General features: G+C 32.6%; 8 protein-coding genes across 16 annotated transcripts in view; 4 read left to right on the plus strand and 4 right to left on the minus strand.

The window, feature by feature from the left end:
• Positions 1-1,283: 1,283 nt before the first annotated feature.
• Positions 1,284-7,964, plus strand: LOC18107409 (uncharacterized). The gene is made up of 9 exons (XM_024589135.2): positions 1,284-1,472; positions 2,072-2,634; positions 2,884-2,965; positions 3,146-3,218; positions 3,476-3,556; positions 4,528-4,664; positions 5,365-5,617; positions 5,913-5,976; positions 7,084-7,964. Exons 2-9 carry the CDS (start codon positions 2,133-2,135, stop codon positions 7,737-7,739), a joined length of 1,848 nt encoding a protein of 615 aa, XP_024444903.2. The 5' UTR covers positions 1,284-1,472; positions 2,072-2,132; the 3' UTR covers positions 7,740-7,964.
• A 3,506-nt stretch (positions 7,965-11,470) lies between these two features.
• Positions 11,471-19,054, minus strand: LOC18107408 (protein CROWDED NUCLEI 1). 3 transcript variants are annotated; one of them, XR_002978787.2, is made up of 9 exons: positions 18,436-19,053; positions 16,694-16,903; positions 15,908-16,161; positions 15,502-15,772; positions 15,340-15,423; positions 12,776-14,853; positions 12,442-12,607; positions 11,835-12,317; positions 11,471-11,728 (listed from the first exon to the last, which is right to left on the minus strand). XR_002978787.2 is itself a non-coding variant. In XM_024589275.2 (9 exons), exons 1-8 carry the CDS (start codon positions 18,634-18,636, stop codon positions 12,069-12,071), a joined length of 3,513 nt encoding a protein of 1,170 aa, XP_024445043.2. In that variant the 5' UTR covers positions 18,637-19,054; the 3' UTR covers positions 11,471-11,728; positions 12,042-12,068. The 3 variants fall into 3 exon arrangements, 2 of the variants coding, with proteins under 2 accessions (XP_024445043.2, XP_024445042.2); XM_024589275.2 differs by having other exon boundaries at positions 12,042-12,317; positions 18,436-19,054; XM_024589274.2 differs by lacking the exon at positions 11,471-11,728 and having other exon boundaries at positions 11,737-12,317.
• Positions 19,055-28,187: 9,133 nt separating this feature from the next.
• Positions 28,188-34,796, plus strand: LOC18107407 (protein decapping 5). The gene is made up of 8 exons (XM_006373404.3): positions 28,188-28,565; positions 30,864-30,964; positions 31,867-31,938; positions 32,054-32,926; positions 33,099-33,167; positions 33,639-33,806; positions 33,944-34,054; positions 34,333-34,796. The coding sequence occupies exons 1-8, from the start codon at positions 28,394-28,396 to the stop codon at positions 34,501-34,503; spliced, it is 1,737 nt and encodes a 578-aa protein (XP_006373466.2). The 5' UTR covers positions 28,188-28,393; the 3' UTR covers positions 34,504-34,796.
• A 141-nt stretch (positions 34,797-34,937) lies between these two features.
• LOC18107406 (putative fasciclin-like arabinogalactan protein 20) lies at positions 34,938-36,682 on the plus strand. The gene has a single exon (XM_006373402.3). The coding sequence runs from the start codon at positions 35,570-35,572 to the stop codon at positions 36,626-36,628; it is 1,059 nt and encodes a 352-aa protein (XP_006373464.3). The 5' UTR covers positions 34,938-35,569; the 3' UTR covers positions 36,629-36,682.
• A 3,168-nt stretch (positions 36,683-39,850) lies between these two features.
• Positions 39,851-41,636, plus strand: LOC18107405 (transmembrane ascorbate ferrireductase 2). Its single transcript, XM_006373401.3, has 4 exons — positions 39,851-40,275; positions 40,374-40,422; positions 40,849-41,048; positions 41,148-41,636. The coding sequence occupies exons 1-4, from the start codon at positions 40,129-40,131 to the stop codon at positions 41,451-41,453; spliced, it is 702 nt and encodes a 233-aa protein (XP_006373463.2). The 5' UTR covers positions 39,851-40,128; the 3' UTR covers positions 41,454-41,636.
• A 1,244-nt stretch (positions 41,637-42,880) lies between these two features.
• On the minus strand, positions 42,881-47,318 carry LOC18107404 (uncharacterized). Of its 6 annotated transcripts, none has more exons than XR_008057773.1 (8): positions 46,670-47,315; positions 46,305-46,439; positions 45,595-45,953; positions 43,975-44,719; positions 43,783-43,879; positions 43,648-43,702; positions 43,185-43,328; positions 42,881-43,078 (listed from the first exon to the last, which is right to left on the minus strand). XR_008057773.1 is itself a non-coding variant. In XM_006373400.3 (7 exons), exons 1-7 carry the CDS (start codon positions 47,118-47,120, stop codon positions 43,266-43,268), a joined length of 1,905 nt encoding a protein of 634 aa, XP_006373462.1. In that variant the 5' UTR covers positions 47,121-47,315; the 3' UTR covers positions 42,881-43,265. The 6 variants fall into 6 exon arrangements, 3 of the variants coding, with proteins under 3 accessions (XP_006373462.1, XP_024444894.1, XP_024444895.1); XR_002978772.2 differs by having other exon boundaries at positions 46,661-47,314; XR_002978773.2 differs by lacking the exon at positions 43,648-43,702 and having other exon boundaries at positions 46,661-47,318.
• Positions 47,319-51,621: 4,303 nt separating this feature from the next.
• Positions 51,622-53,671, minus strand: LOC18107403 (cyclin-B1-2). Its single transcript, XM_006373399.3, has 4 exons — positions 53,479-53,671; positions 53,193-53,293; positions 52,462-52,559; positions 51,622-51,915 (listed from the first exon to the last, which is right to left on the minus strand). Exons 1-4 carry the CDS (start codon positions 53,599-53,601, stop codon positions 51,815-51,817), a joined length of 423 nt encoding a protein of 140 aa, XP_006373461.1. The 5' UTR covers positions 53,602-53,671; the 3' UTR covers positions 51,622-51,814.
• An 11,900-nt stretch (positions 53,672-65,571) lies between these two features.
• Positions 65,572-70,133, minus strand: part of LOC18107402 (transcription factor CYCLOIDEA) — a 6,103-nt gene continuing 1,541 nt past the window's right edge. The window contains exons 2-4 of one of the 2 annotated variants that reach the window (XR_002978624.2): positions 70,113-70,133; positions 69,936-69,970; positions 65,572-65,877 (exon numbers count right to left, since the gene is read on the minus strand). The exon at positions 70,113-70,133 is cut by the window's right edge and continues 73 nt beyond it. The gene's annotated coding sequence lies outside the window, so the exon portion shown is untranslated. Of the gene's footprint in view, positions 65,878-69,935; positions 69,971-70,032 lie in introns of those variants that run through there. The other variant, XM_024588437.2, reaches the window with a different exon arrangement.

Genomic DNA, 70,133 nt, shown 5'->3' on the forward strand with positions numbered 1-70,133 from the left:
TTATGGGTCAATATCCATAAATGTATTAGAGATCCACGATAGAATAACCCATAAAAAAATATAAGAAACCCATGATATGGCATCCCACAAAAAGATGTTAAGGATCTATGATGGAAAAAGTATTAGAGATTCATGATAAGTGGTCCATGAATAAAAGAATCATTAGTTTTTTTTACTCATGAGGTTTTGCTCAAAGAATGTTATGTTAGTTGTTTTCATGGTGGATGACAGTTTCTAACTAAATAAGTTATCTCTAATAAACAATTTGAACTAAATGATAAGTTTCTTCTAATACACGGAGAATCTTATAATATATATATATATATATATATATATATATATATATATATATATATATATATATTATTTTATTTTAGTCAGGGAATTTTATTTTTAAATGCTTTTCTATTTTTTCTATTTAAATAAAATATTCTTTTCTATTTTTTTTCTTATTCAATATTAATATGGTTTCTCATTTTTTATATATAAAGGATTTTAATAGCCTTTTAAATATTATGCTTTTCTAGTTTATTTAAATAAAATTTATTTTTTATTTTATTTTCATATTAAATAATATTATGCTTTTCTAGTTTTTCTATTTGAAGAAAATAGTTTCTTATTTTTATTTTTCTATTTGATATTAATAGGGTTTTCTAGTGTTTTCTCTATAAAGAGTTGTAATACTTTTTGGCAAGTTAGACCTGGAGAAATAAAAATTAAATATTAATTATTTGATCTTATAATTTTTCTATGTAATTTTATAATTATATTTCAATTAATAAAAACTAATATTCAAAATTGCATCAATATGAAATGAAAAGGATTAACTATCAAACATGGAATAATGTGGTTTTTTAATTAATATTATGAATTCATTTACTAAAATTACAAATCCTTTGAATATAGATTTCTTGATCAACATTTCATTATCAATTATTGCCTTCTTCCCATTTTTAACCATTCTAATGAGATTTTCATGTGATATAAAAAATTAAGTGTATTTTAGGTTTTTTATTTATCAAAATCAAATATATTCATAAAATTATTTGAAATTAAAAGTAAAATCACACATGATATTAAATATTAAAAATACATATTAAAATTAATTTTTATTTAATTCACCTAAATTTTTAAAATTAATCAAAATATCAAAACTAATTTTATAAGCTTACCCCGCAGCAGCAACACGTATCTTCTCCATCGAACGAAGGGGAAGGAGTGTATCATACACCTTGACGTACCACAGCATTGTCTCTCTCCGTGTCCAATAATTAGTTAAGGAAAGGGAAGGAAAATAAAAAAAGGCGGCTCATTTCGTAGAAACCGAAAATCGAAAAACAGATCCAAAATTCTGTTCGCTCCAGCTTCTGCCTTCGTCTGCTGGTTATTCGCTCGTGTGTCACTAAACCAAGTCTCACTTCCAGAACCTTCTCTCTCTCTTCGTTTCCTGTTTGGTTCCTGAGAAAATTCAGGTAAGTAAAAAGAAAACAACAATTACTCACTATCTCTCCTTTTTGGTCTATTTTTCCTTCCGTTTTAAATTACCTCGCTAACTTCTTTTAAAGATGATTAATTTGCATTTGTTGTTTTGTGGTTTGTTTTGCATTAGTTATTTTGTTAATTAGAGTGTTGCTGTTGTTTTTTTTTTCTCTAAGAGATTAGAAATTTGCTGATTGATAATTGCTAGTAAGTTTTTTTAAGCGCCTAATTTTATTTTCTTTAGTTGCTTTAATCAAGAATCTTTTTTTTTATATGTGAATTTAGATTATCATTATTGTTATTAGTTAGATTAGTTGGGATGAGCTATTTTTGGTGGTTTTAATCGTTTTTTCTTTTCCTAATCTTCTGGTTTTGACGATTATTTTATAGATGAAATTGTTATTTTGTGTAGTGTAAATACAATATGATAGTTATTAACATAAGCATTTGATATGAAAAGGTGCTTCTATGAACACTCAATTAGGGTTTTATTCTTCTATTTTTTTAAGTTAGAAACTTAGAAGACTGATTATTTTTTTAAGGTGGTAAATATTGGTTTTCTTTTTAAGTAACTAGGGTTTGTCATATGCAGGGTAGTTGAGGAGGCTTGGTTAGTGGACTTGCTAGAAGTGAAGCTCCTTTTAAATTTGAGTATGGAAACAGATGATATGATTGGCCTCCCTGGTTCTATTGATTTTGGATATAAAAATGAGAATGATGAGCTTTCCAAGTCTGATTTTGGGCCAAGTGAATCTCGCTCTCAACCATGTAGTAATGATGGTAAAGAAAGTAAGGATGATGAAGAGGGTTTGGGGCTCTGTGAAGGTGTGGTTGGAAATGAAGAAGGTATAGTCGATCCAGGGTGTTCAGGGCTTAATGTAGGTGATACTGGAACTGAAGAAGCTGCAACAGATCAGAGTAATTTGGTGCTTGAGGAACGTGATATTGGATCTAAAGGTGTCCAGTTTGCAGTGGAAACAGAGGCTGACATGGATTTGGTAGTTTCTCCTGTCAGACAAGTGAATCTTGATGTGGTTGATGCTGTTATAGTTTCCAAGAAGCCAGATATTTCCAGCATCATAGGGAACGTTGAGGACTGTTTCCTTGATACACAAAATAATAGTCTTGTCCAACAAGGCAAGGTGGATGGCAGTCGTATCCTTTCTTAACCTCTGATAACTTAATCATTTATTGTAAATTCTCCTACTCAACTCTAAATGAACCCATTAGATTTAGATCATAATTCCAAAAAAGCTTCTTATTCAGAAATAAATGCATCAAACAACTTTAATAAGTCAATCTCAATTTGAGGAATGCTATATCCATGACAATCACCTTTTTAGTTGCAGTTTATTCTGATTTCCTCCCCTTTCTGTCATGTATTCCCTCAATCCAATATGCCAGATATATCAGGCGTTAAGAGAAAAAGGATGGCATATGATGAACAGCAACCTTCAGTGCATGTCATGTATAACTCCTTAACAAGGTCAGGGTGGAAGTGTTCATAATAACTTGGCAATCCAAGAATTTTTAACTGTATGTTTTGATTTCTTGTTGGATTGCTGTGACTGTTATTATTCTGTACTTATTGGAGGCATCATGTCTTATTAGAATTAGCTTAGATCCTCATTTGTTGAATTCTTGGTGATTGCCTTACTCTTCCCAGAGCTAGCAAACAAAAGCTTGAGGAACTGTTACAACAGTGGTCAGAATGGCATGCTCAACAGAATTCATCTCATGTAAGGTTCAATTTTCCTGCTAATTAAAATTGCAGTACTATGTAAAATTTTGTTTTTAATCTTTTTTTGTTTGGGTGCTTGGCTTGACCAATGCAAAGTTAGGAAAGTTTTTCAAACACATAATCCAGATTGGATTGATAGAAAATAATGCAGATATCCTATATGGTGAATGCATGCAATCTATTGTTGTTGCTCTGTGGCTTCCTATTCTTTATTAAACCAGTGGCCTGTCTCAATTATGTATCTCAATCTTTCAGGATTCTGATGAAATGTTACAATCTGGTGAAGACACTTACTTTCCTGCTCTACGTGTTGGCATGGAGAAGTCCTCTGCAGTGGTAATTTCCATTTTTTGCTTCTTTGGTCCTGAATGCATATAGTTTTAAGCCAAAAGGACTAGCCAGGTATTAGCTATGAAGAACTTCTTGTTCTTGTAACTTTAGATGCTTTAGGATGTATTTTCTGTGTTACAATTTGCCCGTTGCTTCATTAATAAAGCTAGTTGGATTACAAATAAATATATTTGGTAAAGGGCAAAAAATATAGCGAAGATATTCTTAGTCATAAATTTTCTAGGTTCTCTTTCTTGGAATTCTTTTTCTTGTGTGTGGCCTTAACCTTTGTCAAGCTCTTTCTTGAAGTTCCTCTCACCTCCAGGGAAAAAAAGAAAGAAAGAAAGAAAGGAAGAAACATTTTTAACTTTAATTGGAATCCTAACCTTTGGAAGCAGATAATTTACTTTTTAGAAACTCTTTGGCATTTATCACGGTGCGATCAATGCACTGGTGTGCCATTTTCTGAGCTAAATCTTCATGCTAAAATTTAGAGAGCACAACTTCAGATTTTAGACTTTTAGTATTCTAAACAATGACCATGGAACTCTATCTTGAATCATTAAGTTCCATGGTTGTCATGGACCCCATAGCTTTTTTAACATGGAACAAGGAATGTATTATCCAACCATTATCTACTTGGAGCCCTATTATCACCCTGGAGGTTAGTTAAATTTTCTATCACCATTGAAATTAGATATCCTCGGGTAGAAATTTTTTTTGTTTAAGTTCTCAGTTCTTACACTGTATTATCGTGAGATTTTTCCTCTTTTCTTTTTATTTTACCTTTCTCATCCTATTTTGACCAGAAAATTTGCACTCTTGACTGTCCATTTTATTCATTGTAGCGCAGATGCTAAGGCCCTAACCATCATAGTGCATTGCATTTAGCTTCACTAAAAGAGGTTAAAATTTGGGATTTCACATCTTTGCTTTTCATCTAGGTTTTCATTTAATTGGTTACTTTTTATTTGTAGTCCTTCTGGATTGAGAACCAAGCAAGGAAACAACAAGACAATGATTTAATTCTTCAACATAGTAATTTTGTGCCTCTATATGATCGTGGATATGTGTTGGGTTTGACTTCAGCAGATGGTCCAATTAATGTAGAAGGGTAAATGATCTTGACTTGTGTATCTTTCTTAGATTTCATGTTTTGAAAATGTTACTTTTTCGGTCTTTGTCCTACATGCTCAGAATTGTAGCAAATATCTAAGTTGTTCAAAACCTGTTGATTGTTATGCATGTTGAACAAGCTTGGGATATTAGCTTTCGTGATGATTTTATGATTGTGGCAAAGGTATTGTATGTGATGTGTTGACAAATATAATGTGTTGGACAGTAACTAATCACAAGGGATATCCATGTGGACTTATTTCCAAGAATCTCTTATTTTGTATTTCCTTGGAAAACTTGCAATTATTTCCAAGAATCTCTTGTTTTGTATTTCCTTGGGAAACTTGCAATGCGAACCTCATTACAGACTAATAGCTTACTAAACAGAGGATCTGAGAAAGATCATAAAAACTCAAGTCTGTTCAGCACATTAGAATAGCTGCTGCATTCATATCCCTCATTTATGTAAGAAGGATCTCACACATTACCTCATATAATAATCTGCTGGTGATTTTATACCTTTAAGGGGCCCAATTTTCGTGGTGAAAACCCATCAAGGACCTAGTTATTCATTAATTATAATTCTGCTCCTATATTTTACTGATCCAACCAGCTGTTCTTCTTGTGTTAAATATATGTTTTTGAGGGTTCCTGAATGTATTTTATCTTCCACTATCTATTGCCTTCCATTTTTGTAGAGGCTTGGAGATAGTGGATGCTGCTGCACGTTGTTTTAACTGTGGTGCATACAACCATTCTTTGAAGGAATGCCCAAAACCTCGTGATAATGCTGCTGTTAATAATGCTCGCAAACAACACAAGTTCAAGCGAAATCAGAATTCTAGTTCCCGCAATCCAACACGCTATTATCAGAGCTCTTCTGGTGGCAAGTATGATGGTTTAAAGCCAGGTTCTCTTGACACTGAAACACGACAACTTTTGGGTCTTGGGGTAAGACTTAAGAGCATACTAGATTGAATCAAAGCAAACATTTAATTTCTCCTGTAACATATTTAACACCCTCCATGTTTTTCTTACATCTAAGCCTAGAACCCATTAGAGCCTAGGTGACTCAAGTATAAAATCCTATACACGATATAAGGCCAAATCAAACTTCGTCTACAATTTACAGAGTACAAAGTACACAACGCATGAATTGGATAATGAGATGGATTGCTAGTTGAAATAGTATTGGTGTTTTGTTCATAAGATATTTGTTTTCCCTCCGTCTGATTTTGTTAAACAGGAGCTTGATCCTCCACCATGGCTTAACAGAATGCGAGAGCTGGGATACCCACCAGGATATCTAGGTAATGCACACAATTCTACTTTCTGTCTGATATTCCAAGCCGTCATAGAATTGTCTATTATAAACTCACTTTTTTTAGTATTTTATTTTTTTTAATGTTTACACTGGGATGAATAGTTGCGATTCCTCTGTTGTGTTTGATTTTCTTCTATGCTGTCTGGGTGTTCCTCTTTATGTTTGAAATTGTCATTTTATTGCCAATTTCCCCACCAGGAAAAGTGTGGTCTTCAAAAGAATATGAATAAGGTATTCAAGGATTATCATAAATTCTCACTGTTGCCCTTGGTTGACATATGGATTGGAGGCCTAGTTTCATGTAATTGATGTTAATGGATTGGTAAAATGTAGAGTATGACTGGATTGATTTTATAAATGTACTCTAAGCTCATGAGGCCCTAAGGCCAGTAAGAATGAAAAAGGCTAATGTGGCCCAAGGAAAATACAATTTCAAATCCTTGCTATCATTTTGCACTTCATAATTCAACTAAGCTTTAGCCAATCTCAAATAGTTTGGGATTGAGGCTCTGTTATGGTGGTTTCAACTGAGCAGATAGCTCAACTGGCTCTAGCCCCGGGTCCCTCCCGGTGGAATAAGTCAAGTTGCAGGATCCTGAAAAAAACATAAAAACGAAAACAAAGTGTTTATTATATCAAAATTAAAAAGAAAAAAAAAAGAGGTCTCTAGTTCAAATCTCTACTTTGTAACAAAAGAAAAATCTCTGATTATTCATTGAAGGCAATAATAATATCCGAAGTCCTGCTACTGTAAATTTAGATCAATACTTTTGTTTTCCCTGAATTTGAGGCTATGCATATAAAGGACTAGGACTCATGGAGAGATCATTGAGCTTTTTAGAAATGATGCTTGAGCTAATCACCTCCCACATAAGAATGGACCACAGCAAATCATCATGATTCCAGAAGGGCAGTACATTGCAATAGACTAAAATTGTGGTCTTTTCGATTTCATATGCTACAATTTTCCCCATGTTGATGGTGGTGGAATTCATTTTGCTGTTGCTGTCATCCCCAATAACTATTATTGTTGTCGGCAGCTTTTATTTATTATTATGGTTGTCATTGCAAGTCCTTTACATTCATATTTCAGATCCCGATGATGAGGATCAGCCTTCTGGGATCACAATATTTGATGATGGAGATGTAGAGGAAGAACAGGAAGATGGGGAGATTATGGAAACAGACCATCCTGAACCACCAAGGAAAATGTCAGTTGAATTTCCTGGAATAAATGCACCAATTCCAGAAAATGCAAATCAAAGATTTTGGGAAGTGGGGCCTTCAAGTTCTGATCCATTTAGGCACCGATCACGCCATAGATCAAACCATTCCTCAGAAGCTACAGGCAGATGGCATCATCATGAACAGAGACAGTATAGGGATTTCATTAACGATGGGCCTCCAGGTGTTGATCCCGTGTTTAGTCCATCTATGTCCAGTTATCCTCCAAGGTATGGTCATCATGACTCTAGTTACAGTTCTGACAGCCCTAGAGATCTGAGCCCTGCCTTTGGGAGGTCCAATTCCGATAGAGGGAGGGGTGCTTTGGTATATGAGGATTTTGCAAGTCAAGGTTCTTCATCCTACTCATCCTCACGGAAACGTTCTTCGCCACAGAATATTGGTTCAGCCAGATACGAGACTGATAACAGCCGGGATGACTATGACACGGATTATTCATATCGGGATTATTCATTTCGGAGTGAGTATGACAACGATCGCTATCGCCGTCGTAGTAGGAGGTAAATGGGGTAGTCATGAGTGCGACGGGGTAGAATGGATGCGATATTCTTTGTAAAACACCCCCTGTCCTCTTCATTTCTTTATTATCTAGGCTAGAGTTGCAGCTCCGATTCCTTTCTCCATCAACTAGAGGAGAAGTCTCAACTAGTTTAAGATGTTTCTGTATCCATACATCGTTTGCAATACTCCTCCTGTGGGAGCCGTTTAATTTTTATATTTATTTGCATCTATCTTTGTTGCTTTATGAAAATTGCGAATTGTCTGTGGGAATTTCTAGAGGACCTCGTGTGGATGTGTCCATCGAATTTATTTTTCTGATAGACTGTCAAATTGTGATAGGATAGGTTGATGGTTTCTGTTAAAATTTATGTGCAACTCTGATGACGAATCCCACGTGCCACATGCATTTTGCAGTATGCTTATTCAACATTTTCCAATGTTTAGTATATGTTTAAGACGAGGTTCAACATAGATAATGTAAAAACAGTAACTATATTTTTAACGAATGATTTCAGATTATTTATTTCATAGTGTTCAAAGACAGATCATGAAGTAAAAGAATGTCAAAGGATCTTTATACTAATGCAGTGGGGTGTTTAATGGATGTTATGATTTGTACAAGACCAGATTTAACACACGCGGTTAGTATGGCGAGCAAGTTTCTATCAGATCTGGACAAATCAAGTAGAACTTCAGATACTTGAGGGGTATTACAAACTATGGCATCATGTTTAATAGATAATAGAGTAATCCTTCAGTTGTGGGATATGTAGATGCAAACTATGCATAATATTTGGATAACAGGAGGTTTACCACAAGTTATGTATTTATTATGATAAAAAAGCCTATTTGTTAGAAGTCTATGATTGAGTCTCTAGTTGCACTATCTACTATTGAGTCTAGTTGCACTATCTACTAACGAATCCCACGTGCATTTTGAAAAGAAGAATAAAGAAACAGAAAGGAAAAGGATAATTCAACATTTTGCAATTTTAAATCTGATGGCTAATCCCACATGCATTTTGCAGTATGCTAATTCAACATCTTCCAATGTTTAGTCTATGTTTAAGATGAGGTTCAACATGGATAATGCGAACCAATAACTATATTTTTAACTAATCATTTCAGATTATTTGTTTCATAGTGCTCAAAGACAGATCATGAAGTAAAAGAATATCAAAGGATCTTTATACTAATGCAATGGGGTGTTTAATATATGTTATGATTTGTACAAGACCAGACTTAACACACGTGGTTAGTATGATGAGCAAATTTCTATCAGATCTGGACAACAGTATTATGATGCAATCAAGTAGAACTTTAGATACTTGAGGGATACTACAAACTATGGCATCATGTTTAATAGATAATAGGGTAATCCTTTAATTGTGGGATATCTAAATGTAGACTATGCATAATATTTGGATAACAGGAGGTCTACCACAAGTTATGTATTTATTATGATAAGAGGGTCTTTTGTTAGAAGTTTATGGTTCAGTCTCTAGTTGCATTATCTACTACTGAGTCAGAATATATGGCAATGACCACCAAGTCTCTAGTTGCACTATCTACTACTGAGTCAGAATATATGGCAATGACCGCCAAGAAAGCTTTGTGGTTTACAGGTTTGGTCAAAGAGTTGGATATTCAGTAAGGTGGAGTTCAATTGTATTGTGATAGTCAAAGTTTTATTTACTTGGCAAAGAACCAAGTGTATCATGCAAGAAACAATCACATAGATGTAAGGTCTCGTAGGACCAGGGAATTGGTTTCTTCTAATGAACTGTTGCTTGAGAAAGTTCGTATTTTTGACAATGCAGTAGACATGTTGACAAAGTTTGTTATTACAAATAATTTCAAGCATTGTTTGAACTTGATGTAATGTTTCCAAATGCTATACGGAAGACATCCAAACTTAAATGAATTTGTTTTTAATTTTCTTCTAAGGGGTGATATTCATCAAGGTGGAGATTGTTGTAGTTTGTGGCTCATAAACAAATGTTAGAGTGAAGTAAGGGGGTCAGAGCGAAATGATGATATTTGTCTTTTTGGGATTTATTTTTTATTTTGTTGTCAGTGATGATTAATAGGTTTGGGGTGCGGGGACAACACCCCCGCGGTACGGTAAAAGAGTATTATGAAAATGGATAGGATTTCTTGAACGGTTTAAGGTTTACTATAAATACATATAATGTAACTCTATTTTGATATAGTAAAAAATAAAAATTTCTCCCTCATGTGAATATAGACACATTACCTAACCTTGTTAAATTTATGTTTTTTTTAATTTCTTCTATTACGGATATTTATTAATAATTACTAAATGTTCTTTCATTTCAAAAATAATTTGATGTTAATATCCAGTACAGTCATTGTAATCATAAAGTGCCAACGGCTTTGCCGCAAGGGCAAAAATTTTCAGCTATGTGAAAGGTAATTAATGTACTTGCGTATATCCCGAAGCTCATTAGCAGTGATGGTGGTTGTCATTTTGCTTAAACCCTTGTTTCCCACTATTTTTTCTGACAAAACATGGAATTATTACGAAATAATTGTAGTTCAATACGCATTTTCCAGATGCCATTATGCAGAGAAAAGCCTCAAATAGTAGGGCTCACGCCTCACACTCCTTACATAACCAGGAAAAGCATTTACTGTGAGAATCCCTACTATATTTACAGTGATCAATGTAGTTGTAATTGCAAAGACGGCACATTTGATACCTTCTTCATTCTTCTCTTTTCAGGTTATGGTGAATGGGATACGGTCCGTTACTGAGGATAATGATGCTATTTTAGAAAACAGGCATTCGAGAATCGACATACTTTCTTGGGTCTCTGTCAGAAGAATCATTATCAGTTTGACACACTTCGCCGAGACAAGCATTCGTCAATGATGATCCTGCATCATCTCCATAATCCAACACTGCCTGCAGCTGGATCTTATTAACCAAGGATATACGACTTTGCACTATAGTTAGCTCAGCACCATTAAAGAATCCCCAAGGAATTCCATCAATTCTTTAGTTTCTCTCGCGCTGAATTGAATAGTAGCCTCAAGTCATCTTCCCCTCCCCCATCCTGACTTGGTCGGTCTTATTTCTGTTGATGCAAGGAAGTGACAGGTCAATCAGTCCCGCCATTCCAGATTCAAGCAAAAAAACATATCTAGTCTCCGATCTGGAGAAGGAATGCTATCTGGGACCAAGCCAAGTATCGTCTGTTAATCATTCTTTGAATCCCAGTTGTATTAGTATCCGACGTCGTCAGCGGGCTAGGGCCCCTCTGCGATTGCACGACCTTTCCTCACCGTCAGGAAAGACCGTCTCCGCTAGTAATCAATGTGCAAGTTGGGCATGATTAACTTCTATCCTCCAACGGGGTAGTGTTTAGTAGGGATATACTAGTATATTGCTTAAACTTGTTTCTGGCCTATCACCACTATGAAATTATGAATTGGTAAAAGCTGTTCTGCTCGAAGCAAGAGTTTTCACTTTGCTCTTGTTTTCATACATTGTCACAAGTAAACTATTATAATGTTATGGCTACATGTCTCGGCATAGGTATTATTTCAGCTTGGTATGATTCCTCAAAATCCTTGAATTTACTAACACCTCTCGCATCACTTCATGAAACAATCATTGAGAATTATTAAAAATCCATGGACTCGTTACTTAATTGAGATGAAAAATAGGTTTGGGACCTAAACACGATTGACTTTAAAGGTAATGAGAATTGGCCAAAAAATCAGTGTTCATTGAGCAACCAAACTATTTCACAAATCAATTTCACTCCTAGGTACATCTACATGATGCCATCAAAATGATTGACAAATTCAAACTAAATCATTGATTATCCAATAAGGTATTCTTGTTTTCATAGAACATCGCCTCTTCACTCTTCCTTGTACTCGAATTGGCATCATACCACCTAACAGGCAGAATAGCTGACAAAGAACAAGGACTGAGACCGCAGTTTCTTCAAACGTCACTCCTGCAAGGTGAAATAATACACGTTTTGATACAACCATTTTGGATAATGTGGAAGATTGTATCCAGTGTCTAATATTCACTGGTCATTGCTACATCAAATGATCTACCTTGTTCTAAAAGATAGCAGCTCCAAAAAATCCTGAATCCTAACAAACCAAAACCAGGGGGGAAGAAAACCAGATCCCTTGCACCTGGGTTAAGACTTGAAATCATCATAACAGTTAAACTTTTAATACACACTACTTCACATCAAAGAGCTCCTAACAACAATCCTAAAAAAAATTGGAACAATCAAGAACCCATTTAAGTCTCACCCAACTGGAGCACAAGATTTACTATCATTACGTCGTCAAGAAAGTCCAGAGCTTCTTTCCTATTGAGACTTCACCAGGATGCAGAGACTCTTCCTCGTCATCATCTTCATCCTCATCTTCATTTTCACCTCGAGGGGTTTCACTTCTGTTCTCATCTGCAATACCATACTCCCCAGCCCCTTCTGGCGTTCCATTTATCTCTTCACTCAGTGCTGCATTCTCATCCATCCTTCTTGCACTGCCATCACCGTCCAGAGTGTCCATAATATTTGCACACTGTCCACAAAAATACATCATGTCAAATAAAAATGAGAAAAGAAACACTATTGCTGCTCACACAACGTTCTATAATCATTATCCCAGAGAAAATGACATTAACAGCGGGTTTTTTGGCACTCACCCTTGCAAAGTGCATGCTTTCCCCATTCTCACTGGCAGCCCCTGCAGAAGCTGCTGGAGCACTTCTCAATAGATTTCCATCCTGTGGACTACTAACACCATCATCCTCTTTCTCCTTTTCATTGTTCAGGTTTGATGAGGCTTTAACAGTTACAACAGCGACTCCACTGACAGCCATTAAATAAATCCATTTATTAGTGGCCAGCCTTGACTGCTGGAGCACTTCTCAATAGATAGGTAATTGCCCTTCTGAAGTGCCATGCCTTTATATGGCTTACAAGTCTACTTGGAATATAATAAGGTCTATTTGGAATATAATGAATGAGAAAACTTACAGTTCGCGTCGCCGAAGATTATATTGTGTTTGGCCTTGAGTTTGATTGGGAACAACCTTTTGCCGTCTCTTCCTGCGATCACCAGCAGTGACACTATCAGAATGACCTTCACTGTCATCACCGTAACGGTCACTCACTGAAATTTGAGATGTCTGAGTTCGATTCCGCTTCCGGGCATTTCTTGGACCTCCTTTATCAGCAAGACTTGATTCATCACGGCTTTCCGATTTCAGATGGCCAGAATCTTCAGCCTCATTTAATTCCAAAGCACCCCCCAGGAGAGCTTTGGCATCTTGGACAACTTCCTTGACAGAGCGTGTTCTGCTAACTCTTGGCCTACCCCTTTTACGAGGTTGGGGATCATGCTTTAATCCAGAAGGTTGGGAATCTTCCTGAATTTCTGGTGCTGTACCATTATTGTTGCTCTGATCATTAATCGATAAATCATGTCCAGCTTCAACCTCTCTGATGCTTGTATCAGAGAGTACCCTCTGGGCATCAAGTGAATCATTGACAATTGCAAAAGATAGCTCTGGTTCATTTTCAGTAAAATCTAATCTTTTTGACATTTCTTCTGCATTAACTTGCTCACCAGACAGGGGTGTGCCATCAGTCAAATTTTGTAAAGCAGCAGGCTCAATCCTTTTACCAGCAGAGAACTTAAGTATCTTTGATGTGCACTTGCGCAGCCAAGAAACTGGAGATACAGAATGAGCTAGAGTGGGAGACATCTCGCTATCATGCTTCTCAGAAGCAGCTGGATTTCCATCATCTGTGGTCACATGATTATTAACCAACTTTGATGTAGGAAGGGCGTCAGCTTTCTCAATTTCTTGTGAAGATATCAAATCAGAAAGCACAAACTCAGAGGTCAATTCACCACAGTTTTTGCAACCCTTGTTTTGCTCAACAAATACAATGAAACGCTCTTTCTCTTTAATAAATTGCTCCCTGTGGTCCTTCAACTTTCTACTAAGATTGCCCAGCTTATCAATATCTTCTCGCATTTCAATTTGTTGCTCTTGAAGATGCCTTTTTTTTTCATCAACTTCTTGCTTCTCTTTCTCTATCCTAAGCCTTTCCAGTTTCATATCTTCCATTTCTCTTCTAGCTACATCTCTTAAGAAATTAATATTCTTAAATTCTCTCTCTCTCTCTTCCTCAAACAGTTTCTCCTTCTCTTGCAAAAGCCTGTCCATCTCCTCCTGCCTTTTTTGTAATTCATTCTCAAGCTCAGTCTTCTGCATCTCGATGCTATGTAGCATCTGGTTTCTCTCATTTTGAGCTTTCTCAGCCATCACAGACCGCTCATGCTCCATGTTGGCCTCAAATGATTCCTTGGCCACTTGCAGAGCTTCCAGCTCTCTTTTTATGTAGTTTTCTGTTTCCTTTCTTTCATTTCTTATTCTTTCTTCTTCAGAGAGTCTATATTTTTCAAATTTTTCCTTCTGTTCATGAATGCTCTTCAACTCTTTCTCAGCCTCAGCCCTTTTTTCATCCAGATCTTCCCACTCTCTCTCAAAATTCCCTTTTTGCTGCTTTAAATCATCAGCCTCCTTCAAAAGCAGCTCTTCCTGAAGCCTACATTTATTTATTTCCTCCTTAAGCTCAGCTTGCAAGCGGGCATACTCAGACCTCTCTTCCTCGCTCACTTTGAGACGCTCCTTCTCTTCGTGAATTTTCAAAAGCTGTTCTTCATTTGAAGCCCTGGTTTTTTCCAGTTCAGCTTTAAGATTCAGAAAATTCTCTTTAGCAGATTCCAGTTGGTTTTTCTCTCCCTCCAAATTCTTCTGTTCAGATCTGATGGCCTTCTCCCTCTCCTTCAGAGATTTTGACTTTGATTCAAATTCATTCTCTTTCTCCTTACACTTCTCCAGTTTCTTATCCAATGCCTGCTCTCGTTTTGCAGCTTTCTCTTCCTTGTGGTTGATTTCAGTTTCCCTTTTTTCTAGCTCAATTACCTTGTTTTTGAGATCCTCATCCAAAGACTTCTTCTTTTGTTCAGCTTCCAACTCAAATTCATGCTTCTTTACATCCAAAATGGCATTGTGTTCATCAGTTAGCTTCTTAATCTCAACCTTTGGATGTCCCATGCAAAAGGAAAATCAAATTGCATGATAAGTAACAGCTAATTATATTAAAAAAGGTAAAAATAAAATGATAATTATAGATTTGATCTTTAGTGATCAATCAGCAAAATTCTAGATTAGCGGACCATTCTGAAGGTTTAATTTTGGAAGTTTATGTACTCCAATAAAAAGATGCACAAGAATGATGCAACAGATGTTGGGAAATGCGAGGATAATTCTCTCTCACACACACACACATCACCAAAACCTCACTCAAATGGGAAGAGTGAGAGAAAACTTCTTATTGGAATATCTAGATCAATTATGGTGATTTATTGTTCGCTGAACCACTAAGGAAGTCAAATCCAAATCTGATTGTCATTGTGTATGACTTATAAGTTAGTGGCATAGAACCAGAACAAAATGCATGTAGAGCATTTAAAACATGTCATCATATGAGAACACCAAAAAAAAAAGTATTCTGCATAAACTCACTCTCTCTCTCTCATTTAGCTTTTCTTCTAGCACACGTAACTCTACTTCTTTCACCTCTAATTTCTTTCTTGTAGCATCAAATTCCTGCACAGATCAGACAGATAAATTAGAATATACATTTATTACTGATTCAATAACAGAAACTGTGAAGAAAAAACATGCCTTTTCCTTTATAGTTAGATTAGTGAGCCGGTTACTAATATCATCTTCTTTCCTCTTCAAAATTGAGTTTGCATCCTCAATCTTCTTCTGAGCCTCTTCAAGATCCTTCTCTTTCTGCTTAAGGATCCTATCGTTTTCATTTGCCCTTTCTTCTCTTTGGTTAATAATTCTTTGACTCTTTGATAGCCTCTCTTCTCCTTCTTGTAATTTCTTCTCCCATTCTTGCAAGTCCTCCCTTTGCTTAGAAAAAGTGGTCTCGTACACCTCTTTCCTGAGAGAAATGTAATGTCATCAACATAATTAACATGTGCACAATTTGAACTCTAGTAGTACTGAAGAGTGCAGACAAAGAAGGGAGGAAGCAGATTCAACAGTAATTAGTAAAGGTAAAGTAAATTGAGCATACTCTGCAATGAAGGACAAGCGCTCCCTTCGAAGAGCACTTTCTCGAGATTCCACATCCAGCAATTTCCTCTGAATCTCAGAACTCTTTCTGCTCACTTCTGCAAGCTTGGCATCAGCAGCACGCAATTTCGCCTCTACCTCCAGAGACTTCTCTTCAATACTCATAACTAATGCATTTGCTTCAGCCAGTTTTGAATCGGCTGTAAATTTAATGTCTGCATTTTCTGAACGCATCTCGCGCACTGCCTTCTCTAACTACATCAGCCAACAAATTCACAGATTAGTCGAAGAGATTCACGGAAGAAAAGTAGAAGAAATTTGTCATTAAAAGGCGCCTTTACACTAGCATAAAAAATAAAATAACAAATATGCACAAGTAGTGAGGGCAATATCAAAACTCTTAAACAATGCATGATAACATTATCTAGAGCAGGAAAAAGTAATCACAAAATCGGACTTGAGCTGTTCATTTCACCCCTCATTGGAGAATTCTTCAATAAGAGGAAGTCAAGGAAATGACCTCCGAGATAAAATATATGACAAGCCTTCTTACATTATCAGCAATGCAAGTCATTCTCCGGGGTTTGGCAACATTCTACCTTAGGGGGTTTCTAACTTAACAGATGCTAACCCTTAACATTCCCTATGATCAAAGTATGTTCATTTGTTTAAGTTATCAATGATTAAGGGAGACAGATTATGCATGACAGCAGTCTATTTAAAAAACAAGTGAATTCTGTGGGGAAAAAATCATTTATATTATCAAAGAAAGACATTAAAATCTTACATCAAGCACACATTGTTTCTCAACACCCAAGGCTCTTCTCAAATTCTCTTCCTGCTTTTCAGCATCAGAAAGTGCAATCAAATGTGCAGCTTGTTCCCGTTTGACAGCTTCTGTTGCTTCTGCAAATGCTTGCATGAGTTCTTCATGCTTAGAACCCCACTCCTTCTTCTCAATCAAGAGAAGCCCCATATTGTACTGGTACTCAAATAGCTGGGATACAGATCAGTGGATCAAATGAGCAAAACAGTATAAAGGCAACCAACTTACAGTCAAAGAAAAACTTTGTCATTATCTGTTGGAAACTTGCATTTGTGTGGTTATGCAGTCTCAGTCTATATAAAGTTAGCTAGGACTTTATCTTATGATATGCTACTTCTTAAAGATAGCAGAACAGTGAATTCAACAGTCCCACCTGTTTTGCATAACAAATTGTCCAGCCACATCTTGTAGTTTCATAGAGTGCCATTTTAGTCTGTCGTTTAAATGTTTTACGAGGAAGTCTACAGTTAGGAAAATAAATAGTCTTTTTATAGCACATAAAAAGAATTCAAGTCTTTTACGATTTGATTGCATAATTAAATACTTTGATTGAGTTCTACTAATTCATATTTAAACAATCACTCTTTCTCCCTTTCTTCTCTGTTCATTTTTTACTCTTTTTTCTGAAGCAACTAGTTGTTGCAGCCAGAAAACTTAGCAAGTCATTTTTTTCAATCAATTTATCAATTTTCTACACCAAATTTCATTTACCAAGCATATACATAACCTGAACAATCAAGACAATCCTTATTGGTTCAAACCCTAATTCCCAAGTTTTAACCAATACAAACACACAAAAGATTGTTTAAATCAGTTCAAGTTCAACTCTGCATTAGTTTAGATGCATAAATGCAACTATACAAGCAGGCCTTAGAGAACAATATTTATGGACACACAGCATCAGAATTATTAAAATCAATTTCATTTGCTTAATTTCAACAAATTTATTCAATAAAGCAAGATTTACTTGCAGCATATTTGACATTGATCAGTTGATTTAATTTAGCTATCTCATCTCTCTTCTTTCTATGGGGAGAGGAGGTGAGAAGTGGTTGAATTTCAAATCAATGAAGACTGAAATCAAACTGCTTCCATTCAACACTACCAACAGGAAGCAAAATCTAACCAAAACCTAAACACAATAAACATCGTTCTCAATAACTAAATTTGCCACCCAGAAACATAAATAATGATAGCATTTATAACTCCGAGGAGCTTAGTGACAGCAATTGATGTAAAATGTTCAATTAAGCACTTTATTGATTTACCAACTTTAAGCTCCACTTTCTTGCTAATCAAAATGGCATACGCAGACATTATCAGATCTAATCTAGTCACAGCACCACATCCAAATCAAATCTCAATAGTTTTCTATAGCACAGTGAAAGGGGGGGGGATCACAATCCACAACTTCCTATTCTACGTCCCCACCATCCAATCTACTATTACAAACTAATTCCATCAACTACTTCACTACTATTAGAATTAACCAAAAATCCTCCAATACAAACCCACCTGACTAAAAACAATAGGAAAAAAAAAGTAAAAAACTTCATACTCTATGAGCACTAAAATCACAAAATTAAAAGAAAAAACTAAAACCCCATCAAATTCAAAGAAAACCAAGCTACAACAAATCACAAAAATCTTTGAAACAAAACGAAAGGCAAAAAAATAAAAGGGACCCAAAACCAGAAACTAACCTCATTCTCAAGCTTTGAAACCTTATCCGCCAAATATTCACCGTCCAAATTGGGTCGCACTCCATTAGGCGTCACTTGTTCAACAAAACCCACACTCTTTCCCTTCGGATCCGACCCGGACTCGCTTCCATTCTTTTGACCCGCTTCGCTTCTCGGCGTCAACGACCACCCCGACCACACTTTCTTCTGTGGCGTAAACATCGGAATTGCCCCTCTAACCTCACTAAATCTACAAAACCCAAATTTATAAAGGCCCCAGCAGTGAAAGAAACCCTAGAATTTCTACAGAATTGAGGGTTTGAAACTGAAAACCATCAAAAAGACTGAGAGTCTGAAGGTTAAGAGTAACAGAGGGAGAGAGAGAAACCCTAGAATTAGAAGAGGAACTAGGGATTAATATTATTATTATTTGAATTGAAATTGAAAAAACCTAGACCGGACGTGAAATAGGTGTGAGTAAATTCCGGCGGAATGTTGCTTTGGAGTCCGGTAACGTCTCTAAAACGAACTTTTCTTTCTTCCTTTCTCTCTCCACAACTTTTTATATCTGTCGTACTTTCTCTCTCTATGCAAAATTTTTGAGCCCACACTTTTTTTTTTTCTTTGTGTCTGCTTTGTGAGTTCCACTCACGCTGCCTTCTTTTATTCTCCTTCTCTCCCTTTTTTTTTATTTTTTTTTTTTAATTAGTAATGGGCCCCACCAACATCATTTCCTATCCCAATTACCATCTCACCCTTATTCCTCTTATATTTCTGGGGTCATGCGAGGGTGGTTTGGGGATTTGAAAGGTGATTTCTGGGTTCGGAACGTGGGGGTTTAGACATAGTGACGGCAATGCCCCCGTCTTGGTGGCTGAGAGTGAAGGCGATGGAAGGGTGGTTTGGAGATTTGAGGGGGGCAGAGAGAGAGAGGAATATGCTAGCATGGAAATGCCACGGTGTTTTAGAGCTGTTATGAGTAAAAGAAGCATTGGCTTTGGATTTGGATTGTTGGGTGATGAAGATAAGCATCTATTTTGTCCCACGTGGATTTCAAGGACACACACACACACACACACAAAAGCACACGTCATCATATGCCTAAACTACTCTGCTGTCTTTCTTTACCAAGACTGAAAAACAGGGACCTACTGTCTCTTTCCACTGGGAAAAAGGGATAAGAAAGGTGAAAAGAACTCAGGAGCCTCATGTGAGTGTTTCTTTTCAAGTAGAGGAAGGACTCGAGTAAATGGTGACTCATCTTTCATGAGATGTTCTTCCTTGGGTAAAGTATGATAAGTATTGATTAGTGCATATGCTTTTATTGAAAAGGATAGTAGTAGAGATAATAATATGATTTTATTCTCATGGAAAAAAAAAGGGGTTATTAGAGATGCACAAATGTTAAAATCAGGAATGTTTGATTTATCTCGGTTGTGGGCCTGATGGAGAAGAGTTTTTTTAAGGAAAAGTTTTTGTTTTATTGGTTTTTTTTTCTAGTTTAGAAAATTAAATGTTATGCTTAATAATTTTAGTTTTCCTAGTTTGTTTACGGTTTTTATTGTTTTTCCTTTATTTTCATGTTTTCTAGTTTGTTTAGATTAGTTTTGAAGTTTATTTAAGAAGTTGTAAATCTCTTAGTGAGACAGACTACTTGAAGAGAAATATTCAGTAATAAAATTATAAATTAGGATTCTATGTGACAACCTTGTTCGATTTCAATTCTGTCTTTCTAGCTTGTTTTCTTCTCGTTTGTGTTTTCATATGTATTAATTGGTATCACAACCCAATCATCTTAATGGTTATTTGCTTGTTGTGTGATGAAAAAACCATGGGTTGAAAGAGATAGTAGAAGAGAACATGCTCGGGTAAGAGAGGATAAGGAGGCTCCCTCTTGAGAAAAAGATGTTAAAAAACGAGTGATAAAATACATGTGGAGATAGATTGCAAAATTATTCCGTCAATTGGCGGAGGTCAGGAGCCCGGGGGATCATAAGAAAAGTAATCACGGATCTATGGGTAATTTTAAGAAACCGTTTCAGAGGCATGAGTAGAGAAAGTAACTTTTTGATCGGGGTGAATATGATGTTGAAATTTAATGTTTTGAAGATTCTAATTTCTTTGTGGATTGGAATCAACCATTAAAATATGATGAGGATGATGCTAAAAAAGAAAATTTAAATGCAAAATTCTTGTTTGTGATGTCAAAGAGAAGGGAACAAAATTATATATTGTTCCAAAGATGATTTTTTTATGAATCATATTGTGATAGACGTGTCTCATATGTGCTTGAGGATAATTTTTAAATTGATGGGGTCAAAGTTAATGTTATTGTGTTTTGGATAAAAGTTGTGAAGTAGATTTTCAAACCTTCTCCTGACGCTAAGATTGGTCTCGTTGTTAAGATGGTTGAACTTATAATTGACAAATATGATGTTTTTAATAGAAAAGCTAAGTACATAAAGGGTTAGAAATTTTTTATTGGACATCCATGAAATTGAGACAACAACAATTTGAACTCAATGACAAGTTCTTTTCAACCTGGAAAGAGTGATGTAGGAGGATTTTTTTTAGTATATGTTATTTGTTTTCTTAGTTATTTTTATTATTTTTTATTTAGTTTAGGAAATAAAATATAATGCTTAATAATTTTATTCTTTCTAGTATATTTAGGACTTTTATTTATTTTCCTTTATTTTCATGTTTCCTATTTTGTTTAGGTTAGTTTTTTGGTTTATATAAGGAGGTTTAAACTTTTTAGCAAGTTGGACTACTGAAAGAAAAATATTCAGTGCTAGAAATATGAATTAAGGTTTTGTGTGACAATCTTATTCAACTTTAATGTTGTCTTTTTTTTTGTATTTTTATCTATGTTAATTGACATTAGAACCTAACTATCCCGATGGTTATTTTTTTTATTGTGTGATGGAATAACCATTACTGAAAGAGATAATGGAAATATAGTGTTCTTGTATTAGAGAGGATACAAAGGTCCTCCACGAGAAAAAGTATATTCAGAAACTGGTGTTAGGAGACATGTAGAGATAAATTGTAAAATTGAAAAAAAAAAAAAGAGAAGGAATTTAGGAACTGAATATAGAAGACATGCAAACATAAATTACAAAATTAATCTATTAGTTGATGAAGGTGAGGATCCATGAGATCATAAGAAAAGTGATCACGTATCTATGGCTAATTTTGAGAAACCATTTAAAAGGCATGAGCAAAAAACATAATTCTTTTATTGGAATGAATCTGATGTTAAAATTGAAAGTTTTGATGATATTAGTTCCTTTATGGTTTAAAATCAACCACCAAAAATTGATGGGGACGATGAAAATGGTGTTGAATGAGAAGATTTAGATGCAAAATTCTTAGTGTGTGATGTCCACGAGAAAGGAACAAAATTAAAAATGGTTCAAAAAGTGATTTTTTATCAAGCATATTGTGAAATGTGTGCCTCACATGTGCTTGAGGAAAATTTTGGAATTGACAGGGCTAAAGTTTATGTTATTGTACTTTAGATAAAAGTTGTGAACCATATTTTCAAATCTCCTCCTAACACTAAGTTCGGTTCCATTGTTAGAGAAGTTGAGCATGTTATTGACAGGTACGGTATTTTTAATGGAAAGGAGACTAATACAAGAGGATTTTTTTTATAAAAAAACCTATTTGTTTTTTATTTTTTTCCTATTTAGTTTAAAGAATTAAATATTATGTTTAATAATTTTATTTTTCCTAGTTTGTTAGGACTTTTATTGTTATTCCCTTATTTTTCATGTTTTCTAGTTTTTTAGGTTAATTTTGGAGTATTTAATGAGTTGTAACGCTCTTAATAAGGCATGATACTTGAAGAGAAATATTCAATAATAAAATTATGAATTAAAGTTCTATGTGATAACCCTATTCGATTTCAATTTTATTTTTCTATCTTGTTATATTCTTGTTTGTGTTTCTTTTTGTGTTATGATGAGTTGCGTGTAACTACATATGTAGGCATGTATTGTTTAAAGATTTCTTAAAACCAACAATTTTCTCAAATATAATTGTGGTTTGATTAAAAAACATTAAATCATTTGTCCTATGTCATTTAAATGTGAATGTCTTGAGAGTTATTGAGGTGTTGAATATATCTTTTTCATTCAGCAATTACATGAAAATTGATATATTAATAGTATTATTAAACCCGACTTAGATATGTGTGGTTGGCCTAAAACCTGGCTCGAGCCGATTTTTTTTTTTTAAAAAAAGGGTGAGAGTTAACTCGGGTTACTTGACGGGTCAATTGGTGACCCAATTAAGCTTATTAAAACCTAGTTTGATTTAAAAACAAAAAAACAAAATGACATTGTTTTAATGTTTTTTTTTAAATTGAAGCAACATTATTTTTATTTTTTTCAAATAAAATTAAAACATTAATCGATCAGGTTAACCTGAATTATCTCATTCAACTCTTAACATGGATTGAGTTTAATAACTTTGCATTAGCAATAAATCATTGATCTTCTTGTGAGTTAAACTTCAACCAAAAGAATTAATGTTGGACTTTGTAATCCAACATACGTACTTTAACATAAAATATTAACATGGTTTTAAAAACCAATTAATTAAAGATGAATGAGAAATTATTCTCAATGAACCTTTAGATAACAAAAGTTTCAAACCAAAACAACTTTGTTGACCGGGGAGCAGGCTTGTGGGCTCATGAGTTTAGATTTAGGTTTGATTAATAAAAAATATTTTGCTATTAAATCCTTATTTAATTGATAATTTTTTTAGTCCCTAAAATAAATATCTTAGTACATGAACTAATATATTAATTATGTGATAAAAATAAATGTATTTATGAATTTTCATGAACTTTGAACATTCATCGTAATTAATAAAACATTCAAAAATTATGAGTAATTAATGTTTTGGTTTCCAAGTCCTATAAATAGATGTCTTTGATGGGTGGAAATTCAATAAAAAAAATATCCTGAGTTCTTTCCTCCTTTAGTTGTTATTTTTAAAAAAAACTTGTTCGTTTACTCATTCTTTTCTGCTATAGTGCTTATGTTCGGTCTCTATAGAGAGATATTGAGTATAGATTTTTAAGTTCATTGATCCTTGTTTAGGAGTGCACCTAAACAAAAAGGAGTTGTTAGAATCTTGAGAGACTTATTGAAGTTAGTCCTTTTACATAAAGCGATGAACAATAAAATTTTAAGGACAATGATTGATCACTAACAACGATAAAAATTTCAAAGTAAATATTTTCTAAGAATTTCAACAAGTACCCTAAACTAGTTTTGTTTACCTATAATTTTAAAAATTTGTTTAGTTTACATGCTAGGATTGTTTTTATATATATATATATATATCTTTTGTAAGTTATATATTTGTTTAGTATGTATGCTAGTTTTTTTTTTTATAATAATTGCAAAATTACCATGTTTAATATGTTTGCATGATTATAAACTAAATAGATGGATCCACTTGGTTAATCATCTACTCATTTGTGATTATTGGACTACACTTCATTTATATATTTTAACGTATTTGATTGGTATTTATGAATTAATTTTTTTCCAGGAAAACTATCATACAACTAGATTTAGGAATTTAAATCACGTATCGATTTAATCAAAATATCAAAGTAGCTACTCAAAATCTATATTGTGAACCCTTAAAACTTTATTTTTTTTAATTCAATAAAAAAATATCTTCAAATTAGTTTACATGTATGTATCCTTCGTATTAGTTTATAGGTAAATTAAGATCACCCTTTTCAAACAATCCTAAATTTAATGTATTTGTAATAAAAACGTTAACAAGCAATACATTTTAAACATTTTATTTTATTGTGGTCATTATTGTCATGTTAATATTCTAAATTTGAGGATTTCTTTGAATTATTGATTCATCATTATTTATTAGATTGATATGTTACAGAGACCATTATTAACAGTGTTGCACTAGGTGTGGAATTGTGTTGTGTTGCAGGGGTCATATTATTTCTTTGCGTAAAAAATAATATTCAAGTGTCGCAAACATGTTTTGAAGAAGGAAGAAAAATATGTGACTCGGTTCATAGATCCAACTAGGTCAAAAGTTAGTTTTATTTTAATCAGATGATAAAAAAATAGACAATGACAACAAATTAACCAAATTTTTTAAAAATTTATCATGATAACCTGAATTTTTTTTTTCAAAAAAGGACAAAACAATTGTGTAAAAAATGACATAAAATAATTGGCTTGAGTTAACTCGAGTTATCATGACAAACCTGTAACCTTGAAAATCAAGGCCGAGCCAACTCAGGTTATCTCGTCAAACCTGTAATCAAGGTCATGAGTTTGAAATAACCTGATAGAGAAAGAAATAAAGAAAATAACAAAGCCAATTTTTTTTTAAAAAAAAAACTAATCCACATTAACTTTCCAAACATGTTATTTGAGTTATTAGATCATAAGCACCCCATATGAAAAAACCATAAAGCTCAACTGCCAATCAATCAAAATATTTAAGGATGAAATTGAAAAAAAAACTCAATTATACAAAAGGATTCAAAATTAAAAAAAAATAGCAATTAAAAGAATAAGGATCAAAATTGAAATACAAAAAAAATATTTTTGATTTAAGGGTGAAATTAAAAGAAAATTTAATTTAACAAAAGGATCCAAAAAGAAATTAAAACAATCAAATAAATGATGATCAAATTGAAATAAAAATAAAAACAAATATTTAATCGAAGGGTAAAATTGAAAAGAAAAATCAATTAAATGAAAGAAAAAAAATCAAAAGAATAAGGACCAAATTGAAAAAAATAACTACCAAATTATGATTAAATGATGAAATTGAAAAAAAATCAAAATTTTATAAAAGGACCAAGAACATAAAATTTAAAAACAAAAGAATAAGGATCTAAGTGGAAATACCCATAAATAAAAGGGTAGGTTTGAATTTTTGCATGGTTAATGCGAATTTCGAGGAAAGAAAAAAGAAAATAGAAAAAAAATAAAGTGTTGTTGATGATAAACCATGCCAACATCGACTCATGTGCTACCCCAAAAGAAAAAGGATACCATGATGTTTCCAACGACACAATGAAGGGAGATTTTGGCCGATAGGAGGCACCGTCCGAAAGGTGCAGGTGCCTCCTACACGTGTCAGTCACTTTTTACTTTTTATTATTTTTTATATTTATTCAAATATCAAACCGTCCCTTATCTGACCTAATAATGATGAAAAAACCATTGTAAAAACACGAAAAGACTATTGACGTTCTTTTCATTGAGCTTTTTGTTTTTATTTATTTAATATTTATTTAAATATTAAATTACCTCTTAGTTGAACTTATAGTGACAAATAAAAAACATTCTGAAAATACAAAAAAAAACTCATTTACACTAGTTTTAAATATTTTGCTTTTAATTACATTTTGATCATTTTATTGTGTTTTTAAAATGAAAAAGATTTATTTGTACCCAAGCAATTTAGTAATGACTAATGGTATTGTGAAAAGACCTCAATGCTTTTAATAGCCAATTTTAAGGTTTTTTTTTTTTTAGAAAAGCCAATATCGTGAAAACACTATTCTAATAAACTCTATTTTCACTAATAATCTATAATGTTTTCTCCTCATATTTTAGCTTTTATTAATATAGATTGTGGTAATAGTACCAAAAAGAAAAGAAAAATTCTTGTAATCAAATTAAATTAATTTAAAACCTTGAATAAATTTATAATTAAAATGATATTTGTATTCCTATCTTGTTTTATTAAAGATCTCAATCTTAAGTAAAAACTTATTCTTAAAAATAAACTTTAAAAACCCATCTAGTCCTCCTTTATCAATCCATGACTAGTATATAAAAAGTGAAAATATTATTATTATTATTAACAAAAACTAATTCTTTTAGGAAAAAAAACTATTTCAATTCCTATGTACACACTTAGTTGCATTATAAATTGGAACAATGCAATTAAGCGATCCTTTTTTTTATCTTTAAAAAATTATTTTGTTTTGATCATTTTTTTTTATTTTATTTTCTCATATTAAATTGATAAAAAAATTTGGCCTTATAATTTTTTTTTTTTGCATACAATTAAGTTCTTATGATGTCAAAAAAAGTGTCATTTTTAATTTTATAGAGCGGAACTTAACTTTAGAATTTTTTTAAAATTGAAACACTAGGAACTAGATTGTACACTTAAACAAAAAGACGTACTTGTTTTTATTTATTGTTCACGAGTAGTTGAAAAGTACATTTTGATCCTTGAAGTTTTTAATTTATTAATTTTTTATCCTTGTTTTTTTAGGATTTGACATTTCAATCTCAAACTTTATTTTATTCATATTTGAGTCTATGCGTTTGAAAAAAAAATAGAAGAAGTTATTGGAAAATAGAGGAGAAGAGAAAAGTGATCATTGACCATATTCTTGCAATAAAAAAAACTAATATTTGTGTCAACATGTTTCATTTGATGAAAAGAGAGCCATTGAGATATTTTTTTTTATCATCTGTCTTTCTAAAAAAAAAGATTGAGGACTTGAGAATTTTTTTTATTCAAGATGATTTTTTAGGTTTTTGATAAATTAAAGACTATTTTAAGATAATAAATAAGTTTATTAAGGTTTCTATGATTTTTTTAGATGTTTTCAGATAAAAACATGATTGAAAATAAGTTTTTTTTTTTTTTTAATATCTAAGAAGTTAGGACCTAACTTTCCGACTACTTTAGTGTCCAAAGTTTTCAACCATCACAAACAACATATCATCTATTGTTTTTTTAAAAAAAAAAACAAAAAAAATCCAGTGGAGTTTTTCTTCATAATTTTAATTAAAATTTATTAAAATAAAGTTTTTATAAATATATTTAGAATGTTACTTTTTTTTAAATATCATTTAGTTTTTATTTTTTAAATAATATTATAGCATTCTTTTTATAATATTTGCAAACTCTTTTCTTTTTTTACAATCCTTTATGAATTTTTATTATTTTTTTAATATTTTATTCATTGTTTTTCTTGTGAATATTTATTTTTATTGTCGTATAATTTATAATTTCTTGTGGAAACACGTGAGTAATATATTATTTTTATATATTTTAATACATGAATATTCATGTCAAAATCATTAAAATATTATTTTTTTAAAATTTGTTTTAATGATTCTTATATAAAAAAGGGAGCAAATTTGTAAAATAAAGAAATTTTAGTTAAAAAGGTAACTTTTTTTATTTTTATTTCAAATCATTGAATTTTATATATTTATTCTAATTGCTTTTAGTATTTATTAAATAAAAAACATAGCTTAAGAAGTTATATATTTTCTTTTGAGAAAATATAGATCAATAAGAAAAGGTGGAATTATACTAGAAAATTATTTTATTTAATAAAATTTAAATTATTACTTTTCTTAAAAAAAACTTGTTTTCATATAATTAAATAAAAATTTTTAAATAGCTCCTCACAACACAAAATAAAATATATTAATACACATCTATAATATAACCTATTCATTTATTATTTAATCAAACACTAACACTTATTTTTAATATTTATTAATATATATAACTTTTTATTTATTTTATTAAATACACGTAATTCCTTTACATTTCACAATTAATTTTTTTTATATAATACTAGGCTTGCCATATAGTGCGGATCAATTGGGTAGTTTAATATAAAATAAATTATATATTATTATTATTATTATTATTGAATACTGTCCGAAACTTATAAATTACAATACAGATAAAGTACAACTTGCGCATATTTCTCCAATTATTATAGTAGTTGGAACAAATACATACTTATCCAGCAATTTCATTACACAGAGGGACCGTCACCAAACCAAGAAGACTCGCCACCACTATTAAAGCCAAAAAAGAGAAAGAAAGACGGACCCTTCGCATCTATCTGCATGTACTGTTTCGACTTTGACAAAGGAACAAGAAAGCATCAATCTTTATTGAATTAAGTTTTGAGGTCATGGCAGCAGCAACAGCAGAGGCAGCCAGATCTTCTTCAGGTAGTGGTGGAGGGGCATCAGCTGATTCCTATGTAGGTAGCTTGATTAGCTTGACTTCAAAGTCTGAGATTCGTTATGAAGGCGTTCTTTTTAACATCGATACTCAAGAATCCACCATCGGTTTAAGAAATGGTAATTATTTCAATCTTTCATTTTTGGGTTTTTCTTTTCTTTTTGTGGGACTTTGCTTTCTGGGTTTGTGTTTTTTAGGTTGTGGAGACAGGGATTCTTTCAATCTTGAATGGTTTTTTTTTTTTATTATTATTATGTGTCATTGTGATGTGGGTTGGAGCTTTAGAGTGCTTTGCGTTTTGGTTTAGTCATTTATGTATGGATATGGATGTTCAAATATTAATTGTATTCAATGCTGGAAGCTTCATTTGTACTTGGGAGAATTTCTACTGGAAAAGAAAATTTTGGGAGCCCAGTTCAATGTTGTTTGCTGAATGGGAAATGGTGAAAGATATTAGCATTAAAACATAGCTATATATCTGAAGAATTGTTGTTGTGTTGTTTAAGAGGATTGAACTAAGGCAGCTATGGTTGCAGAATCTGCTTCATGGTCCTCTTTGGGATTAGACATTTTTGTTTATGATTCAAGGTATACTATTATTCAATGAGAGGAAGGATGCCATGTTGGTAAGAAGAAAGAATGAAAGGGAGGGCATAACACTCTGGTGCAATCTTTTACAATTTTCAATAGTGTCATGTCTTAATTGGAAGGATCTGTTGGTTTTGTAAGTCCAGAAATTCCGTTGATAAACTAGTTAAACATCAACTTCTCCATAGAATGTCACTGATTTTGCATATTACGTAAATGTAAGTTTGGAAAGAGAACAAAACTGGACCAAGGGAGTGTGAATTACATCTCACTTCTGTTTCCATGAGTTACATTTCATGAATGATTTGATGAGATTTGTATGTAATCTGGGATAAGTTCTCATCCAAAGTAGATCATAGAATTTATCTCTTATCGAGGTCGAAATGCTTTTTTTTCTTAGAATGGTTGAAAGAATCCCTTTACACAGGATAACAGTATTGTTTCTAACAGTTGTGTGTGGCTGTTGCAGCTCTCATTTCTGGTCATAACATTGGTATTCTTCACTCCCATGACCCAACTAAATTGCTTATCTGACATCATTTTGTTAGATTTCTCTTCCACACTAGGGGAGGCAAGACATACTGGCAACTTGCATTCCATTTATATGGTAGTGTGTTGAACATTCAAAGGCCTAAAGCATTCTGGTGCCGCACAAGTTTTTTAAATTTGAAAATCTGGTTTTTAATTCTTTTCCGATCCTGGATATTGGTGTCTTTTATACCCAGATCTTGATGAAGTCATCAAAACCAACCAGGAAGATGTCCATCTCTTGATTTTATGGTCTTTTATTTTAGTTTCAGTTGTTTTTCTACATGTTTCTGTTTCTTTCTGCTTTCCTTTTCATGAGGATCTCTATTTCACCTTGAAATTAGTTACTAATATACCTTTCTTTTCATAAAACAGTAATTGGAGATGCCCTTAGGCCTTCCATTTTCAAGTTTACATGTAATTACTAATTAAGATGGTTTTTCCTTGTTTAAAATTTGCTAAACCAACCATGAAGCTGTTTCACCTGTCAACTCTCTTTCTAAGCTACTAGTCCAAGGTTTCTCTTACATCAATGGCCAAAGAAAGGTGTTTTTCTTAAATTATCTCTTCTTTGCAGGAAAAACGGCAATTTTTGAAAAGTTAAACACTCACTGAAAACCAAATATTGTTTTGGTGGTAGGACAGCAAACTGACAGCCTGACACAAACAAATTTGTCTAAAGAAATGTACTGCATAATAAATTATTATAAGCACAATTCAAGTTGCTTCAGTCTTTTACATATGTCGTGTGCTTGTCTTGTGCCCTCTTTGCATCTCTAATGTAATTATTTATAGGAAAAAATGAAACCCTCTCCTAATGCTAGATAATATTGTTAACACATACGCAGATATCACATCATTTTCATATGAAATCAGTGATATTTCCATGAAAGAAGTGTTTTTCTTAACATAACAATAGCTTTTGTTGCTTTTATGCCTGCTGAAATACCCTCTATTGTTTTCACTTTACCATACAGTTTTTTTAATAGAAAGTTTTATACTTATGCTGGAACCATAATGTGGTAAATTTGGGTCACAATCTTCTATGTTTTGTGCTAATCCTATTTTAAATTGCTATAGCAGCAACCACATTTTTCTAGAATCAATGTGATTTAATATGTTTTTCAGCCACTTCAACTTTCTTGTATTTCTGAGGATAATGAAATTGTGAGTCTCAAAAGATATTAAAAGTAAATCTTTGGTTAGAAGTTCTGTATTTTATCCCCTCTCTTTCTTCTGGTTACTTTTTAAAGTTGCAGAGCATATCTTTTGGTTTTAAATTGCATCACTTAAATTTGCAGTAAGATCATTTGGAACAGAAGGGCGGAAAAAGGATGGTCTACAAGTTCCTCCAAGTGATAAAGTTTATGAGTTCATACTCTTCCGAGGAACTGATATCAAGGTATACTGATTATCTGCAATGAGAATCATATGCTGTGCATATGAAAAACCAAAGTCTGGACTAGGTGTTAAGAGGCTCTTTCTGGAAACATGCGTAATATGTATTATTATCATACTTGCTATCATTGCTTATGCTTGATTTCTTCTTGGATAAACTGTCTGTATTAGACCACACAGTTTGGAACTAGAAAACATGCTTAGTTTTTTTTTTTTTTCGTGTTGTTTGTAAGTTCAGAATTGTTGTCTCTGGTCATTCCTGCCCCATGTTCAAAAGATTGACCGTTTATCAACCACACACTTTGGCACTGTATAGATAGTCTAAAATGAGGCATACAACTTTGAACTTGTTAGCCACAGACAGACTAGGATTTTTTTTTCATGGCCTAGTTTTTTGACACCATGTCACTACTTGTTGGTAGTTGTGATGGTTTTGTATTTTTGCTGTGTCGTCTCTTTTATTTACACTCCAGATGAAGTTCTGGCTAAGATGTGCTAGGCTTGATTCTGGGCATGAATTCATCAACCATGCTTGCCTGCCCTGGACAGGGAATTATATACTTGTTAAGCCCCTGCCTCTGCAGCGAAAATTTTGGTGCAGAATATCATAAATAAAGTGCCACTACAATTCTTGACACTGTTTCTTAGGACATCTCATGCTTAAAATCAGTTTCAGTTGGATTTATTAAAGCTTTGTTGCACACCAGCTCACATAAACATAAAGAAATCCTTCATTTGTTGAGTTTTGGAAAATCATGTTGAATATTTAAGGAGTTACAGTAGACCATCATTGATTTTACTGTTTATGGGCCAAACATTTTGTTAAGTTGGCCTCTGATAGTCTTCATATTTAAATTATCATTGGATAGCTCATTTGTATTCTTTCTTTGGTTCATTTGGTCGCAGGATTTGCAGGTCAAATCTTATCCACCTGTTCAGACTGCAACACCAGTACACAATGATCCTGCAATCATCCAGGTGAAGAAAATAAAAATCTGAATAGTGCTTGTTGTATCTTGGCTTGACATGGACTGGTGAAAGAATGTCTTGCCTTGCTTACTCACAACATCGTTTATTTGACTTCCCTGTGCAGTCTCAGTATCCTCAAGCAACAACTGCATCCATGAATTTGCCTTCTTCTGCTAATGGACCGCTAACAGATCCAAGTTCCCATGCTTCATCCAATGGTCTTCCCAGGGCAACATTTCAAGGGAGTCTTCCCCAATATCAGCCCGGTGCAAGTTTAGAACCATGGGGTTTGTCACATCTTCCTCCAACCACAAACACTAGTGGGCTTGCCATGCCAATGTATTGGCAGGGATACTATGGGCCCTCAAATGGAGTTCAGGCCCCGCAGCAAGCTTTGCTTCGACCCCCTCCCAACTTGTCAATGCCACCTTCCATGTTGCAATATGTGCAGTATCCTGCCATGAATGCATCCAACACTTCAGCTTCTGCACTCTTAGAAAACCCCCCTCCTTTGTTGCCACCATTAAATTTACAGACTTCTACCCTTCCATCACGGTCTTCTGCAATGGTTTCAGACTCAACAAATTTAATTCCTGATAGGGTTTCTACTCAAACTCTTCCTAGTAAATTGCCATTGGCTTCCCCATTGACCACTGCTGTAGATAAAATTGCCGTTGCACCATCAGTTTCTGACATACCCAAGACAGTGCCAGATCCAATAATGCCTTTTAAAAGTATTTCTGAACCTCCAACCTCCATTATGAGGGCATCAAGTTCAGTTACGAACGAGGGAAAAACACCTTCTCTAGTTACGCCGGGCCAACTTTTGCAGCCTGGCCCCCCTATAATGCCCTCACTGCAGTCTTCACATATAGCTCAAAAGGATGTTGAGGTGGTGCAGGTATCATCACCAGAATTGTCAGCACCACCACCAACAACAGCTGTGACTGAAGTACAGGAATCCATATTACCCCTACCTTCACAACCTGAACATAAGGTATGCAAATTTGCCGAGAGCTCTATCATTGTTGACTTGAGAAAATTTGAAATTGATCACTTTAAATTGATGTTTCCTGGTGCCTTGTTTGGTGATAAATTCTTTTCTACAAGTTTCTCACATAAATTGTTTGAATTGTAATCTACCTCATCTGTTTCTTTTCCCCTTGAAGGTATATGGAGCTCCTATGTACACTTACCAAAGTAGTAGAGGAGGACGTGGGAGGGGAAGAGGAAATGAGGTATTTGTTGTTTTGCTTGCATTTTTCCATACTGGCAGATTTAACCTTTTTCTTTATAATGATCTGGAAATTTGACTTTGATTCTGTATGACATGACCAACGTAAAATAAGAACCTTACATTATCCAATGAGCTGTTACTTCTAAGGAATATTAAATGGAAAGTTTCTGAAAACATCCTACTTTAGTTTCGCATGGCTCTAATTTCTTTTCTCCCTTTCCTTGTTCGTTTTTTTTTGGGTTATTTTTGCTTTTTTTAACAATGCAATTACTAGTTCTAGGTACAGAATAGTCTTAGTTTTTGTGCTTAATTTCTTCCTCTTCTTTCTCAATCACTGCTAGTTCATTGGTAACACCAGAAAAGCAGTTTGTCTGTATTGCTTTTCCAAACCAAATTAGTTATGGCCAATATTCTTTGAGGTGATGATATTGGTGGACTTTGATTTTTAACAAACCAATCTTTTGGATTGCAGATTGCACGTTCTGCTACCAGATTCGAGGAGGATTTCGATTTTACAGCAATGAATGAGAAATTCAACAAGGAAGAAGTATGGGGTCACCTTGGTAAGAGTCACAAAGCTCAAGACAGGGATGATTTACTAGATGAAGATGATGTTGGATCGTCAAAACATGAGGCCAAGGTAAACTCTCTCTCTCTCTCTCTCTCTCTCCCTCTCACACACACACACACACACACACACAAAGCTGCAAAGATTGAAAGGATCTTCTGTCTCCAATCCATTGTACTTGTTCTTACTCTGCATTTCCTGTTCTGCAGCCTGTTTATGTGAAGGATGACTTTTTTGATTCCATTTCGTGTGGTGCTCTTGATGGTGGATCACGCAATGGGAGGGCTAGGTTTTCCCAGCAGTCAATAAGAGATACCAATGTCTGTGTTGTTCCCTATAGTCCTCATCAGTTTACTTTTTCTAATTTTATAATCTAATCTGATAAAATTTGTCAATGTTTTTACTGCAGCTACTAAATTATGTTGGATTGTCTAAATTGTTTTGTTTTGTTTTAGAATAGAAGTTTCAAAAACATTCTGAACTGCTGAAATGATGAATTTTTGTTTTCAAATGCCATGATCAACCCTGTTTCTCTTTGTTCTGGAATAGTTTTTGTTTCATTATCACCGAGCTGATTTCTCTTGATTTAAAATTGCAGGCATTTGGTAATTTCTCCCACCATCGGGGTGGTCGAGGTGGCTGGGGACCTGATCGGGGTGGTCGAGGTGGTTGGGGACCTGATCGGGGTGGTCGATCACATGGTGGTTATTATGGAAGAGGTTATGGCTATGCTGGTCGTGGTAGAGGTTATGGCAATGATGCCTTCTAATTATCACTCGAGTTTACAGTGTAATATTTGGTGATATTTAGTTCCTGTCGAAGTCATCTCACACCAACCGACACTGAGTTTGTAGGGTAATGGTTGGTTTGGTGCTTGGAGTTTGCAATGCAGTGATCAGGTGTAACCTGTCACCTAATGGTAATGCCTGGCCGAATTGGAGATATCCATAAATGGCGATGTAACTTTTTCTCTGGTTGCTTGGAAATGTGCTGAAAATAAACAAAAGAACATATTTTGTTGAATGACTAATTTATTTGTGGAGTTCCCCCACCTTTTATGTATTGTTTCTTGGCCCAAGTAAAAATTCAAGACTAGCAGTTCTCTTGAAATTATTCCTCCTGTTTCCTTGCTGTGCTCAAATAACAAGAGCATGCCAGCAAAACAGCAGCAACTCTATCGAAATGGTAAAAATTGAACCTTCATGTTGCCATGATTGCAATTTCATGTAGGGATAGAAGTAAAGCAAATCCTCCATGCCTGGCCACAACTTGATCATTGAAGGTATCATACGATATGTGAAATTTCTCTGTTGTTCTGTTTCCTCTGATCACTGATCTGTCATCATCTGTGCCACTGTTACCTTCTTTATGCCTCGTTATGGAGCTGCACCACATTATCAAACTTTTTCGGTTTATCAATGTATCAAACATCGGTAGCATAGGCGGAGGCAAGCCCTCCATTGTTAAAATGATAATATTATTGGCATGTACTTTGTAAATTTTAAGGGCTCAACCCTCTCTAGTGACTTCAATCTTTTGTTACAAAAGTGTCAAATTGAACTCATTAGGCAAGAACAAATCAATAAACAAGATGAAAGTTCCCTTGAATGAGAGCTAACCTTGCTATAAGCCCACGTATATGACTAGATTTTTGTTTGACTTTCAAGGTCACATAACCATATTAACTGCCCAATGCTTTTGCCGCCCAAATTGTCTTCAAGTCCTCTCCTCTGGACCCTCCGGATACCATCTCTCTCTCTCTTTTCTTCACTCTCTTAACCTTGCAAACAAAAGAAACAAGAAAAACTAGAACAAAACTTTGACAGACTCCTTCCATGTCAACCATGCTTCTCTTCCTTCTCATTCTCCTTTTAATCTCTTCCTCAGTTCTTGCAGCTTCTAACCCTTTCTCGAATGCCATGGAGATCCTCTCAACCTCTGGCTATCTCTCCATGGCATTAACCCTTGAAATCACTTCGAAAAGACTCCATCTTGAATCATCTGCTGCAACTATATTCGCTCCATTGGACATTGCATTTGCAAGATTAGGCCAACTTTCTGTTCTTGATCTCCAATATCACATTTCGCTAGTGAGACTTTCTGGGTATTACCTCGATAGTCTTCCTTTTGGTACAAGAATCCCCACGTTGTTGCCAAATCACTCATTGATTGTCACTACAAGTTTGAGTTATTTTGATGGAAAGTTGTCAATCAATGGAATCTCGATTGAAGAATCTGCCTTGGTTGATTTTGGGTCTCTGATCATATTTGGTATGAGTGAGTTCTTCAATTCTTCTCTTGAGATTTCTCCTAATTTGACTCCAGCACCAGCACCAAGTCCTAGTCCAGTTACTAGTCTTGGCAATACTTCTCAGAATGAATCAACAGGCTTGGATGTCGATTTTTTTGGCCAAGCTTCCCATTTACTAATGCCTAGAGGTTATTCAATAATGGGAACATTTCTTGATGCGCAACTGTTTGGGATCAAGAACCAGACAAGATTGACAATCTTTGCACCAGTTGATCAAGCAATGGATGCATATGCAAAGAATGTTAGTGATTATTCATCGATCTTTCGGAAACATGTGGTTCCTGGATTGTTTCCAAGGCAAGATTTGGAAGGGTTCAATGATGGAACAAGTTTGCCAACTTTCTCAGGAGGGTTCATGATTAATTTGACTAAGTCTGGTGATGTGCTTGTGCTTAATGGTGTTCCTGTTATCTTTCCAGACATGTATCAAAGTGACTGGCTGATAATTCATGGCCTGAACCAGCTGCTTATGCCACCATTAAAGGAGGAGGAGTTAGTGGGGGAATCATTCTCAGAACTCGATGGGGCAGAAGATAAGCCAGATGTGCTTGATTTTGATGATTATGTATATGGAGCACCATGAATGTGTAAATGATCAGTAGTAGTTTACTCATTTAGTTAAAATCCTCTTCAAGCTGCTGACACCTTCTCATCAAGTGCAATTTTACACCTCCAGATCACACAAAGCCCTCATTGCATTAAAATTCTTCTGCCATGAACATGATTTCTGTTCTCTTGGAAACATAGGAAGTGAAACTTCAAGTCTTCAGTTTATTCTCAAACTTGACAAGTAATTAAGATCCATAAGCATAGTTTTAAGACCTTGGAACAAAATTCTTCACAATATTAATCAATACGTTGCGAGGCATGAATTATTAGACGAGGAATTAACTATGAACATTTAAGTATTATGTTTTAAATTGTTATGAAAAACTAAAATACAAGATCATGAACATAAATTAACACGTCTGTATAATCCTTGAGAATGAATTTTGAAGAATTAACTCTAACTTTGATGATGCTACAAAAACACATCACATGAAGAAGTCACTATGAACATCGATTGAGGAAAATAATCATGTAAGCTATCAACCTTTTTATGCATTCATTCACACAATTCATTTGCATTTTTTCAGAAACATGATGGCTATATTTAAAAAAAATACAAAAATTATCTAATAAATAAACATTGATTGTTTGCTACTCTATAATGAATAAATATTTCACGTCATAGTTATAAAAATTGATTTGAAAATCGACCTGAAGCTCGGATTATATATACAGGTGAGGGGTTGAACATGGGTTAACACAGTAGAGATATCAAAAACTTCCTTGTATTATTCTGTACAATCAGGATACGCATATATACAAGAGTTCCTCTACTATTTATGAAATTAGTTAAAAAAAGGAACAAATTAAATAGGCTAATTTAGGAAGTTTGCTCTACTAACAATTAGCCTAATAATCTTCCTCTTGTTAAGAGAAATGACAGACTCCCTCTCTCAAGTTGATGCATAGATATTATTGATTGATGCCCAACTGTTGAGAGATTCAGAAAAAACTTTCTTGGATACTGTATATATTAAAATATTTGTAGCTGAGCTTCAGACTTAACAAAAGGTAGAGTCACAATCTTGGTGTCTATTTTTTAAAGTGACAGTCCAATTCATCGTGATATGTGCGATCATGTTGAATTGAATTATTGACAATTTCCCTTGCAATTTTACTGTCACAATAAAAATTCATAGTTCCCGAAGATGGATAACCTATTTCAGAAAGAAACAACCGTAACCACAGTAACTCACAAATTCCATGAGTCATACCACAATACTCAGCTTCAATCGAAGACCTTGCTATAACATTCTACTTTTTTACTTCGCCAAATAACAAGATTTCCTCCTCTAGATGTAGATTGAAGATCAGAAGAAGAACCTGTCCAATCAGCATCTATATATCCTTCAACATCCATAAGTCCATGTTTACGAAACATGAGTCCTTAGCTAGAGGTTGATTTGAGATAACTCAAAATCATCTTGACTGTTTTCATATGCTCTTTACTTGAAGAGTGCATAAAATGACTTACCAATCCAACATCATAGGCAATGCTAGATCGAGTACAAGATAAATGAATAAACTTTCCAAGTAACCTTTGATACCTATCTTTATTGGTTGGTATTCGATTAGGGCACACTGGATGATTCTTTTTTTTTTTTTAGTTTAACATGGGTGTCCGGATCAGCTTGCGTACATCTCGACTAATCCCACGGGCCCTGAAGTTAACGACCATGTAAGCCTCCAGTGGCCATCATATGAGCAACCATAGGGCTCGAACCTGAGACCACAGAAGGAGCAAATCTCTTGGTCCCAAGCTTTTACTACTGGGCCACCACCTAGATGGTTCACACTGGATGATTCTTTATTGGTTAGTATTCGATTAGGGCACACTGGATGATTCTTTTTTTTTTTTTAGTTTAACATGGGTGTCCGGATCAGCTTACGTACATCTCGACTAATCCCACGGGCCCTGAAGTTAACGACCATGTAAGCCTCCAGTGGCCATCATATGAGCAACCACAGGGCTCGAACCTGAGACCACAGAAGGAGCAAATCTCTTGGTCCCAAGCTTTTATTACTGGGTCACCACCTAGATGGTTCACACTGGATGATTCTTTTTTTTTTTTTAGTTTAACATGGGTGTCCGGACCAGTTTGCGCGCACCTCAACTAATCCCACGGGCCCTGAAGTTAACGATCATGTAAGCCTCCAGTGGCCATCATATGAGCAACCATAGGGCTCGAACCTGAGACCACAGAGAAAGCAAACATCTTGATCCCAAACTCTTACCACTGAACCACCACCTAGATGGTTCACTGGATGATTCTTAACAATAGGTGTAGTGGATGACTTACAATCTAATATATCAGTTTCAGCTAACAAATCAAGTGTATATTTCTGTTGAGAAAGGAAGGTTCCTTTAGCAAATGAGCAACTTTAATTTCCAGAGAATACTTGAGACTTCCCGACACCTTCATCTCAAATTTGAATATTTGATTTTTTCTTTTCTGTCTCCTCGGGATCATTTCTTGTAAAAATCATATCATTAACATAAATAATAACATGATCACCTTGTCATTTGATAAATAAGGTGTGATCTGAGTTACTTTGATTATATCTAAACCGTTTCATGATAATAGTAAATCGTCTAAATCAAGATCTAAATAACTGTTTTAATCCATATAATATCTTCTGTAGTTGAAAAACATTACCACCACTATCATTAGGCTCATAACCCAAAGGAAAAACCATATGAACTCTTTCCTCTAAGTTATCATATAAAAAAGCATTTTTAACGTTATCGAATTGTTTTAGCGGCCAATTGACAACTAGTTTTTTTAATTAATATTCCAATATTAGTGTTTTTCATAAAAGAAAACTTATGTAACCTGAAAAACCTTCTACAAACATTTAATTATTTCAATAAAAAAATCACATACAATTAATCTACTGATTTTATAATTCATTCCCAATTCTCGTTAAATTTTATATATATATATATATATATAATGTTTTAATCACACCTTCAATTCTCTAATAAATTTCATCGACGTATACTTAATTTATTAATCACATTAAAATCTTCAATGACCAGAAAAAAATATCATTTCATTCTGTTAAAATAAATAACCATAATATTTATGTCCTCCATTTTTATTATATAGAAAGTTATCCAAGAAATTAATAAAAGTAAAGGAAACCCAGCATGGCGCTGACGTGGTAGTCAGCTGTAAAACCTTAAAAAAAAGTGAGTTGGAATTTCTCTTCTTCCAAGAAGTCCTTCCTCTGTCTCTTAGACAAGAAGTAACTAGTGTTAGATTTTGTCTTTGGGAGTCTAGACATAAACAAAGGCAACCGATCAAAGAAAGGAAGGCATAGATCCAAAAGCCAAACTCTTTAATAAAGCCAACCCCTTTTTTGCTCTACATTTTCTCCTTATATTTGCAGTTATTTTTTCTCCCCATCTTTGCAGTTATTATTATTTATTTTTTAAAAGAAGAAGAAGAAGAAGAAGAAGAAGAAAGAAAAATGGCAGTTCCAGTGATTAAATTCCCAACCTTGATGAGGTTGATTAGGTTAATGGGGGTGTTAGTAACTGCTTTAGTGTTGACATGGACTGTTCATTACAGAGGAGGACTAGCTCTTGTCTCTGCTAACAAAGATCTCATCTTCAATGTAAGAACTCCAACTCTCCCTCTCATTGATGCTGTGATTTCAAAATCTGGGCTTGGATGATTGGTGGACTTAATGCAGTTTCTGTGTCCCATTTGTAGGCACACCCTGTTTTAATGGTGATTGGGCTTGTACTCGTGAATGGTGAAGGTAACTATCTCTTTTCAGCTCTTTTGGCATTACTGGTGTGTGAATTCATTTGTGCTGGGGAGGAGATGATTGATCAAGAGAATGTAGATCTAGTATCCTTTTCATTTCTGGATATAGACAAGAGAACTCTCTCCAAGTGTTCTTCTAATTGTGAATCTAACAGATAAGATAATTAAATGTTCCAAGGACAAGCGATGGTGTAAAACATAGATTGTAGGCCATGTTTATTTGAGCAGAAACGTGTCAATGATTATAAGATGAACGATTTTGTCTTGTCCTGGAGAAGGTGAAGAGAGAAAACTATGACTTAAATTTGGCATGTTAGGAACTTCTCATGTTTTGTTATCTTAAATTTGAACTGACTCTTTTTTTTTTTTTGGTGTTTTCTGATTTTGTGTTTCAAATGCTTGTTACGGACTCGTGCAGCCATGCTAGCCTACAAAACGGTGCCAGGAACAAAAAGCTTCAAAAAATTAGTTCATCTGACACTACAATTCCTCGCATTTTGTTTAAGCTTGATTGGCTTTTGGGCTGCTTTGAAATTCCACAATGACAAAGGCATTGACAATTTTTACAGCCTGCATTCTTGGCTGGGACTAGCTTGCCTTTTCCTCTTCAGCATCCAGGTCTTCACTTTTCCTTTTCACTCCCCTTCTTGATTGCCCACATGCACTACTACGCTTCTTGAAGTTAATGAACTACTCATGATCGTTTCTTCATTCCAGTGGGCTTCTGGGTTTGTAACCTTTTGGTATCCAGGAGGTTCAAGAAACAGCAGGGCCACCTTGCTTCCATGGCATGTGTTCTCTGGGGTTTATATTTATGCCCTATCTGTTGCCACTGCTACTACTGGTATCTTAGAAAAAGTCACTTTCCTCCAAACCAACAACGTGATATCACGCTACTCCACTGAAGCTTTGCTGGTGAACTCATTGGGTATCTTGATGATTGTTCTGGGTGGTTTCGTTGTTCTTGCATCAGTTTCTTCTCTGAATAGCAAAGGCGACATCCCTAGAAATGCAACAGAGTAGGCACAACATGTACATTTCTACATCTGATGATTGATTAAGTGGTGTATTCTTATTGCATATGAGTCACAGGTTTATGATTTATTGTTAAAAGATCAATGTACCACAAAAAAAATTCGCTTGGAGTTCTATTTGTTTGTATGTTGAACATTGAGAAAGAAATTCTGAACTTGGTATTTTAGCAAAGGTTGAGCAGAGTGTTTTCTTTAAGGCTGCAACTATAATGTTGGTGTTTAAAGGAAGAATCATAATTTTCTTTCTGAAACCCTAAAACCAATAATTCCGGCACCTTGGTAAGGTGGAGCTTCTTGATCAAAATGTAACTATTGCTTGCACATTTTCTGTAAGATCTCGTTATATATGCCATTGTCCATGGAGGTCAATGAACTTGTTCATGATCTTGAGCAAGGAGAGGATCTAGGTTAATGGCAAAACAGTTGGCTTTCCCAGCTTGAAATTTCTTGACTATAGTTTAACTGGATTAAAGATTTTCCAAAACCACCTATTATGGAATAGATGAATGAAATTCTTTAAGAGGTACATGAAAATGACACGAATGGAGTGTCATATTGAGGAAACATAAAATTCATAGCTCCTTTTGATGACTATTACAGGCTAAATATACTGTTATCAATTTGTGAAAAGCTTTATCTATTGTCAATTGATAGATTAGGGACTACTTTGACATCTTGGTGAAAATAGTGAGTTTAACCATGATTCGACTGTGTGTGTGTGTGTGTGTTGTGTTTAGACTCGGAAGATAACATGGCCTCTACTTAAAAATTAAATAGTTGTTGATGTTGTATGCATTAGCCCTGAAAATGAATGCTGTATTAATAAAAGCTGGTGAATGTTTGATCACCGATTAAAAAACAAAGCAGTAAATACTCAGTTAATCTCGTACTAAAAGTTTTGAAAAAACATTAACAATACTATCTATATATATAGAGTTCAAGGATATATATACTAAAAGTTTTAAAATTATTTGGCGAAACAAATAGATTTGATATATATAGTAATAAGACCATTATTATTTAAAAAGTTAAATAGTTTTGTTATATAAAAATAAAAACTAATAGATAATTGTGGAAACATATCCAGCTTTTACGAGAATCTACATAATCCCTTTATTTTAAAAGTTAAAGCTTTTAAGTAATAAATTCTTAAAAAAAAAATCAAGATAAGAAACAGAAGCTTTGATTATACCAAATATTTGTTTCCTGACAAAAGTTAATGCACAGATGACTTTCAGCAGTGCCAACCATGGAATGGAATAATAACCTCATAGTACAGTCTACTTTTAGAGTAGGTCTAAAAAAGGCATAAATTTTCCATCTAATTCGTGCAAATATTCCTTCATGTAATGTACATGTAGTCAAGTTGCACCAGCTGCTTGTATCACATGAAAAAGGCACGAAGAAAAATAGAAAGAAAGACAAACAGATGAATGGTTTTCTTTTCAAGTCAGAAATTCAAATACAATTCAAGGTGTAAGCTTCTGGCAACAAAATTGTCATCTGCTGAAAAATATTTGTTTGACATCCCAAAAGGGATACATCTCTGTCACAAGTTCACAACATACATGAGTACGCACGGCTAAAGCTGCCCGGAGAGGCAAGAATTGCACTCTACACAGTCAGGAAATAAGAAACAAAAATGTCAAAAACTCAGCATCATTCCGCAATTGAGACCAAGAGAAAGAAAAGAAACCAATTGATTAGCAGTTTTACTAGCCTTATTGCTCCAGTTGTGTTGTCTGGGAAGGCGGATATCGGCAAAAATTTTGAGGAACCTGGATGATATATCTGCATGCATCTATATCCACAAGTGTTCTCTTTGATAATCTCTTACTATGACAGGCACACTCGTAGGTGGAACCTGAAAGCACCAAATAATACAAGTCAATAGTAGCTTCTATTAACAGATGAAAAAAACAATTGAATATTAAATAAATAAAGTTAAGATTGAAATAGCAGGTGCTTCCTCTCATTTCCTCTCATTCCCATCAGTCTCAGGTCCAAGGACACCAGATAGATCACCTAGCTTGGAAGTTGGGAGGTTTCAAGCAGACGTGTATTGATGTGTAAAATGCACATGTATCAAATTTCAATTGGAATAATGCTCTAAATACAGACAAGTGGAACCACCATTAACTTTCATAATAGCATAAAAATTAGCTCGAAATCAGACAACCTACCATGCCATAATCAGTGATTATCATTGAAATGTAATCTGAAGGTGTTGCATCATAACTGTCCGGCATGTAAGATCCAAGGTCAGGTTCAGAAAACCAAAATATTTCATAAGACCAATTAGTATCAAAAGAACTTACATCAAATTCAGAAGCTGGAGATTTTCACTATCAGTCGATCCATCAAGGAGGTTGATATCCTCTCTTCCACGAACTTTTGAAATCACATCTGGATCACCTGCAAGAAACAGACAGGTATTGGAGATATTAAGCATGCAGTTAAAAGTCAGTCATTGATTGTATGAAGCACCTCCTATAGCCAGAAATGCATACCCAGCTCATTAGAACATAATGAGTCAAGCTGTACCCTTTCATGAAATTTATATGCTTCACAACAAACTAATACTGGTACACGGAATGCATGAGCAACCATAGCAACACAAGCAGTCCCAACTCTCGAGTAAACTGTTCCGTTGGACAGGACTGACGATGCACCCAGAAAAACTCGAGTGACTTCATGCATGATATAAGAAATGGCATTTACATGAGTGTATGTACAGTCGATTCCCTTTCCAACCAACCTATGAAGCAATAGTTGCCCTTCAAGCTTTGGACGAGAATCCACTACCACAACACGGAACTGTTTGCCAAGTTCATGAGCATGCAATAGTACCATTTCAACTGCAGAAGGCGATCCATATGTAAGTAGAACATCACCATCACTGATCTTTGTAACAGCATGCTTGACTATCACCTTGTCTGCAAGTATGATCTTCTCATTTATGAATCTATCGATGTCTGAATGAAGAGTTGCTTTTACTTCCGCTTCAGACAAAGTCAAAGGTAACTTGGCAATTCGATTCTTTAGAAACCTGATTGCATTCCCCATGCTGATTGAAAGGGGGCGGCACTCGATAAGAAAAGAAAGGTAACTACCTATTTTTGCTGTTAAGTCTCGAGCAAGAGTTTTTTCAGAGGGTGTTGAGTAGTCTTTAATGGCCTCTTGGAATGCTTGAAGCATTGCAATGCAGCGAGCATTGCCACCACATACGTCTCCTGACAAATACTGTAATCCAACCTGCCAACAAGAAGAAAAGCTCAACAATTGGACAGCAAAACCAGAATACCTGATCCCTTATATAATGAACTTCAGCAAAAGTCCAAATAACCGATGCAGGAAAGCTTTAATTTGGGCTTAAGAGTTACTCTACCATCAATATAGGTGGATAGTGATTGGGAGGTTTAGGGATTCATAATAAGGGAGATTAGGTTTTGAAACTGGGTGCTTAAGAGGTAGAAAAGGAGCAGGAAAGGTGATCTGAGTCTGCTGGAACTACATTTTAACCTTAAAAGCCTCAGTAATTCCTTAAGAGAAAGGGAAAACTTTGATGTAATCCCACCAGTAAGAACTTCGCAAAATTGAAAAAAAATATTATTCTCAAAATAACTATGTTTAGAAGCAAGTACAATGTTGGAAAGTATAGAGTCAAAAGAAATCCCAATCTAGGAAGGAAAACTAGATGCCACAAGGAAAAGTAAAGAGTACTCTTAAATCATTAAGAACAAACCCTCCTAATTAATCATTCTAATATCAAACAAAACAAAAACCACTAATAACCTTAATTTCCAACAAGCATATTACTGCAAAATTGCAGAAATACCCCTACTAAAGGTTCAACAATAACTGTCATATACTCTCATGAACATCTAGCTGAAAGTTGCGTTCATTGATTAACTTCTACATAGAATCACAATGTGGACTAGATCATGGTTAGCAGGTACCATACAAAAGAACAAAACACCAAAACAAGAAACAACACTGTGTAGACTTGAACTGTATCTAAAACTATATTCCAGTTCACATAGTTACCTAGGATTGTTTAATTCATTCAATGTATGATAACCAGAAGATATGTCCACCAAAGGTGCAAACTAACAACTTCAAAAGAATACCTTGTAGACAGCTGGGTGCATTGGGTCAAGCTCAAAGAATTTGGACTCAAGTTCAGTAAGCTGAGTTCGACGTTCATATTGAGGTAAATGCCTGAACAACTCAACTCTATTCCTAGCTTCTGTTTGCTTTACCACAGCACGCCTCTTTGCCTTTTCCACCCGACTCTTGTCATCATATTGCATACGTGGTTGGGGGACTTCCTTCTTTCTATCCTTTTCGGGTGGCCTATCACCTCCCTTCTTCTCCGAAACTGCAACTGTAGCACTATCATTCTTCTGTGAAGGCGGCTTCACAGATTTAGCTGACTTCGCAGAAGCTGCAGCCCCAGATGCAGCAGCAGGTGTCTTACCACCTTCAGCTAATAACACGTGATAGAAACCATAATTAATGATAGGATTGTTATAAAAAAGCCTTAGACCAGCTTTACTAGACAAAAGAAAACTGATGGCCATAATCAAATTAAACATCAAAGGCATAGTTGCATTTATTCCATGAGTAATTTGTTTGCATAAAAACCAACCAAACAAGGGACAAGTGACTCCATGTGCTCATAACCAAGACAAAAAATAATGTAATTAAGACATCTGAGCACACAAAATAGCAATTAAACATAACTAATTACAGGCACCATCACTAAAGCAAAATTTAGCATTGAAAAAAAAGGGACAAACTTTGATGTTTTAAAAGAAAATGAAACGGCTGTATTCACCTTTGGCAGCGGCTTTCGCAGCTCGTTGAGCTTCTTGAAGTGCACGCCTCTCTGCTTTTGTAGTTTTCTCTTTCAATGACTTCGAACGTGAAGATTGATCATTTTGCATTTCCACCGCCACCCCGCCACCCTTCTCTGCAATCACACATATTTTTACACTCCTTTCCATGCAGACTTAAATCACCATGAATTTTTTTTTTTTAAATCCCCTAAAAAGAATCCATGCATTACTTCAAGTCTTCAACTATACAAAATAACACATTACCAAACATCTAAAATTATTTATTAAGTTAAACAATCAGCTTAAAATAGTTAATAATTGAATATGATAATTAACATAAATTAAAAAGGAATACCAGAAATACCAATAGGTAAATTGTTAACAACCGAGACCGTAGTCAATCCACTCGCGGGAACACTACTCGCCGCTGATTTAACCGCCGCAATATCAAACCCTAACCCTCCCGGCAAGCTACTCGAAGCAGCAGCAACACCCCTCCGCATCATCGCCGACGCCACATCATCGGATAAAGAGGAGGCGGTGGGAGAAACAGGAGGGGGGAAGAATTCAGCGGAGTCACGGCGGAGAGGAGAGAGAGTGGCGGAGGAATGGCGAGGAGGAGGGATCATGACAGGAGAGAGAGAGTTTCCGGCCGAAGGAGGGGAGCTGTCGACGATAGAAGGAGGAGAAGTGGGGAAGGAGGAGATTGGGTGGTCGGGTGGACCCCATAGAGAACGGTCTGGTGGGTCAGTAAAAAACCCGACTTTACGGACCTTCGGGTCGCTTACGGTTCTTGGGGCTCGCCGAGGGTCCATAATGTTGGAGAGAGCGAGGGAGGGAGGGAGGGAGGGAGGGAAACTAGGGATTCATAATTAAAATGGGGAGTTCGGATTTTGTTGTTGGAGAGAGAGGAGAAAAATTTGGGGATTTTTATTACAGTGATACAGTTGCGACGCCGAAAGCAGTACACTCAAAACGCTGTCGTTTCTCTGCATTTCTCATTCTTCTTGCTGTCAAGACGACCATCGATTTGACTGTTGATATGAACAGTTAACTGTATTAATATATTTTTTTAATTGTTTAATAACATAGTGATTAATTGCATCAGCAAGTAATTCTTTCCCACTCTGCAGAAACTTGCAGAAATTGTGTCATATCCTAGAACTTCAATATTATGAAAATTTTATGGCTCTGACGACTTTTGGAACGCGTTGCTTAAAATTTTTTTAAAAAAAGTTTGTTAAAAATTATATTTTGATATATATATATATTTTTGATTATTTTGATGTCATAATTTTAAAAATAATTTTTAAAAAATAAAAAAATATTTTTTTAATATATTTTGATATAAAAAATATTTTAAAAAATAATTGCAACTACTAGACTCACCATTAAAATTGAATATTTTTTTTCATATCTATTAATTGATGGAGCAATTAAACTTTCCCTCACAACTTTACTAGTGTTAATTAAATTATGGAATCTATCTTTTTATATCTTTCATCATTAATTCTTAAATACTTTTTTATATAAAAAAAACATTTTATTCCCTTTCTCAACAAACTCTTTCATTTATATAAAAGCATATAATAACTAATCATTAAAAATTATTAGATTATGATACCAATTAATATAAATAGAAATATAAGTAAAAAAAACAAACTAAAAAGATAAAATTGAAGTCGAATAGGGTTGTCAAACATAATCCTAATTCATAATTTAATTACTGAATATTTCTCTTCAAATAGTCTATCTTTTTAAGGTATTCATAATTCCTTAAATTAACCTAAAAAACTAACTTAAACAAAATAGAAAACTTGAAAAATAAAGAAATAATAATAAAATCTCTAAACAAGTTAGAAAAAATAAAAGTATTAAGCATATTATTTAATATATGAAACTAAATAAGAAAAATAATTTTCCTCCTGCATCAAAAGTCAGTTTACATATCTTTTTTTTAACAATAAATAAAACCTTTATCTGAGCAATATAAATTATGGAGCACATTTTAATTGTGTTATTTTTGTCATATGTTTTGAGCTTCTTCTTCTTTTTGTATAGTTGTTTATGTTCAACATATGGATACAATTTGTCTTACAAAATCATTCATATCATATGAGTTTCAATTTGTCTTAAAAGTGTTATGTTATATATAAGGGTAAATTCATCTATTTTATTTTATTTAAAATTTTAAGTTAACCTATGATATAATGTAAAGTGTAATTTTCAAAGGAATTGAGGTAAAGTAAAAAAAAAAAAAACTAAATAAGAGGGGTTTTTATGTAACTATCCTTTTTTATTAAATAATAAAGAATATTCTCTTGAATCCCTCCAATGTAAATCAAAACTAAATCTTTTTTCAATGATCTTAATAATACACCTTTTACATTGAAATTAAAAAATAATCATTTTTTTTAGTAATAGTTTGATCTTTAATGCAGATCTTTTTTATCACACCCCAACCCCTAAAAGTTTTTTCTTAATACATTTTATAAATAATATGAATTTTCAAAAATATGGGTCTCACCATGATTTATGACGATTTCATTTGAACCCATATATATTCAAATTAATTCGAATAAGTTTGATAATTATTGGATAGTTATTATTTGGGTTCGGTTAAAATAAATATAAAAGGACAAAGTCGAGTATTGAGTGAATGGATATTGCTCAACATGATTGGAAGTATGAATTGAGTTTTACTTGTGTATTACATTTATATTTATGTCTATAAAGTTGATGAAAACTACTTTCTTATTAACAAAAATCTATATGAGCTTAGGTTTGCATTGTGGAGGCTTTTATATTTCATTATGGATTCGCACAGTGAAAAGATAATTTTTTCTCTTCGCAATGATAACCATATTCCTATCATTAAATATATTAGATCTATGCTTGGATAATTGGTACTCAAAACCCGATCAACTCGGGTTTGGGTCTAAAATCTATATTCGTTAGATGATGAGTCAAATATAGATATTAGTTTTAAGTTTTTATATATATATATAACCAAAACCCAACTATGGATATTAACCATCATTCTTCATTGGTATATGTTTTCAGGAAAATGATATGAATGAAAAAGTCTATTGATCATATTATTAAAATTAAAATTATTAAAATATAATTATGTTAGGAAAACACTGTAGACTAAGACATAGTTCAATATGGATTTGCACATGTTTTTCCTCTCTTTTTTTTGGTCCTTGAATACTTTTTATTCTAGTCATTGAGTTGGTATTTTTTTTTAATTTCATGATTTGGCATTGCATTGACTAAGAATGGATCTTGATAATTTATTTTGATTAGTTTGCTACAAGGTTTTCATGGAATAAAAAACATGTCTCAAGATTAAGTTAGTGTTCTATTTGCAAAATATAATTCAATTTAATTGCTTAAAATAAATTGAGACTTCGGTGATCAAGTTTAAAACTAAAACAAAAAATGAGCCCTATTTCTTAATTTTTACTATTCATGAGACACAGATTTTAAAATTTTGGTCCTCAAAGTTTTTTTTGTTTTTCAGTTTTAAAATTTTTTTATTGAGGTTTTGACATTTCAAACCTCCATTTTTTTTTTTGCGTTTCAATCCTTGATTTTTTATGAGGAGAGAGATAATTGCTGGAAAATGATAGAGGAGAGAGAAAGTTGTTAGTTGTCCACATTATAGCAACAAAAAATATTGATCTTGATGTTAATTGGTTCTGTTTGATAAGAGCAATTTATTTAGATGTTTTTGACCCCATATCTTGCACACACAAAAAAATCGAGGCTGGATAAAAGTTCTTGATTTGAGATTATTTTTGGTTTTTTAACCAATCAAAGATTGTCTTGAGGTTAAATATGACTTTATTGAAGTTTATAATGTTTTTCTTATGTATTTTCAGGTAAAAAGGGTTATAAAATAGGTCTTTTGGGTCCAAGAAGGCGAGACCTGACTTTTCAGCCACCTCTTCAAAGGATGGAATATAACCAGTGGATGATAAATTGTCTACAACTATAGATGATACGTCGTTTATTTTTTTTTAAAAGAAAAATGGACAGATAATGCATTGTCCACTCATTCTAAGAAAAATAAAATAAAATGGCCAAGGATACCGATCTAGCTTTTTTTTAATGAGCCAGGCGCGCCATACACCTAACTTGTTTTTTGGCCTTGTTGTTTTTTTCCTTTAATTTTAATTAAGATACATTAAAAAAATTTAATTAAAAAAATATTTGGGATATTATTCTATTAAATAGTACTTAACTTTCACTTTGTTTTTTTTATAAAATTATAGCAATTTTTTTAATATTAGCAAACGTTCTTTTTATACAGATTTTCATAATTTTGTTTTCTTAAATTTTATTTGGTGATTTTCGTATGCATCTATTTTTTTTATTTTATAATTAAATATAAAAATATATTAAAAAAACAAAGTTATTAAATTTAACTAGGTCGACTCAGGTTGTTGGTTTGACTGCTTAAATCGGGTCAATTCAAAAGTTATCATTTCAGTATTTAAAAAAGAAAAGTTAAGATAATGTTGTCTTGATTTTTTTTTAAAGTTAGACCAAGTTTTGACTAGGATGACCGGATCATGTTTGGACCTGCCAAATCAATAAAGTTATATTGCATCAACTCCTGACCTGTTTTATTTGAAATTCATGTCAGTCAAGGAGCCAAGACGAGGGTCTCCAAGTTGACTCGTTGAGCCATGCTATATATAATAACATTGTCATGCTTAAACATTGTATTATTCTTATATTTTTTAATATATTCATGTCAATATTATCATTATATGTTTTTTTAGTAGAACTTGCTTTTATGATTATGTTAAAATGTTGTCTTAAAAACAAATATTCTAGTAAAAAATATATATAAAAAATAGAACACATTAATAAATTAAAAGGGTTTTAATTAGATAAATACATTATTTATATTTATTTTATTTTAAATAGTCTATTTTATTTTATATTTGTTCTAGTTGCTTTTGATTTTTATTAAATAAAGAATATATATAAAAGTTATGTTCTCTTGCAAAGAAACAAATATTAATAAGAAAATGAAGAATTATAATACTAAATTATTTTTGTTTCAATAAAATTTAAATTATTAAACTTCTAAAAAAACTCCTAAAAACCTCCATAATATCAATCACATGCTAATATAATACCACACGGAGCAGGTATGAAAGCAAGGTAAGCTTCTGCTGTCGATATGATATAACAGGAGGCGAATTCTTCAAAGGATTCAAAATGGAATGCAAAGTGTTGATTTTGAAGTTTGATATTACTGGCACCAGTACTGTGGTTTTCCTTGGCAAAAACCCAATATCATACGAACATCGATACTGATAATAGATAAATTAAATGGATCCAATCATGAGGCCATTATCAAAAAATAACCGAGTTGGATGTTCATAAGTTTTAACACAGCCAAATTCATCAAAGTAGAAATTACCCCTACGTTTTAACCAAATCGTTTTGAGTGCAAATAATCAGAGGCATTGCTGAAATGCTCATCAGATCACATGAAGCTTTTGCAGGCTGGCCCTTTAGACAATCCAAGACGAACTTCCATCCCACTGTGCATGTCCACTGGACGGAAAGTTTCAGACTCACGAGGATCTGCAAGTGTCAACACAGAGGACTCATCAGTAGAAGTCACAGCAAAAACCTATGTGAGTTGCCATTTCCTCTGAAAACATATGCCAAATTTAACCAGGTACTTTACCAGGATCAAATCAGGGAGAATTTACAGAAACAAATTTGGCCCATGTTTAGAATATTTTTATCAATTATAATTTAGCCATCACACAAACTAGACTGCAAAATACCCGTACCCTATTCAAATAGCTATTCCGAACCCCAAAGTGAGTACACGATCTGTAATTAATGTACTAGAACCATAGTTATCGAAAAACAATTGAATAGTGATATGAAAGATTCATTAGCATTCATTGAAAGTTTTACCAACTGTAGAACCTTAAAATTCTATGAAAGACGGTCAACCTACCTTTGGTCATTATGAAGAAGGATAATTTATTGAAATGAAAGTTAAGTGTGAATTCAAGAAAATATAACCAGCTCTATAAAGAACAGGCAGGTTCAAAGGAATAATCCAATACTATCATACTGAAAATAACATTTTTCTGGTTAGCAAATAGTAGTTACCATTCAGATAATCCTCGAAACCAAAATCCTCCAAACTTCCTGTCAAAGCCTCTAGTCCTAGCATTGAAGATGGAATTGGTCCTTGTGGCCTCTGGAATCTGCAAAGTTCACAGATAAAGATAGTTAATGCTAAATTAGAGCATAATCTGACAATTGTAAAACTAAGTAAGATCTCACATGTTATCATTGTCTATTTGAAAAAATTAGAACCGCTATTTTGCTTCCATAAACATTAAGGCTCCCATGAAAAGCACCACCAGTAATCCATTTCACAATTACAACAACAAGCTAAAAAGACAGAATCGCACACTAGCGAATCCACAACCACCTACAACAACAACACCACCAAAGAAGCACAAGAAATCCAATAATTCTCATATACACCTGCATAACTCAACCACATTCACCCTAACACAACTAAAAACCTAGAGCAATGTTAATCAAGATCCGCACTATTTCAAGTTTTATGGCCTTCCATTCATAATCTAAAGTCCAAAGCTCCTCTAAACAACGCACTTGAGCAAAATTTCCCCAATCTGCAACTAAAACACGATCTTAGTGCACTTTTCTGATTAAAAAGAAAAGCCAAGGATACAATTATTTAAACCAAAATTCACAACGAAACAAAAGCCCTTCTTTTAACCATATATAGTATATTAAAAAAACCAATAATCAGTCATCAACAACAGGTTATTTTTTCACCACAAAGTAAATCAGCCAAAAACACATACCTAGAAAGCATCTGCCTTTCGATGCCCATCTGAACGGGAAAGGCTGCTCCATAAACGTTCGCAAGTGTTATTCTCTTCATATGCTCTTGATTTCTCTCCACCTAAAAAAACCCAAAATTATCACCTTGTTAAGCAAAGAAACCAACTTTAATTTCAACAATCTATTTCAGACAAAACCCTTAGACCCCATTATCATACTTATGAAAGATGATAAACAAAAGGGTATAAAACTAATTTTGTTTCAATTTCAAGGCATAAAAAACAAGAAACGAGAAGAAATCATTACAGAGAGCAAGGCAGATTCAAGAGGGTGAGATCCAATGATGTCGCCTCTCTTGGTATCGAGGCCGAACCGAAGAGCATCATGGATGTCTCCAATTTGATGCTCGATCATCTTTGGTGCTTCCATTCTTTCTCGTTTTCTTCGATTTGTGAGCAAGCTACAGAAGGAGAAAGTTTGGAGGCATTTTATTATAGAGTGTGCAAAAAGAAAAGGAAAAAGAAAAAGAAAAAGAAAATTTGTTGTCACGAAACGACGACGTAGACTCTATCATCTTAGGATTCTTTGGGTTCAACTGCCTTGTTAAGTAAGTCATGAATATAAATTGATAAAAAGAAAAAAATGTTATAGGAAAGACTATCCATGCATTCCAATATCCGCCTTGGAAACACGGGAGTCAATCTGTGTTTTAAAAAGAATTATATTTTTTTTATTAAAAATTAATGTTTTTTTATATTTTAAATTATTTTGATCCGCTAATCTTAAAAATAATTTTTTAAAAAATAAAAAATATCATTTTAATATATTTTAACATGAAAAACACTTTAAAAAACAACCACTATTAAATAGAAAAAACTTCAAGTTGTTTGAATACAAAATTGATATATGTGAGACAGATAAAGTCTAATGGTTTATATAATCATTTTCAAGAAAACAAGAAGAAAAGAAAATATGAGAGAAACATAAAGTCTAATGGTTTATATAATCTCATTTATTTTCAAGAGAATAAAAAATATATAAGATTTCAAAGTATTTAAAGAAATAAAGCAAAGGGAGAGAAGTGTGCACCGAGAGAAGAATAAAAAAGTATGAATAAATTTTATTTCAATGTCTCATTGATTTCAAAGAGGCATATCTTTTAATAAAAAGTCAAAAACTTTTTAAAATATAATGTCACAAGTCAATTAATTATTAACACTCAACTATTTTCAATATATAATAGAAATAAAATAGCCGCGCTAATTTTTTACCAATATAAAAAATAATCATGTTATAGCAACGTTTTAAAAAGTAAAAAATCTAAGAATTTAATAAATTAAAAAGGTCGCACGTGTTGTGTTGTATGAGTAGTAACCCGGAAAGTAAAAAAAAATAAAACACCATAAAACAAGCTTCTCACACTTACACTCACATAATTAATTTAATTAAAAAATAAAATTCATTTTAAAAAAGCCTAATTCAAAAAAGGCTAAAAATAAAAATCCAAGTTAACTATTATTACTTTCAAAATAAAAACAAAACCCCATAAAAAGCAAATAAAAAATTTAACAAAATGTTAGTGGATGAAACTGAAAAAAAAATGAGGTTTAAAAAAAATCAAGTAAATCCATGTGAACTTTGTAAACTCGGGTTAATCTCTCAAACTCATAACCCATTAAATTGTAGACCTAGATTCAACTAAGAAGCTCAACACCCACTCAATTAAATGATGGAGGATAAAATCAATAAATTTAATTAAATTTAATTAAAAAAATTACTTTTTTAAAAAAGTTAGATATAAAAAAGACCAAAAATAAACCTGAGGCAACATTTGTTATTTTAAAAAGACAGATAAATTTCATAAAAAAAATACTGAAGGATAAAATTAGAAAAAAACACAAAAAAAAAAAAAACAAGCATGAATGAACTTGTAAACCCAAATTAAACTTTTAAATTTGCAAATCGTTAAATTTTCAACTTGAGCTCAACACTTGAAGACTTAAATGTTGAAGGATGAAATCAATTGACTTAATTTACTTTAAAAACAAAATTTCTTTTTAAAAAACTAAATCTAACAAAGACAAAGAAAACCCCGAAGCAACCTGTGTTATTTTTAAAATGATTGAAAAAACTCATAGAAAACGAATTAAAAAAACAACAAAATGTTATAGGATGAAACAAAAGGAAGAGCTTAAAAAAGAGAAAAAAAAATCAAAAAGTCAAGTGAACTTCATAAATTTGGGTTAATCTTTTAAACTCATAAGTCGTAAAATTTTAGACTCATGCTCATCTATAAAGCTAAACACCCAACTAATTAAATGTTGTAAGATGAAACAATAAAAAAAAAATCAATCTAAAACAATCTTGTAAGGTAAAAAAAAATAGCAATAATCACAAAAAAAATATTATATTTGATAGGAAAAAAACTTAAGGATTAAATTGTAAAAAACAAAATTCAAAATCATCTTAAATAAAAAAGATAGTAATGAAAAGAATAAGAACTAAATTTTTTTTAAAATTTTTTTATAAATGATGAAATTGAAAAATATTAAATTTAATAAATTATTCTAAATAAAAAAATATATTCAAGATAATGAGACCAAATCTTAGGGATAATAACATGAGGGGATAAATTGATAGGGGCGCCAAGACACTTTAATCACTGCTCTAAAAGCTAGGTTTTGGCCACCGAATTAACGATACTGCATAGGTCGTCAAAAGAACTTCTAAGTCAAAGGAATTTTTTTAATTTTCAAGGGTAATCAAGTGTTTGAAATCATTGAAAATGTAAAGTATATCGTCGAGCATGTTGCCCATGAATTTCATGCAATCCGTTACTATGTTTTTATGTTTAAATAGAAATCCTCTGTATGAGTTTAAGATTACTTGTTGACGTCCTTTTTTCTATGATAAAAAAATAGTTTTTTGTTTTATTCAAACAACTCCATCATTTCCAATTTTTCTTCTTATCTGAGCAAACTCATTTTTCATCCGCGGCTAATCCTTCAAAGATCGATGCCAGCAAACTCATTTTTCAAAGTTGCATTTACTGTGTTGTTCAATGAACTGATGAAGAGGTAAAGAGAGAGAATTGGTCAAAATGAAAGCTTGATGGGAATTTGGAAAAGAAACAAGAGGATTAGGTGTCAGCAAACTAATTAGTGTACGCGTATGATTAATTTATGGTTAGTGTTTTGATAGAACTTAGAAGTAGTAAACATGAGCTTCAACTGTCATTAATTTCCTCTAAAAATATCAGCAAAAGAAATAAGCACAGAAAGTTGGTGAAATTAGCAATGAAAAACTGGAAAGCTGGCAGAGACATATGATCTTAAACAACCTTGAACTGTATAACTCGCAAATTAGTTCATATCGTTCTGGGTAAATGAAACCAGAGATATAGACCATCTTCTTGCAAGAGTTTGAAGTCTTGTATAAAGAACGTTGCATGGCTCCCACTATTTTATAGCCATTAACATCTTGATGGAAGCCAAAGCCAAACACCATATCAGGACAATTAGTTCATGTTGGAGAATTAATCATAGCACAGGGGAGGAATCAATATTGTCTTGTTGCCGGATTCCGTTAAACAACTCGTGTGTTGCCACCATAAGACAGATCACTAAGACCAGCTAAACCATTACTATAACCCATAATATTTGCTATTTAAACCATACGGCTGCATGTTTTGAAAGGCATGTCTTCATCATTGAGGCTCGGCCATGGAGCTTGAGGAGGAGAGAAAGCTTCAGTCTTGACGAGTGATGGAGGTGAGTGGTAATGCTGTTAGGCCTTGAGATTAGAAACAGCCAGTTTTTTGATACGCACTTGAATACCAGCAAATTTTTTACTCGTGATCTTGATAGAATCTCTATGAAGAGAATCTCAATTTTTTCCTCTCGAAGAGAAATAATTCAGAGCTTAGAGGAATGAAAGCAAAAATTATCATTAGGGTTTAAGGTTTTGCAAATTCATCGTTTAATCACTACCCTTATCCAATCTTATTTCAAATCCTAATCGAAGTTGATTACAAGAACTGGGAGCTCGTACATGGGCTGCCCTGAAAAGAACTCACAGGCTAGGGCCAGCATAGGACAGCTTTGCCATGATGGCCCACGACAATACCATGTCGCCACTACTTTGGTCAAATCTCTGGGTTTATTGTCTTTAAAAGAGTAAGAGATAATGATGTTATAGGAGACACTAGCTAGGTAGCCATGTTACACCATATGCTAGACCAAATCTTTTATAATATATAAAAACAAATAGAAGTGATGGTAATTATAATAATTTAATATTAAAAGTTAAAATAAAAAAATTATTTTTTAAAAAAAAATTGAGAAAAAAAACCTATTAGGCAGTAGCATGTTTAATGTTTTTTTTTCAAGGATATTTTAGTTCTTTTAACTATTTAAAAAAATAAAAATAAATTCAGTCGAGTAATGTTCTTATTATTACAAGAGTAAATTAGTAAATATAAAGAGAACTATTTACCTATTTATTTTGAAAATACCACTTGTACCTCACAAAAAATCATTTTATTTTTAAATTTGCTTTTTTTGTTCTGTTGTTATTATATATGGGAAAAACATTATTATATTATAGTAATCTATAGTGCAATGAGTCTATTTCCAGAGTGAATCATTTAACACCTTTAGTTTTTTTATTAATATTTTTTTTTATTTTGAAATAATAAAAATTCATTTTAAATTTATTTCAAAATCAGATTTATTTTTATTTTATATATCTTTCTTTGCTCATTTAACCAAATACTTTTTTCTTTATCAATAATTTTTGTTTATAACATTAACAAATATTGCAAACTAGTGGATGTGACTATATATATTTGGGAGTGTGGTAGCGGTTGCTTTTCAAAGTGTTTTTTATTTCAAAACACATCAAAACAATTTTTTAAAAATTTTTTTTTGATATTAGCATATCATAATGATATGAAAGTATTAAAAAATTACTAATTTGAGGCGAAGAAAAAAATAAAATAAAATTTAAATTTTTTTAAAAACATTTTCAAAATGTAATTACAAACATACCGGAAATAAAGTGGGATAAGGTTAATGGAACGCAAATGTGGTGGAAACGATGGTGAATAAAAAGAGGGAGAAACCTTAGTAATTACAATTGAAAAATGTTTTGTAGTAAAATCACCTCTGCTCTTCTTCAGGAAACTTCTGCTCAACTTATTAACAACGTTTTAGATAGTTTAAAACCAGAATAAGTTAAGAATAACTGAAGACATCGATCTGTAAGAGAGAAAACTTTTACAATTTATCCTAAGTTTGAGGTGATCATCGCACAAATCTCTCAATGAGGACATAGTTTTGATCGGAGCTAGCATGCGTTAATTAATACGATAAGATTGTGTTTGAAAATGCAGTTATAGCTGTTTTTTTATTAGAAAATAATATAAATCATATTTTGGGATTTTATTTAACAGTTTAAGCTATTGGGTTAAGATGATTCTTTGACATGGTATCAGAGTCTTAATGATCAAGTGGTCTCGAGTTTGAATGTCACCATCCCTATTTATTTGATAAAAATTAAACACAAAGTAATGTGGACATGTGCAAGTTTCAAGCCCAAAGGGCTTTCACTTGAAGGGGTGTGTTAGAAAATAATATAAATCATATCCTAGGACCTCACCTAACAGCTTAAGCTATTGGGTTGAGATAGTTTTTTGATATTTTTTATTTAAAAATATATCAAAATAATATTTTTTTATTTTTAAAATTAATCTTTATGCTTGTAATCATCCAACAGAATTTACAGAATTTTTCTACTTCAAACACGATATATATATTCTTTTTGCAAGAATTTCTCTCTCTCTCTTTCTTTCTTTATTTCAACTCACTGCGCCATTGCAGCTTGGTCAAGGGCCCTCACCAGTCACCACCTAAACCTAATAACTATTTTCCCCTTATTAAAGACCTCCAGGCCTCTCACGTACTAGCAGGACTAGCACTGCTTTCCTCACAACACCATACTCTCTCTGGTGATTAGCTGCTAGCTCAAGATTTCTGGATTGACGTCGTCGAGTGGATTTCCCATCTAAATTAATAAAGTACACACGCGCTTTACCTAATCTGTCAGTAGAGTAGAGGCAACCAGAATAAAACAAAAAAAATATTCATCAATTCTTTTGACTGTCGAAAGCTGATTCCTCAAGAATAAGATCTCTCTAGTTCATATATAAATTAATAGGATATCTCGTAAATAGATGGAGACTCCATTGTGTGTGGTCTGTGTTTTACTGTAACAACAAATTTAAAAATATTTAATTAATTAATAAACACTAGTATACTATACATATTTGCGTGAGTTCTACTAAAAAAAAATTAAATAATAATTAAAAAAGCTATAATTTTGAGTTTTTTTTTTAAATTTATATTTTCAAATCATAACAATAAAAACTATCATTATACTAAATCCAATTTAACTCATTTGACAATGTAAATTATATCACATGGACAATATATTTATTTCACGAAAATACATTCCATTTCTTCTGGTCTCTTGTAGTATGTGTTTAATAACATAATGATAAAGATGAATATGGTAATTTTTTTTATGTGGAATCCATATTAAAAAGTTAAAATTTTTATGTAAGACTTGTTTTTAATGATAATGTTTTGTGCATTAAATGATTTGTATTTAAAAAAAAAAATGCTACCACATCACATTCTAAATACAATTTTAGATTCTGTTTATTATTTTATTTTAAAATTATTTTTATTTGTATTTTCATATTATTTAATGCAATGATATTAAAAATAAATTTTAAAAAATAAAAAATATTATTTTAATATAATGCCGCCTCATAAGTCATAACTGTGGCAAGTTGTGCATCTATTCGGCATTTATCCTGGTCCTTGAAAAGGAAAAAAACAGAAGAAAAAAGACACTTTTTTTTTTTAATTCGAGAAAACCCACCTCCCCGCAAAAAACAAAGACGCTGCTAAGCTACCAGTACCCCTGAGCAGCTCCTACTTCTGTAGACTGCAACAACTATATATGATGTCCATATAAAACTAACTACTACGTACTATGAACATCTGCAGGACTCTCAGTCTCACACTCGTTCAAGGAGCGAACAAACTCTTCACTACAAAGTTAATAAAAAGGAGGAAAAGTTCAAATAGTTCTCATTGTTAATATTATTGCTAGCTAGACGTTCACTACTTCAAAAGATCTCAGGCTGCTCAGCCATAAAGATTAACGGTCACTTTTCTCCTTGATCTTTGTTCGTCAGATCCCAAGAGATTCACAGAAAGTAAGTCATAATTACTTACCGCTGCTTTCGTGACTTCTTCTTCTTCTTCTTCTTCTACGATTTTTGTTTCATTTGATGTCTCTTTCATTCCCAAGCTTTTCACTGTTTGATTTGTATGTTAGTACTGTTGCTTTCTTGTGGTAATTTAACTGTTACTGTTTGCATTGCTTTGTCCTTGATGTATATATATAACTACGTCGGTAATGACTGGAAAAATGGTGGAGAGAAAAGGAAAATTAAAACAAGAAGAAAACAAGTTCAGGCTAGAGTTTTTTTTTTAATCCAAATCATAGCTCTGATATACTTTTACCTTATGTTTTTCTTCAGCAACATGATGAATTTGAATGGAAGTTTCAGAATTATATGTCGAAGCACAAAATATATATATATATATTCTTTGCCTGCAAACTGAATTGTTGGGTTATTTTAGGGACTGAAAATGGCACTATTATTTTTCCCACTTCTTCACTGTTTTAATGGCATTCTCTTACATTAATTGGCCAGTGCTAACAAAAAATCCAGCAATGAGCATTGATGATGGAAGTGAATGCACTGTAAGGTAAGACAGAAACGGCCAAGAACGTTCCCCCCTGTTTTTTTCTCTCTTATATTTTGTGCAATATATGCTTTAATGATGCTAGGCTTTGGCCTAATAAAGTATGTGTTCTTCCACAAGTTTAGAAACATTGCTGAGATTTGTTCTAGTGAGATTGCTTTATGAATGGCATACATATAGTTGACGTGCATGGAAATGACTTAATGAAATTGTGTGATTAATTCTATCCATGTATATATTGACGCAATATATAAATACAAAGATACTTATAAATCAAAATCTTTTTAAAAACTAAGAACAAAGAAAAATACACAAAAATATTTAGTTTTTATTTGTTAGTCATTACAATTATTCAATTATAAAAACTATAAAATTTTAATTTGAATAGAAAAACAATTCCTTTTAATAAAAAACTCTAATAATACTGAATAGAAAAATAAAACACAAATAAATAAATAAATAGAATCCTAGAGTTATTACTATAATTTTCCAATAAATCACTTGCTTAATTAAATAAAACTCATAAATCTTAAGAAAATTATCAGCTAAATAAATATTACAATGGAAATTTTTTATTTTAAAATAATGAGATTTATGTCCCGCATCATGGATCATGTCTAACTTACATGAGTATGAAAGGAAAGTTGTTGTGGCAGGAATATTAATTGATTTTGGTGGGTTTTTTTAATTTAAAAAAAGCAAAACGAATTAAAAAGAATGAAAAGGAAAGATGGAGGTCAAATTAGGTGTTCGATAAGGCTAGGAAGGGTCATACGACAGATGAGCAAAGCCCTCCCCATCCCACCTAGTAGGTGAACTGTTCTTTTACCCTATATATTCATCAGTGTTCCTAGCTCTCTGTCCTCATGGTTTAGAATTTACCAACTTTATATCCTTTAGTTAAATAAAAAAAAACCATATTTTTATATTTTTTTTATATTTCACTCACCCTTTTGCTCTCAAATCTCCATATATATATATATATATATATATATATATATATATATATAATAAAATCTAAAAAAACACTTAAAGGAAGAAAAAAAAGAAGCTAAAATTTGCTAATTGTTAGGGAGAAAATTGAGAATTTTAGAAATTAAAAAGGTAACTTTGAGAATTTTTAAACTATAAAAGCAAAAATAAAACATTAATAAACCTGCAATGGCAAAAATTAAGTTTCTTTTACCTTATATTGTTGTTTAGGTATAAAGTTAAGCTACAATGGAGCTATGTACATTTTAAGTAAATTTATATCAAGACATATCATATATTTAAAGCATAGTTATAGGAATTTAATTGAAATCAACCTCATTTAAGGTCTAGGTTGCGAATCGGGTGAATTGATTTAAATCAATAAAGTTTTTTTTTAATTTAAAATGATATTATTTTAAAAAATATTAAGTTTTTCACTTGCACTGGACCAGCCCTTAAAACAACGCTCACTGGGTTGATTAACTAGAGCACTAATTTAAGTCTTATAAGTAGGATTTAAAGTATGAAAAAGATGTGATGGGATTTAGGAAAGGAAACAACAACTTTATTCTTTAGTCCATGACCTGTTATATATATAAAAGATTAAGAACTACAATTTGAACATAAACAAAAATTGTAAATTGATAGATGCTATGGAAAAAAATTAAGATTCAATTAAGAAATGAGAAAGCGAACAAAATAAGTATGATTGTACTATTGTTAGATTCTGTATGTTTTTTTTTCATAATAGTCGATGATAAAGAAAAGAGTATAAAAGTTTTGATATAACGATTCAAAATTTTCATGTAACTTTCGCATTTTTAATCATTTTGTTTGAGTATAATGTGGTAAATAATTATTTTGTGTGCAATTTATCTAAACAATTCATTCCATTATTGATCCTTTAGGTTACCAAATCTGTAGCAGAGTTTCCCCTATAACTTACACATTTTCTCAATTTTTTTTTAACCTTTTAGGTAACACAATTTCAAATAACTCTATTACATATATGCAATAGCCTTCAGTCACCCACTAGTTCAATTATTTCTCCATTTGATTCTTTCTCATCATTTCTCACAATTCATCTTATATTCTTTTCGTTTTCCTTTTATGCATTATCTTATGACATCTAAATTCATATTTATCACTTTCGACGCTGTCTTTACTTTATAACGAATTACATAATACATTCAACTATGAGGTTACTGATTACACATCACTACGCAGCAACTCATTTTCTTAATTTCTGATTCCTCGATCAACTAATTAATATTTTATTTTCTTAGTTACCAATTTTTTTGGGTACAATCCTTAAAGTAACTATGCATACTAGTCTCATGTTTTTACATCACTATCATCACTTAACATAATTCTTTTGTAACATTATCAGATTTTCTATTTTTTAGGTATCACAACTATTTATTATATTATCACCCCCCTTAACATTTGTTTTAACTTAGTAGCACATCAAACAATATTAAGTTTTAAGTTATCAATCAACCCCTCTATCATATACATTTTTAAGCATTGATTCTTCATATTACACAATGGTTTTCATTGTACAATCGAGGATAGTTTTAATAGTTTTTGTTATTTGGAATCAACAACACCATGATTTTCGCCCATTTGAAAAAGACAACGCAATAGTTTTCATTTATTGGAATCAACAACACCATGGTTTCAACACACTTGGAAAAGACAACGCAATAGTTTCTAATTATTGGAAATAACAACACAATGGTCTTCATTAAAAAATGAAGACAACAACATGAATTCTCTTTTTATTAGGAACAACTAGGAAGTAACCTTCATTGTCCACAATTTAATTTAAAGGACTTTTCAACTTAAATAGAAGCATAGAGAAATAAGAACCTACATCATTATCCTATCATTAACCAAACCATACTTTGCTTCCTTAATTATCATTCTTCTGGAAACTAAACACCAACACTTGCTATATTTTAAAGTACCAATAATTGATCATCAACTATCAATTTATATCTGCAATCATTAAGTATCATTCCTTTCTTATTCTTAATCCTCATATCACGGTTACCAAGTTTCATTCTATATCTCATCTTAGTCACCAATACTATGACCACTAAGTATAATCCGACCGCCCCCTCACGGATGCCAATCATTCCGACCATCCCCTTATAAAAGCTAATAAATATGATCATCCCTTTAAGGATGCCAATAATTCTAGTTATCCCTTTACGAATGCCAATAAATCCAGCCACCCCTATACGGATGCCAATAAATCTAATATATTGGTACCCTTATACCTTTCTTTCTTTTGCATTTATTTCTTTATATATATAACAAAATATTGACAGTAAAAAATAAACAAAACTAACCCTATTTAAATACGAGGAAGGTGATGATCATCTATCTAATTTAACTATTTCATCAAATTTCTCATGCACAACCTCATTCTATTTTAAACATTTACCATGTCTATGCAATCTATATTCATTGTCTCAACGTATCCAACTTAAACTCATAATCACGTTAACACATAGTTTCCATTATATCTAATTCAATGCATAATCACATTATCACATAATCCCATCATATCCTGTTCCTTTCAAAAAAAACATTAGTACAAAATCCCATCAAATACAATATCAATTCACAATTATATCATAGCAAAGAAATCTTGAATTTCATAAATTAAAATTGTATAAATTCTAAAAAGATAAGGTTTGAATATTCATGCACCTCGATCTTTTGTACATATTGTCGCTCCTTGTTGCTATCTTATTACTTTAGCCTCACTTATACCACCAATGATACATTTATCATCAACAATGTAACCAATATCAATATTTTATTTCAATTCTCATTCAATCATCATTTTCAAACAATTAACAAGGAAAATCCTTAAAATTCCATACACATACACATTTTCCATTTAGAAATTTCAACATCAAGGTTTCCAAACCTTATTTCTATACATTCTAGACAAATATCATCGTATACCAAGTATCCATTTAATTCAATAAGTCTACTTTTTTTTTTTATAATTTCCAAAGCTTCCACATTACATCATAAGCATTCAATATCTCAAATTCACTCAACTTAAATCAATAATTTCACAAGATCTCATCACATGTCTTACATCAAATTCGCGTCTTAAATATCAAGAATATACTTTTCAACATTCTTTTAACAATTTGAGTACTTATCCTGCATGAATACACGTACTCTTACATTATCATATATTAAACTTAAGATTTGAAACTCATAACGTTCTAATTTAAGCAATGCTATTATGTAAGCTTCTTTCATGCATACACATATATTATGTTTTTCTTTTTCCCATAATAATCATTCATATCCCTTAAATAACACAAATGAATTAAAGAAAGTCAAGAAAAGACCAAAACATAAAATTGAGCTCCAACAAAACAGTAGACAAAATGGTCTAATCATTTTAAGAAATGGTCTCATCATTTCTTAAATTGGTCTAACTGTTTCTCAAAACGGCTAGTCTGTTTTTGGTTTACATTTCTAACAGCAGTTTCAAACACCAATAATTAACAGAAACGTGATATTCAAGCCAATCCCAATGGTCAAGTTGTAGTTCATCATAATACTCATAACATATTCAAATATCAATATCATCCAACGGTTATATTACCAGAACAAGGTGTTTAACCAAACTGACCTTAAAGATTACATATCTATTGTTAAGGAAGAACAATATCTGCCTGAAATGTTTGTTTTTGATCTCCACTGTTAACACTTTAGAGAACACCTGGATGGACAATGAATCAAAATTACAACCCATTTTAACGGTTGATGAAGGAGCAAACATCTGACGACTACAACTGTGCAGAAGAGTGTTTTCTCTAGAAATTGTCCACTGGCTATATTTCTCAAACAAAACCTGATATGAAAAATCCATTTGGTTAGAATTTAACGAACATCATGATGAACAATATACCCAAAACAAAGCCCGATCTAACAGTGAAAATGAAGATATAGATGTCAAAGTTCCTACTCTCAATGTGTTTTCTCTCAAAGGAAAACTCAATCTCACTTAAAGCTCTCAATCCTCTCCCTAACCCCTTTATTTTGTTAAGATTTTAAGAAAATAAATGAAGGAAAAAAGCTTTCTCTCTTTACAAACTCATAATCTTACTCAATATTGTTTTAGCAAGGACATGCAAAAAGGATTCAATAAAGAGGAACAATGAAGGAAAATGTTTTTGGGGTGTCCCGAGCGACCCTAAGAGAAAAGAAAATGAGCTGATTTTCTTGTCTCATTGTATTTATACCTCTCCTTTTAATAACCCTAGGCCTTGTTTGGCTAGTTACCATTTTACCATCATTCAACCTTTTTTTCCTGTATTTATTATTTTTTAATTAATAATTACCCTATTTAACTCATATTTATCCTTTTTTTTATTAGGGGTTTACATATGATCTAAATGAGATAAACTATACAACTGCATCTATTTTAGTTTGTTCATCTAAAAATGTCATCCGCACTACGATAAAGATCATTACTAGTGTAAGAAAAATTCGCCTTAGTGGTCTGCAACCATGTAGATAGACAATGTAGGATCAAAACAAAGATCGAGTCCCAATCTAGCACTTTGTTATTGAAGATTAAATCATTCCTAGCAAGCCAAATACCCTAAATCATTATAGCCACACCCATAAAACAATATTCACTAAAATAATATTTTATGATTTTTTAGTTTTGTTTTTCAATTTCACATTTCAACAACCCAATTTTTTTTTAGTTTTTCTTCTTAATTTTATCTTTTAATATTAGATTATTTTGGGAACTGTGTTTTATAATTGTTTTTTATTTTCTTTCTGTCATGTTATATACGGGTCTCATTGATTTAGCTTTTTATTTATTTCAACATTCAATATTAGATCTATTGGACATAATTTTTTTCAATTTTTTTCAATTAATTTATCTTGATCTCATGACCTAGGTTTCTAATTTAATAGTTTAGTCCAAGTTGACTTGAGTAATTTCTTTTGTCACTTTTTCTAATTGATTATTTTTATTTTATTTTTAAACACTAGGTTGGCTAGAAATTAGTCTTCATAATTTCTTTTTGATTTTAATTCTATGAGATTATCTCAATCTTATGATCAAAGTCATGAGTTTGGTGGGTTAACCTCAGTTGACTCAGTTAATGTTTTTTGAAGTTTTTTAATTGAATTTTTTTTTTCAATGTCACCCTCCAACAACTCAATATTCTTTTCTTTTCTTTGTTTTTTTTCTTTCAATTCCATCCTTCATTATTAGGTTGCTTGGAAATTAGCCTTTATGATTTTTTTTAATTTACTTTCCGTGGAGTTTTCTCGATCTCATAGATGTAGTTAGTATTCTCTTCTCGATTTCAACCTTCAATATTGGGTCTATTAGGAATGAAGATTTATAATTTTTTTATTTATTTTTTATGAAGTTATCACAATCTCATGATTTAGGTCCCAGGTTTAACAAATTAGTCTGGATTGACTTATGTTATTTTTTTGTCTTTTTTAATTGATTTTTTTCAATATTATCCTTCAATTCTAGATTGGTTTGAAATTGAACTTCATAATTCTTTTTTTATTTACTTTCTATAGGATTATATATATATATATATAACTTCATATCTTTCAAATGAGAATAAGAGTTAATTTATTAGAGGATAGCTGCCATCGGAATGCATAATGCAATAATTTTGTTTTAGCACAATAAATTCTTAAGATATGTGTCCTTAATTTCTAGGAAAACAGATTATAATTAAGAGCTTGAATTGTTTCAAATATCTATATTTAAATATTTCTCAAGAAAAAAGAAGAAGATAGAGAAGGGTCATTATCTGTTTCATGTGATGCTTATTTTAAGTATATTCTTAAATGCAATTAACAGAATGATTATACTCTTATTGTATATCAAACTGTATACATAAACGACAAAAAATGATATTCAAATGTATATCAAACTGCATTTTTGCTGTCAGATATAACTAGTTACATATGCAGGTAGTGCTTACAAAGCATTAGGATAAAATGGTGGCTCTACTTATTTACAAGCAATTCGACCTTTGAGTCAAAAAGGTTGTTGACTTAAACATAGGCTTCTGTCTGTTGGTAGGAAGACATGAGAAAGTGGAATTCATGGAGATTTTATGGGACTGCTGTATAACTTGGTTAAACATCTATTCTCATTTTTCATACTCAATGCTAGAAGGCAAAACGTACTTGCTATAATGCATTAATTAGATGTCCCAGAAATTAATGTTGTTAGATGTGATGAAAACTGTCACAAACATCATGGAAAGCATGATGACAGGAAATATATAGTAACATTCTCTCTTTTTCTTACATCAATTTATTTAAGTGACAATGATATATGTCATGTTAGAAAACCAATCCCATATAAAATAAATAACTAGAATATGTAAAAATAATAAATAAAGTTAAGAATATGTCATTCATAAAAAAAAGTTAAGTGTATTGTGAATGAAAACCAAATTCAACTACTGGAGAAATTAAAGCGAATCTTAATAATATTCAGGAGGAAGGTAGGTACAAGTGCAAGCAAATAACTTGAGGTAGATCTCCATATATGATTCTATGGGAAAAGTAACAAGTAGTAAAATGTGTCTATCTCTTCAAACTTATTTTTATTTCCCAGAAACTGATGAACAAATTAATTTTCCCATAATCAAATTGGTTTTAGTATATCATTTTGTATTGAAACAGGAGATATATCATTGCTCTTTTGGTCACACGAATGAACAAGATTGTAGCAGCAAGTTCAAGCATGGATGCAATAACTTTCAGGATTTCCACCACAGACGCTTGAAGGTATATAAAGTATGAAAAAGGGGGGGGAAAGGAAACAATTTAAACATCTCTTAGTTTGTATATCGAGATTTTTTTCAGTTCACCAAAATGTGATTAATTCTCTTTTTTATAGTTGTAATTTTTCTACTTATGTGGATACAATAAAAGGTAAATTGGTAATGTCATAGAATGATGAATATTTGTTTTATAGATAAAAAACAAAGCATATAATTTTCTAGCAATTTCTTAATCTGTAAATCATAGATTAGTATGCATATATAAGAGGGTTTTGTTTCTCTTATACATGTTAACAAGCTTCTAATTTTTAAAATCATTTGATTTATATAATTTTCTTAGTCAGACAAGAAGAGGAAATTATAAAATTAATTGATGTTTCTAGATGAGGTAAGTATATAGAAATGTGAAATCAACAAATATTGTATAGAAGTGGTCAAGTTTACTTGAAAGTGAACACAAGCTAGACCTTCGTCTACATACAATTAAATTGCCAGTAAGGATTTCAAAGCATTAACTTAAATCCTGTGTGTTTTACTATTAATAATTTTCGTATAGCACAGTTGAATTGCCCTAATTATTTTCAGTAAACTCTAAATTCTTTTTATTTTTTATTTGTAGGAAGTATATGGTTTTAGCTCCAACTTTATTTAGTTTTAGCAGTTCTCAAGCCATGCAGCATGTAAAACTATGGAGGTAGAATGTTCTGAATGGTGTCTGCCATAATCAGTTCCAAAGAAATCCAAGAAAAAATGGAAAAGAATAAATCATCCTCTAAAGCTCAGTGGTTGTTAGTTCCATATACAGCTTGAAGTTTTTTTTTTAATTTTGTTTTATAATGCTTTTAACCAATAGTTCTAGGAATGAAACATCCTCCTTGACAAAAGTGAATCCCTATTGTCCATACTCATTCTTCCAGTGTGTGGTTGCTATGGAATCAACTTCTTATGTTGAAAATAAAAGGGAGCTTCTGGTGTTGGGAATTTTCTTTGTAGAACAAGAGTAGGTAAATTTTGAGGAAACTTTTAGTAGCAGCACTCAAATAAAATATAAAACATATGGAGAGCCATATTTTAGCTAAGTTTGTACTTTGATTTAGATGCAATATTGATGTTTTAAAGCACTTACTGGATCTGTATGCCAACATTAAGTTGAGTTGTTATCTGCTAAACCAAAATGTAATTAGCAAAATATCATAGAATTGAGGGAGACAAATATACAGAGATAAGAGATTAATTTATTTTTATTTGAAAGGTACTCTATTTCTAGGATACCAAGAGATTCAGCAAGAGAACTGAAGCTTACATCTTTAAATAGTATTGTTCA

The sequence above is a fragment of the Populus trichocarpa genome, chromosome 17 (genome assembly GCF_000002775.5).
Source record: "Populus trichocarpa isolate Nisqually-1 chromosome 17, P.trichocarpa_v4.1, whole genome shotgun sequence".
NCBI lineage: Eukaryota > Viridiplantae > Streptophyta > Magnoliopsida > Malpighiales > Salicaceae > Populus > Populus trichocarpa.

Coding starts and splice junctions, on each gene's coding strand:
- LOC18107409 (XM_024589135.2), top strand. CDS start 2,133: ATGGAAACAGATGATATGATTGGCCTCCCTGGTTCTATTGATTTTGGA. Junction 3,219..3,475: donor CTCAACAGAATTCATCTCAT/GTAAGGTTCAAT, acceptor TCAATCTTTCAG/GATTCTGATGAAATGTTACA. Junction 5,618..5,912: donor GACAACTTTTGGGTCTTGGG/GTAAGACTTAAG, acceptor TTTGTTAAACAG/GAGCTTGATCCTCCACCATG.
- LOC18107408 (XM_024589275.2), bottom strand. CDS start 18,636: ATGTTTACGCCACAGAAGAAAGTGTGGTCGGGGTGGTCGTTGACGCCG. Junction 16,162..16,693: donor AGAAACAATGTGTGCTTGAT/GTAAGATTTTAA, acceptor TGGCTGATGTAG/TTAGAGAAGGCAGTGCGCGA. Junction 15,424..15,501: donor ATCTAACTATAAAGGAAAAG/GCATGTTTTTTC, acceptor TGATCTGTGCAG/GAATTTGATGCTACAAGAAA.
- LOC18107407 (XM_006373404.3), top strand. CDS start 28,394: ATGGCAGCAGCAACAGCAGAGGCAGCCAGATCTTCTTCAGGTAGTGGT. Junction 28,566..30,863: donor CACCATCGGTTTAAGAAATG/GTAATTATTTCA, acceptor TTAAATTTGCAG/TAAGATCATTTGGAACAGAA. Junction 34,055..34,332: donor AGTCAATAAGAGATACCAAT/GTCTGTGTTGTT, acceptor TTAAAATTGCAG/GCATTTGGTAATTTCTCCCA.
- LOC18107406 (XM_006373402.3), top strand. CDS start 35,570: ATGTCAACCATGCTTCTCTTCCTTCTCATTCTCCTTTTAATCTCTTCC.
- LOC18107405 (XM_006373401.3), top strand. CDS start 40,129: ATGGCAGTTCCAGTGATTAAATTCCCAACCTTGATGAGGTTGATTAGG. Junction 40,423..40,848: donor TGTACTCGTGAATGGTGAAG/GTAACTATCTCT, acceptor GGACTCGTGCAG/CCATGCTAGCCTACAAAACG. Junction 41,049..41,147: donor TTTTCCTCTTCAGCATCCAG/GTCTTCACTTTT, acceptor TCTTCATTCCAG/TGGGCTTCTGGGTTTGTAAC.
- LOC18107404 (XM_024589126.2), bottom strand. CDS start 47,120: ATGGACCCTCGGCGAGCCCCAAGAACCGTAAGCGACCCGAAGGTCCGT. Junction 45,954..46,304: donor TGCGAAAGCCGCTGCCAAAG/GTGAATACAGCC, acceptor ACGTGTTATTAG/CTGAAGGTGGTAAGACACCT. Junction 44,720..45,594: donor TGCACCCAGCTGTCTACAAG/GTATTCTTTTGA, acceptor TCTTGTTGGCAG/GTTGGATTACAGTATTTGTC.
- LOC18107403 (XM_006373399.3), bottom strand. CDS start 53,601: ATGGAAGCACCAAAGATGATCGAGCATCAAATTGGAGACATCCATGAT. Junction 53,294..53,478: donor TTGAATCTGCCTTGCTCTCT/GTAATGATTTCT, acceptor GGGTTTTTTTAG/GTGGAGAGAAATCAAGAGCA. Junction 51,916..52,461: donor TTTCGAGGATTATCTGAATG/GTAACTACTATT, acceptor TGACACTTGCAG/ATCCTCGTGAGTCTGAAACT.